Source organism: Haemaphysalis longicornis, unplaced genomic scaffold, assembly GCF_048455015.1.
Source record: "Haemaphysalis longicornis isolate Haplotype H1 unplaced genomic scaffold, Haemaphysalis longicornis Haplotype H1 scaffold_4, whole genome shotgun sequence".
Classification (NCBI taxonomy): domain Eukaryota; kingdom Metazoa; phylum Arthropoda; class Arachnida; order Ixodida; family Ixodidae; genus Haemaphysalis; species Haemaphysalis longicornis.
In genome coordinates, this window is record NW_027526361.1 from 155910384 (window position 1) to 155981135 (window position 70752).

The 70752-nt window shown below is 48.3% G+C and overlaps 1 protein-coding gene across 1 annotated transcript; it reads left to right on the forward strand.

Annotated features, from left to right (window-relative positions):
- The first annotated feature begins 28625 nt into the window (after positions 1 to 28625).
- LOC144179451 (calsequestrin-2-like) lies at positions 28626 to 56571 on the forward strand. The gene is made up of 12 exons (XM_077707811.1): positions 28626 to 29039; positions 35730 to 35817; positions 37907 to 37995; positions 40004 to 40109; positions 43598 to 43671; positions 46874 to 46960; positions 47886 to 47978; positions 49152 to 49337; positions 50890 to 50952; positions 52560 to 52689; positions 55100 to 55411; positions 56458 to 56571. The coding sequence occupies exons 1-12, from the start codon at positions 28770 to 28772 to the stop codon at positions 56484 to 56486; spliced, it is 1527 nt and encodes a 508-aa protein (XP_077563937.1). The 5' UTR covers positions 28626 to 28769; the 3' UTR covers positions 56487 to 56571.
- The last annotated feature ends 14181 nt before the right edge of the window (positions 56572 to 70752 follow it).

Genomic DNA, 70752 nt, shown 5'->3' on the forward strand with positions numbered 1-70752 from the left:
CCAACGAGAACTCGCTAGCGCGGCAGTACCAGCCTGCGCGAGTTCTGTGGACTAGTTCGTGGAGCAATGAACGTTGCGGCCCAAAAAAAGGTGAACTCAGTATAGACAACATCGGCGAAAAACAAAAAGTTAACTCATAAAAAAAAAGCATGTAACCGCTGCGATTCGAACTTGTGACTGGCAAAACACTTGCGGTGACATACCTAGCGCACCAGACGACTAGGCCACAGGGGGCCGCTGGCGGCAATGGAAAATATCAAGTATATAATGTATAACCAGTTTACACTTTTATTTAGTTTTAGTATTTCAAGCAGCTTAGGTGACTATTTGTTGTATTGCGCTCGTGCAGTAAGCGTCCCCCGAGTTTCCACAATAGCTCACGTCTAGCAATTGCATTTCGTAGACGGGAAAGCGTTCGCAGATGCGTAGTCGTGCTCCTGACCGCTCTGCTTGTTCGCCCAGCGCAAAAAAGTGCTTCCCGCACCCTAGTTTTACGCTGTACGGTAAAAATATCAGTTGATTTTATTTCCTTAGTACCTATATTGACTTCGCTCACTCTTCCCCCCTTCAAGAGGCCTTATATTTTCCTACTGGCGTGCCAGTCAGCGAAGCGTCGCATGTGCGCTTGTGCAGCGCTTGTGTGAAGCGACCTTGACTTGGAGCTAGATACAGTGTACAAACTAACGAAGTAAAGAAAGGCGCATTCTTCTTTTCCCAAACGTGTTGTGGCTTAGTTTCAACTGATCGAACGAATTGAAGACCCGTCGGCGGCCGGCGGACTAAACAGTGGGCCGACTGACTCGGTCGGGGAAGGTCGGCGAGCCGTGCAGTAGCGCAGCCAATTGTCAGCTCCTCTCCTGCTGACGTCACACGAAAACGCCACAGAAAATGGGCGAGCGTAAAGAGAGGAGGACAGCATTTTCGAATTGATTTTTCTACTAAATAAATTCGCGTAAACGCGCACAGAGTGGTCGAAACAGGGCCCAGAGACTCCGGACTACAGTTTGCGCTCGTTATCCCGCATTGTTTACAAATCACTTCAGTGTCCCTTTAATGCAGCGAACAGCCCCATCGAAGAATTTTTTATTCACACTGAGAATCTGTATCAGTAAGGGGAAATGAAGCTTAAACTTTTCGAACGAAACCACAAAGTTTGCAATTTTTTCCAGCCATCGGGGTGCCCCCCCTAAGCCCAGGGGGGGGGGGGGGCGGTTCATTTGAACCCTTTGAACCATGGATAATCCGCCCCTGCTCCCATGTCAGCATTGCAACCGATGTGTCCGCCCGGAATAAGAAGACATGCGTGTGCATTTTTCCTCCCGGTTTAGTAGGGCGGCTTTTTCTATCAGGTTGCCTATCTTTATTACTTCTTGTCATGCTGAATATTTAGCAGTTGTCCTAGCCCTTCGAAAGATCGATTCTGCCAAACCACACGCAATAGTGCCGACTGATTGTCTTTCTGTTTGCACGGCTCCTTCCTCCCCCAACACAGCTTTCCTACGTCGAGCTGTACGTTAATTGTTTGTTGCCTCCATTCTCACGAGAACTTTGTTTGGTCTGGGTACCTCCATGGACACGCAGGTATCCGGCTTAATGAATCTGCAGACACTGTGGCGGGAACTGCATTGGGTGGCCCGGTGGTGGAGGTTGTACAGCCGGTATATTTCCTGATTTCCTCGCGTTTTCGTAGATTAGGCATCGGTAGAGCGTGGCCTCCGCGATTTGCTGCCGGCGGCGCGCCGTTGCTCCGGCCGTCCCAATCGCCCGGAGAGAGCGTAATTCCGAAGAGGCCGTTTCGCCGTTTTCCGCCGCACTGCGGCGCGCGTAGCCTAAGGTCGTTTTCCCTGGCGCAGGCGGGTGCAGAGGACGAAAACTCGGCCTTCGCAGCCTGTGTGCGTCGTTTAATAAAAAAAGTTACCGCACACCAATACAGGTGAAAGGTAGAAGTAGTTACTGGTGTCATTAGGGTAGTTACTGGTGCCTTTGAATTTTCGACGTAGACTATGCCCGGGGTGATGCATAAGTGAATTCATTGCACAGCAGTATTCGTTTTTGCAGTCACGCATGGTTCCAAAACACAACACGTTTTCCGGTTTTATTTCCGGCGCCTGGTTTCGATCCCACGACCCTGCGGGCGGGACGCAAGGTACATGGTGCTCTACCCACTGCGCCACAAAGCCGACACAGAATGGAGGGCTACGAACGCGCCTTATATCCTTGACTCATTCAAACTACGTCAAGAAGCTGCTGATACAACGCATTCACTACCTGTGGGCAGAACGCGAGGTACATGGTGCTCTTCCCACTGCGCCACAAAACCAACACAGAATGAAAGGCTACGAACGCGCCTTATATGCTTGACTCATTCAAAATACGTCAAGAAGCTGCTGATACAACGCATTCACTACCACCAATTCCCCATACACTAAACGTTAACGCAATACACCCACCCCCTATGCGACGCATTTACTCGAGTCCCCCTCGCGGGGAGATGGGCCCTTTTTCGAAAAAATGCACATGTAGAGTCGATAGCGGTATGAAAGGCATCGCGGAATACCATTACTTTTTCACTCACGGCAAATAATTTGGTAGCGAGATTGCAGTAGGTACTTGAAACCCCTAAGCATATAAATAAAACGCAAAAAAATGATTGATTCGTACCCGTGGAATCCTAACAGATTACTTGACTATCGTAGTCACCTGCCTATAAACAATACACGAGAGCTTATCGGTATTACGCTGTTTTCGCGCACGTGCACTCGCACACACACACACACTCCCACATACACGCGGGCATACACGCGTACGCGCACGCACGCACACACACACACACACACACACACACACACACACACACACACGCACACACACACACACACACACACACACGCGCGCGCGCGCGCGCACACACACACACACACACAAACAAATACACACAACGGATACCCACAGCGTTCGAAACAACTTAAAAGGCAAAAAAAAGCATATTTTCGCGCAGCGATATCGCGAGAAAATGCAGTAACAGCGAAAAAAAGAATTCACCACGCTGGCATTCGCGCTGCCCGAGATGACAGAACCCTGGGCTATGGCATTCGCCTTTCAAGCAAACGACCATTAAGGCTGCGTGCAAAGGCAATCGTTGGTGTTAAACAACGTACGTTAAACAACTTTTTACTTGTAGGATCGAGTCAAAATACATAGACCACATATTGAGAGTTTTCTGTCCCGAAGACGCGACAACAAAGGCTGATTTCCAACTCAAAGCGCAGGCAGCGTCGGCCAGACGAGCCTCGCTTCAACCTTAGGCTAACGGCGCCGCCTCGCGGCGTGTGTCGGAGTTAGCAAAATTACACCGCTCCCCTTGTTTCCGCGCCGAATGGGACGGCCGGAGCAACGGCGCGCTGCCGGCAGCAAATCGCGGAGGCCACGGGTAGAGTTTATTTGTCCTCCCCCAAGGTTGAGCCTCTCAAATAGCTCGGTTGAAGGGTTCAGACCAGGGGTCTGCGAGTCGTCCGATGGTTTCTGGGATTCCTTTCTCTATTTGTCTCCGTATTTCCTGCCCTGAGTGGGAAGTAGCAGGCAAAAATCAGACTTTCAGGTGGAGCTCTGATCCTTTCAATAAACTTTTTTACTCTCTCTGCCGATCACGTCTGGCACACACGGAAGTGCCGGGTGAGTTAGCCGCGGGCTTGCGAAGTCACCCTACTAGAATACCAAATTTAAATAGTCATTTGCATCGCTGTTATCCGGTCCCTTCACCTCTCTGCATTTTGGAACGAATTGGAAACAGCAGAGCATTTTCTCCTCTTCTGCTTATGGTTCTCCTCTGCACGAAAAAGATCCCGTTCAATCAGTTGGCCCATACACCCAGTGTCTGTTCCTCTAAGGTTATCATTCGGGGCGAAGGCACTGGGTTTGTGCCACGGAGATCTTTGCTGAATTGTATATTTATTCATTTCAGAATCGCGTCCTCTCCAATGCTGTCTGTCAAGTAGCCATGCCTGGCTTTCCTCTCAACTGACTGGCTCACTGGCTCGCCGTCACCTCCTTCTCTTTGTTTCATTTTTTTTCATACTTTTAAGCACTCTCTTTCCATCTTTTTTTACCAGTTTCGATGTTATTGTTCTTTGTTAGTTTCTCACGCCATTTCTGATTTTGAGGCAGGATTTTCATTTTCTATTTATTTATGTTTATATTACCGCGAACCCTGCATTGGGTTTGTTAATTTATGTTTTGTTTTTGCCCACCGGCTGCGTCGGCCTCGTTATCTGTGTTATCCGTGGTCCAAGTGAAGCGTGTGTTCCATTCTTTATGCCGCACGTGTTATCTGCTTTGATAGGGAGCGTGTTACGAACTAATGGCACCTGCCTAGAATAATCTTCTTCGATCTGCAGTGTTCTGAATGTAATTCGACGGTTCGAGAAACACTCGCGCCGAAAGACAAATGCCAGCAGAGGAGACACCGTGGTATTCGATTCACCGACACTCGCCTGCGCACGTCACTTTGTTGACTGCCGCTTCCCGGGTTGTGCATTCTTTGAGTTGTTAGGGGAGCGGAAGTTCGCTCCAATAAACTTGGTTTTTCTTTCAAGACAACTGCGTCGGTTTTGGCTTCGTGACAATATTCTCACCTTTTTTCCTTACACGGCCACTTCATGCGCCTTCTTTATGCATCTTTTTTTCATTCTCTTGGTGAGCCCATCGTCCACATATAGCCAATCCCCGCAGTGTGCATGAGCCGTTCTTCTGGTAACACCACCGCCACTCCGGCTGTCGCATGTTCGGAGAAGAGTAAGAAACGCATCGAGAGACACTGCAAGCATGGCCCATACTCCTACCCAAGCCAGTCGTCTCTCAGTTCAGGAGCGTGAAGAAGTGCGGGCCCTCAATCTGACGCCAACCGACGTGTATACCCGCGCTACGAGCGGTACTTCTACGTCAGCCTCATCCAAACTTCAGGAGGCGTTTGAATGAGGCCAACATACAAACTAAAAAAGTTCAATCTTCAGAGGACAAAAAAAAAATATGCATGGCCATCTCCACTAACGTGAAACCTAGGGAGGTGCAAAACATGCAGTGTGTAAGTGTATTCAAAGATTGTAAGTCTCTCTCTAGCACACGGTGCGCGCTGATTTGCCGCCGGAGAAGCGCCAGTAGGAGGAGCAATCGCGCGCTTGCTGAGGCGATGGTGCCCTCTCTTCGTTGAACCGGATTTAAGCAATTTGCATGCCCCACCAGCCCCAGTTTGTGGTAGTGGCAGGGGTTAATATGAGTTCAGTGCAATGCCCGCGCCTCGCCCGGGGGGCTGATCCTGTGTGAAAAGAGAATTTATTATAACCCACATATCAGTGTGCAGCGACAAGTGGTAAAGCGCTGCGCTAAAAACAGAAATTATCCTGTCAGTTTTCTTGCAACAAGGTCATACTATACAATGCATAACAATTGTATGGGATGGGCAAGAAGCTACTAGAGAATCAGTTCACCGAGAGTTCACCAGCGTAGCAGAAAGAGAACGAGGCCCCGGCAACAGGTGAGTATGCCTTTTCTTGCTTCGACCGGCCACCCGACCCGATCAGGCCTAGCGTCGAGAGCCGATAGGTACCTGAGTGTCACATAAATTATAACACGTCTACAAACACCTCCTCCTTATGCTTGGTGATTGCTGAAGTGGACAGGGAGCGTTCCACAAATATCTTTATATATTTTTATATCTTCCTTTATCGTTTTTATATCATTCTTTATGTTATGTTAATTCATTTTGAACCGGTTTTATCCCTTATACACTTGTCTTTTAGTACGCGTTACGTTCTAGCGCGAGGAGTTGGAAAACGAGTGTCCCAGTGTTTTGGTATTGTGAATGCATAAGGCGGCGACGACCGGAGACGCCAACAGCCCGAGCCGCTAATGGAGCTGCGCCCCTAACAGAGCTGCTTGGAAGTGGAAGGTGCGCCAATCTTGTCCAAATGTATGTTTACTCACATTGTCTTGTACCGTTCTTGCTGATGTTGAAAGCTGCTAATCCTGCATATCCGCGGGATACCTTCTCGAGGTTGGTTATGGGTAATTACGCGGAAAACGTCGAAGGCGAGGAAACTGGGCGTATAAAAACCTGATTGCAGCCGAAGCACTGCACGACGCTTATTTACACAGGACCACACACAAACGCGCCGCACGATCACTCTTGAACGTTTTCTGCCGTACATGAATTTGGCAGGCTTTTTACCGCTTTCCCTAACCCCATTTGCGTGTGTGGATCTCGGACACTACAGCCGTTACACAGACGTTTCATCAAAACGGAAATGTATTATTCTTTGATGCGGATAACTGTTCATTTCATTGCATTCTTCAACACCTGATTTTACCGCTACTTTCAGGCCATATTTTACGAAGGGCAGGCTAGAAGCAGTGACATCGCGATCCCGTTCTTAATTTCACTGCGCAGGCCGTATCCTGGAGGCACAGATGCACAGACTAAGGGGGACCACGCTCTTGCTTGTGACTTTGATGAAGACGCCTGCATATCTGCACGCTGAAGACGCGGATTCATCGAACTCTATGGCAATACAGCTGTTACCCTTCAATGATCAGAATCTTCCACCCCCGTACATTGCTATTACCGGCAGTGAAACTAACGCTTTTAATGGGACCCTGAAGGCAACCAGCAAGTTGGTTTCAAACAAATGTCTAACCTTTCCATCGCCATTTTAGCGTTGATTCAGTGCCGAAAGGTGCCTTACTTGCCGTGAAATCGCTAATCAAATGCTGATCAAACGATGCAAGCAGCGGCGGCAGTCGCCGTTTGCGTCAGGATAAACCGGAAACAAGCGAGGCAGCGGTGATGTTCAACGGCGTAGAGGCAACCGATGACAGCGTTACCACGTACCGGGTGGTTTAGACAGTTTTGGTCAAATCAGTCATGCTTTCCCGCACCCCCACGTCCTTTGCAGCTCCGAACATCTAAGCAAAATGTTCCTTCATGAGACCTGTGATCACTGTTGACGCTTTGTTGAAGAAAAACATTGTCCTTTATAGGCCTCACGGATGTTGGCGTCAAACCAACCGCTCGGGCGTATAGCGGTAGTAGTATTCAGTACCCCCGACCCATGATGATGATGATGATTAGAGCCCTCCCTTTGTATCAAGACGTCAGTTGTCACCAATCGACTTGCCTGTATTATTCGACTTATTTGCCCTACCCTTAACTAACCTAATGGGTAAGCCAACTTCCACCCCCCCCCTCGTTTTAAACTCCCATCGCTTCCCCCCTTCCTGCCCTTGCATACCTGTTTACCCTTACCCTTCTATTCTAAATTCTCATTCGGTACATTGGGTTTGGTATATTAATTAGTAGGTAAGTATGGGCGAGTAGCGCCATCCAGCGGCAGCCAGGAAAGACGTTTTGCACGCCAGATGTTTTAACCACTTCCAGTGCTACTTACCCAGTATAGCCAGTGGCGGCGGGCCTGTATTCATGTTTTCACTATTTTCTACCTTATTAAGAGAAGAAAAGATTCGCGGAAAAGTGGTATACGCGAACAGTGGCATGCGCCGGGTCCTGCATTATATGTGCCTCGTTCTGTGTCCTCGTTTTACCGGGCAGTTATATAATTTATCCGTGAGCTAATATATCGATCTAGAGCAACTTGTATTTTGACTGGAGTGTCCCTTTAATTATTTGTCGCAGCCAGAGGTACGATAACTTCTTCCTACTTTAATCATAAAGATCTCTGTTCTCTTAAGTATTTTTCTGCATTTTAAGTTTTTTTACAGGGCTGATCGATATTGTGTCGACGTGTTCCGAGTGCCTCGGTGTTCTTTAGGCATCGGGTAAACGTTCAGATTGCTGAGGATTCATGTCAAGTTTTGGATTATGCCGGACACAAAAGGCGCATACATGCCAGCTACGCTGTGCATTGAAGCCCTGATATCGACCAACACGATAGCGCGAGCCCCATTGCGATTTTCATCGCAGCTAATGGCCTTTAAGTTAATGGCCATTAAGTGACGTACTTGCTCAACGTCCGTCGCCCACGAGCACCCTTTCGTGAATCTCTTTCAAGTGTTGCTTCGCATGTTTGTTCGAAGGTTCAAGGACGCGGTGATCACCCACTACGATTACAAAATTTCCGCTCTAAACTTCCTTCCCCCGCTAGCGGTTCCGCTGTATTTCGCTAGCAGCAGCACATCTGGGTGTCTGCCGGGAACCTCGCTCACGAAGAAAGCACGGTGCAGCTGTTGCGGCCGCTGCGCTAAATAGTCTTGGCGTCATCTTCCAAAGCAAGACATATGAATGTGCGGTAAAGTCAAGCTTCGCACCGAGTGCGTTTTGAAATCTGCTGTACTGCACAATGTCATATCGTCTTTAAGACAATCCCTTTAACAGCAAAAATACCGTAAAGCCTGCTGCATAATGATAAATTTGGCGGCGAATCGCGGGGCATACCTGTGACTTCGGACTGAGTGCTCTAGCCGACGTGAAGGAATAGAAACTGTCTCGCGCCGTGCTCGGTTGAAGCTACCCGTGTATACAGTCTCCTTCGCGATAGCAAACAGGTCGTAATGATTCTTCGGTTCTGTACTGGATAGCGTGACTGATACCGTCCGGCAGCGCACGCGCGGACAAAAATTAATCGTCCTTGGCGACTTCAATGCCCAACACACCGCGTGGGGATACCTAAAAGATACCAAGAAAGGCAAAACGCTATATGATGCAACACTTCAGAATCTTCTGCATTTGTGCAACATTCCATATCTCCCGACAAGAATTGGCAACAGCATCTCCCGAGACACCACCCCTGACCTCACCTTCACATATAATATCAAGAGCGCCACGTGGACGCGACTTGACGAAACACTCGGCAGCGATCACCATATTATAAAAAAGGAAATTGCGCACGCAAGACCCGCTAATCAATGCATCGGAACCGCCAGACTCACTAATTGGAAATACTTTCGAGACGACACCCCTGCGGACTCCATCACTAATCTAGATGACTGGGTCCAACGGTTACTTGCCACGGCAAGAAGCACACAAAAGAAATTGCCCTAACCCAAGAAACCACAGCCACTGACGCACACCTGCTCCATCTTTGGGATGCCCGACAAGGCCTGATTCGAAGGTGGAAAAGGAACAGAACAAATAAGAAACTTCGCATCCGCATCGCTCAAATCATAGCAGAGGCATATGCGTACGCTAAACAACTTAGCCAGAAAACTGGGCTGAGTTCTGCAACCAACTTCAAGGCACGCTCGGCACCTGCCGTACCTGGCACTTACTCCGATCTTTATTAGGCAGAAAGGAATCCAAATCCACAACCCAACACCATCTGAAGCGGCTGATACATAATTACCAGGGTACAGAATCCGATTGATTGCGAGAGCTTCAGCAACCGCTTCAAGCACCCACTTCCGCTACTACTCTGACACTTCCGTCATACACGGGAAAACCCAATCCAGATATGGACGCACCTTTTACTATGGCGGAAATCGAAGCAGCCGTTCACCATCTAACCCGCAACACAGCCCCAGGGAAAGACCGGATTTCTAACAAGCTCCTCCGCAACCTTGATTACGTTTCCATTGAAAAGCGTTTGGACTTTATCAACTCCCATTGGCAGGCTGGAACCCTCCCCCCACAGTGGAAGCACGCCGAAATCCCCCTCATACCCAAGCCCAACAAACCACTCATTACAAAGAACCTCCGCCCCATCTCTCTCACTTCATGTGTCGGAAAACTGCTTGAGCACATGGTGCACAATAGACTATCACCCCACATCGAAGAGAACGGGTACTTCCCACATACAATGTACGGCTTCGGCCCCAACTTATCGGCCCAGGACATCCTACTTCAAATTAAGACGACGTTCTAGACACCCTGAACAATCTGAGCAAAAAATCAATCCTAGCCCTAGATATCAAAGGGGCATTTGATAACGTAGCGCATCATGCTATCTTGCAAGGTCTTGCCTCTACTAACTGCGACGAACGTACATTTTCCTACATCGATTGCTTTCTGACCAACCGCACGGCAACAATAGGCATTGGGCATCTCCGTTCCGACCCATTTGCAATGGCGCCCAAGGGAAACAAGGATCCGTCGTTTCACCATTGCTATTCAACTTAGCTATGAAAGATTTGCCGCCGCTCCTCGCAGCAATCCCCAATTTACGCCATGCACTTTACGCTGACGACCTCACCTTGTGGGTCCCCACCGGCTGCACCGGCGCCCAACAAGACGCACTTCAGGAAGCAATACACGTCACTCAAACATACCTCCGAGCTCGTGGACTGGAATGCGCCCCAGAAAATTCCGCCCTCCTCACGCTCTGTGCCCGCACTTACAAAAAACGAACGGACCCAATCCCCGATCCGGAATTAACGATCAACAACCTCGCAGTACCCACAGTCCCCCACCTTCGCATACTCGGTCTCAACATACCTAAAAATGGAAGCGGCTCTCAAACCTTACCTGCATTTAAAAGCACCCTCACACAACTTACGCACCTCGTACGAAGCATCGCCCACCGCCGCTACGGCCTTCAGGAGAAGGACACTCTGAGAATAACTCAAGCAATACTGATCAGTCGTCTGAATTACGGCACACCATACCTGGCTCTCAAATCCGTTGATAAAGAAAAACTCAATACTTTTATCCGCCAAGCCTACAAACTCGCCCTTGGCCTACCCCCCTCAACATCCACGCGCAAGTTGCTCCAATTAGGGGTACACAACACTTTGGAAGAATTGCACGAGGCTCATCGCTGTTCCCAAATCACCCGTCTCAAGCTGACACCTACCGGAAGAGACACCCTTACACGCCTTGGATACCCGGTACCGCCCAAAGAAGACCAGCCCCAACGTGTCCCCCTCCACATCCGTCAACACATTCGTGTAGCTCCCGTGCCGCGGAATATGCACCCCCTTTACAACAAAGCACGCCGCAAAGCACGGGTCGATGCAGTTACGAAGAAGCACGCCGGGAACCCTACGACACGCTACACGGACGCTGCACGCTACACCCGCAAGCCCGCTTACACAGTCACGGTTATAGACCACCAGGGAACCGAGGTCACAGCCGCCACAATATCCACCACCTCTACAAACGCCGCTGAGGAAATCTCCATCGCCCTAGCAGCCACAACACATAGCGAATACGTTACAGTCATTACGGACTCGCAAGTAGCATGCCGCAACTACCAGCTCGGCCGCATATAACCCTTCGCCCTCAAGATCCTGAATGTCATCCCGCAGCTTCCCGACATTCATATCGTTTGGGCCCCTGGACACGAGTATCTCGACGGAAATGAGGCGGCACACGCCGCTGCCCGCGTACACACCCTCCGGGCCATTTCCGAAGAGAGCCAAGACACGGAGAAGGCCCCCCCACACACTGAATGGCTACGCGGACATTCTCGCTCACTTCAGACACGAGCGCCAGCAGTTCCCTCCACCCAACTCCCACCTTTCCAGAGCCGAAGCGACCACACTCCGCCGGCTACAGACCAACTCCTACCCGAACTGTAGCCTCCTCCACCATATCTACCCCACCCAGTATTATAGTACCTGCAACTTTTGCCCCCAACCAGGCACCCTGTACCATCTGGTCTGGGAGTGCCAACAATCCCCAGCCCTCACACCCAATCCCCGTCCCACGTACGAGCAGTGGGTGGACCGGCTGTCCAGCTCGGACCTCTCGACCCAGCGCATGCTGATAGAGAGGGCACGAGCAGCCAGCAAGGACCAGGGCATCCCGGACTAGCGGACGCCCCCCACCGGTGGTGCTCTCACCATCCTGCACCATTAAGGTCCAAATTAAAGATGTTTATCCTCTCTGTCGCTCCTTGCGGCGGGCAGTTATTCTTATTATTCTTTAAAAGCGAATTCGCCCTTCGGCAAATCATAATTTTTCGTGTCGGGAGTTAAAAATACCAAGAAATTGCCGAGCGCCCGCATGAAAGCGAGGGCTGTATTCGTAGAAACGCTTGCTCGGAACGAGAAAGACACGTCATAGCGTACGCCACTCCAAGATGATGTGATGTCCAATGATTGTCAGCCCCCCAAAATTACAGAAGCTCAGACGTATAGCCACAATGATGGACTAAAGGTCGTTCTGCAAAATCGGCTGCAATCGTGGACTTAGTGATGGTCGTGAAGGTTGCGTACAGCTTCACGTCAGTCTGAGCTTCCTACATTTTTTTGGTCAGGCGACCGCACTGAGATAGCAACATTGACAAAATTCAAATGAGACAAACAAATTGTTTTAATTGGGAACTCTGCAGAAGCTCAAAGTATGCGCTCTTGTTTCACCACCGTTGCTGATATTAAAGAGGTTAACCAAACTATTGAAATTGCTTCGCAATCTTCAGTTTCACGCTGACGGGGTCGGTCATGATGGAGTCATAATGATCCCTACTATTGACCTCTAATGGTCCTCAATCGAACCCGGTTTTTGCTGAAACCTTCTTGATTAATAAGCGCTGAATACCTTCTGAATGCAAGTGTGCGCACGTCCAACACCTGCTGGGCCTAAAGTTTTACAGCGCAATTGCCTGTGGCGAGCGAAAACTGTCCGTAACGAAAAGAACGCCCTCCAAAGCATAGAGTGGGCATGCACGAAAGAATCTGAGGGTGAGGCGCATCAAGCCACAAAGGAAAAAGGAACGTCGTGGTCTAATTCTAGCTCCTTTACTAACTCCTACTCCTAGGCCGAGTTGAGGATGACAAGTCGGAGTATAGGCCTTCGGTGCAGGTGCTGGCCTGGAGAGTCATGACTTGCTTATACACCTTCGTAATCAAATGCGCATTTAGTGTCCTCGAGAAGACCATCCCTTCCTGAAAAACGTTGCTCCGATTTAAAAAAAAAATGACAACGCTCTAAACATTTATTGCGTCCCCCTATAACCTGTTATCTCTGCGGCAACCTGACCAACCCACTGTTTTTCTCTTCTGGCTATTCACGTCTCAGTAAACCGCATTCGACAAAGGGTTGGCCGTTGGCCCACATGATATAAGAACTCAGAAATAGCAACGGGCCTGGATGTCGCCGCTAACACCTGTGAGCGGTCACACGTAGGCGCAAGCTAAGGAAAAAGGGAGATAGAACGAGCTTCTTTGCGAATCTGACCTTATTCGCTTCGTCGACTAAACGCCAAGAAATTTGACCTTCGGTTTGCACACGCCTTAGGGTTTTAACACTTTACCGGTTAATGCTAGCACCTGGGAAAATGATGTCAACAGCTTGAGTCGAGCAGGTCAGCAAGCATGACGAGTGTCTCTGATAAAAGTCGCCTATCTTCGCGCGACAAGTGCGTCAATGGACGTCTTCTATTGTTTCGCGCTAAAGTAGCGCACGAAGGCCTTATCAGCTGTTGTGGCACACGTCTGGCTCTGGTGCTTCCATTCGAGAAGAGCAGAGCGTGCGCGGAGCTAATGTAAGAAAAATGACTACAGTGAGGCCTTACAACCACTCGACTGTACGTGTCAACGCAGAAGCAAAACTACGCGTTCTAATCAAACTATTTCGCAAAACAGTGTGTAAGGGGACCTTCCTTACATTAAAGGTTCGTTCTAAGAAGTCGTCTCAAAATTATTTCACTAGCGTCAATAGGCATGTTGCAAACAATTCCCGCTAAAACTAGTTGTATTTGCATACATTTCGCTTCTACAGTGAGCATCTGACAGGCCTACCTTCTGTCTCCACGGTTCCACTACGCGACATCGATGACTTTGGTGGCTTGGGGTAGGGTTAATTTATGAGGTAGGTCTTTATAGGAAATAAATCGTCATATCACAAGTAGAGGCGGCGCTGGCTGGGCAACTGACACTTCAATCGACAGAGTGAACGAGACTGGAAGTTTTCGCCTCAACTCCAGCCAAACGTTCCGTAGACGAGTAAGGTTGAAGTTGTCCATTAAACTAGGATATGTCCTTGGCGAGGACACCCACAGTTCGGCGTCAACACTTTAGTGTCCTCTACCGACTAACATTTCTGCATAAAATAAAACATAACAAGCGCAATATCTAGGTATGAAATGACATGTGCAATATTGTTACGGAACAAGGGGACAATTCCCGATGTCCCACCATCGACGACGACGAAGGAGTGGCTGACGTGCAGCCTTGGCGAGCTCTGCGGTAGCCGACATGTAAATAGTGTAAAATACATCATGCGGATCTCATGGTTCATGTCCTGCGCCACGTAAAAATATTAACTCAGGCCATTATGGCTGCTAGTTTCGGACCCCGAAAATTACGCAGTTGTTTTTGAATGTTCGCACGCGCAACTGGTTGTTCTCTTTTTACCCTTCGCAAATAACTTTCCCTACTACAAAGACATTCTAACAGCTACGTTCGTAATGAAGGCGCCATGAAAAGAAGGGCCACGGACAGGCCGCCATACCCTGCTAAAGGCTCCGCTTAATCTAAATTATTTTAGTTTAGTTGAGCCCCATGTGGTCCACTTTCTACCGACTTCCGAGCACCCGAGATTCAAAATAACAGGGAATGCAGGAACAATCCCCTATAGCGCCCAAAGACTTCGCTCAATATCATCCCAGCGCCGTGAAATAATAAAAAAAAGCTCCTGGTATATACTTGGAGGCGAAAAGCGGAAACGCCCGTGTGTTCGAGATTTCGGCGCACGTTAAGGATCCACTGGTGGTCGAAATGAATCCGGAGCCCTCCACTATGGCGCGCCTCATCGCATGTGAAGCGTCGGCGCGTGAAACCTCGTAATCATTCAATCAATGAAATAAATTCATCTAGGTATATACAGTTGCCGACCAATTTTTCGGATCTGGAGGGAAGCGAAAAATATAGCGAATAAAGGAGCAGTCCGAAAAACCCGCGAGTCGCAAAAACAAACTCTATTTCATTTAAATTCGACTGTGGAACTTGCGAATGGTTCAAGACAAAACTTATGATGACGTTGCTTATAGGTAAGCGTCACCTGGTGCTTAAAAACAGTGGTGTGTAAACAACAACAAAAACAAAAAACTGACCCCGTATGACCCGTCTCCGGCTTTCAAAATTGCCTTCGGCGAAGATTACTTGCAAAATAAGAGCCTCCAAAATCAAATTTTGTTACTGCGGCAGGAGTCAAGCCAATCCCTATCCATCCGAAGCTAGCTAGGCATGGAGGAAAGAAAAGTTTTGTTCCTCCATGTAGTCAGGTTGCTTACACTTCAAAATGGCGTCGTCCTGTAGTCCTCTGTCGCAGAAAAGTTTGTTCGGATAATGAAACTTTTGGCTTTATATTGTCCGAAATATCTTTTGTTCATATACATTACTCATCGGGGAAGTCCGGAATATCCAGCAAGTCCGAATTTGTAGAATCTGAAAAAACGGTCGGCTGCTGTATTGTATGCAGGGCCACGGAGGAGCTGCCACAATTCACACCCGCCCTGTGTTTTCTCTTTTCTTTCTCTCGTTTTCTCTCTTCCTCTTACAAAACGGTCCTGTCGACTGAAGACACACATGCCACGGCACATGCGCACAATCACGCGCTTTAGTGCTTAGGGGCTCGTTTCGTATTGAACTACCGTCCGACCGCTCATCGTTGCCTGCGCGAAGTTTCCCTTACATTACAAAACTCCAATTACAAAACTCCAATTACGGTGCAGTCATATGTTTAGCATCGCTTTTTTTGTTGGCATTCCGATTAATGATTTTGGCAAGCTTTTCTGGTACGGGAACTTGGTGAAAGGTAAGATCTCTCCACAATGTATGACGACCATCGTCGCAACAGGGCCAAGCTGATCAAGCGGCCACCCGCCAGGAGAGTTTAAAAATGTATTTTGGGTTTATTACTCAACGGTGTCGCCGAGAAACGGGACCTCTCGAACGACAGTTGCGTCGACTTTATTGCACTTGCTTAGTTAGCGGCACGAAAAATTGAACGTATTAACTTCAGTAAAACACACCACGAAGCGTTTACTTTGTGCGTCCGCACGTGCGCCCGCGTGTGTAGGATAACTTCAAAATAATAGCGCGACTGTTAACATGTCGGCTTTGTTAAAGGCTTTGTGTACAGCCCCCGTCCCTTCTTACAAGTACTATATCCTCTACGGGATTAACAGTTGAGAAACATTTTATAAAATTCGTCTTATCCATGACGTTTCCCACGCCGTTAACACACCGAGCATGTGATGCCTTATATGAAACAAAAATATGCATAGCTTCCTATTAGCGTCGGCGAACGGATATGCGAAGCGTTGTTGGCTCGGTCACGCAAATGTTTGTCGCCTTGAGATGTCGTTAATCGGATTCGGTTCAGACAAAGCTGGTCCGTACGGTACGACTAGCAGTTGTGCCTCCCCGTGTGCCTGCCCATCCCAAGTGCTGTCTATGAGAGAGAGAGAGAGAGAGAGAGAGAGAGAGAGAGAGAGAGAGAGAGAGAATAAAATTTATTTTCAGGTCTGTCTGAGGCCTCATTGCAGTAGGCTGCTGGAATCCCTCACTGTGATATTCGAAATGTTTGTTTGGGATTGCGTGTTGTTGACAGTGGTCTTCTAGATATCGGATACTCATCTGGATAATGTCTTGTAGAGGCATAGCTCGATGTGAGGGCAGGGATAGTGAGCGCTCATTTACCCATGCTTTTATGGGCGAAGGCGCTTAGGGGCTGGGGCTGTTGGCGCCTCCTGTCTTCGTCATCGTAATTGTCGTCTCAGGAAGTCACGGGGCTGAAACGTCGGGGCACTCGTTTTCGCCTCGCGCTAGAATGCTTCGTAACAAGTACTAAAAACACCAGGGCACTCGTTTACATCCCGCACTAGAACGCTTCGTGCTTCAAAGACGCGAGACTTTTATAGCAAAGCTGTATACCTCCACTTTCCAACGGTTTCACCTCCGTTTGCAAAAACGTGAAGGTGCCAAGAATACACTTATACACTGCATGCATCGACCCTACCCAGGTTTTACGTTAGTGGGGATGACCTGGTGTGGTGTAGTGGCGCCCTCTAGTGGAGCGCCCACTCACTGTGTGCGCTTGGTTGCATGAATTGTAACTAGATGTCGTTGCTGTGGACGCACGTGACGGGTCACGTGCGTATGCGTCTCGGTGCCGTCTTGTTGAACAATAAACGTTCTCTTTGGGTTCTGGTGTTGGTACGAGCAGGCCGCACTCTTTCTTCTTGGGCTTGTGGGTGGGCCCGGCGGCCGGCCTTCGCTCCCGTCGCTGCCGAGGCCGCTCGCCGTCGCCCACGACACAACATCTTTTTGGCGACGAGGATGGGATCATTTTCTTCTGCTGCGACGACGTCGTCGATGGGTCCGGCAGAATGAAAACGTGAGTGCGTTTGACCTCGCTCGAGTGTGACTGTCCGGCGCGTCTGGCGTCGCGAGGCCTAGCGTTCTTCGTGCTGACGCTTGTCGAACCGTCGTTTAGGCCTCGCCCTACTTCGTTCTTCTGCTTCTGCTCCTGCATCTCTCTCCTTCCTGCTTGGCAGCATGGGCCTCTTCGATAACCTGCCCGTTTTCCTCGAATTGCCGGGGCCGCCTCCGATTCCGTGGCATAACGGGAAAAAATTGTTTCAGGCCCATCTCGAGGCAGCTGGCGGCAGCGACTGGAATGACGGACGACGCGCGTCGGCGCTCGTCAACGTTTTGGGTAGGGAGGGGCAACGAAGGTATTTTGCTGAGGCGGAGCAGGACGAAGCAAGGAGGGACGCCGCCAGTAACGTGACCGACGCTAATGTAACCAGCCCTATCGTGACCGACTCCGCGACCGACTGTAGTGTGACCGCATCCTCGGCTCCGGCCATTTCGAAATTCGACCAACTTTTGGAGCAGCTGGACCGGCTCTTCGCTGCGTCCACAAATACGCTTGTTGAACGACATGAGTTCACAAGCCGTCGTCAATTTCGGGGGGAAAGTTTTTTAGAATACGTGACCGCTCTAAAGGAGAAAGCCGTACGTTGCAAGTTCGGGCTGACGTACGCGGAGCGCGTCCGAGATCAAATCATACATGGAACGTCTAACCCCCAGGTTAGAGAAAAGCTGCTCGCACATGGCGAAAAGTTGTCTTTGGAGAAAGCTGAAGAGATTGGAAAAGCTGAAGGGATTGGTCGGAGTTTTGAATCGTTGTCGTTGGCGAACCAAACCTTCGGTTCGCATCATCAAGTACAAGCGGTAGGCCGACGAGGAGAAGGTGGCGTCGCGGAAGATGGCGGTCGGGGAAGCCGCCGCGATCAAGATGGCGGCGTGGAGGATCAAGATGGCGTGGGCGGCCGGGGAGGCCGGCGCGCTCAAGATGGCGGCACAGGAATTCAAGATGGCCTGGCCAGCCGGGGAGGCCGTGACGTCATTCCACCGGGTTCGGGAAGACAAGATGGTGGCCCCCAAGATGGACGTTTCCATTCGCAGTCAGCTGCAGAGTTTCGCGGTACAGTCCAGGCGAAGAAGTTTGCAGGCAAGCTTCAGTTATGCGAGCGATGCGGAAATAAATGGCATAATTCAGCATTTCAAAATTGTCCAGCCCGAAATCGGCGCTGCAACTCTTGTAACAAGTGGGGACATTTCGCGTCGATGTGTCGTACGCCGGCACCAGTGCATCGAGTTTCTTCGGAGGAAGCTACGGGCTTTGCTCCGGCACCGGAACCTGTACAGCATCCAACATCCACGGAGATCTACTCATCTTCGAGATCTTCCGTCTTAACAGTCAGCACTACTTCGAAAGAGGACTTAGTCGTCCAAGCGGAAGTCAGCGTCAACAATCCTCCAAGAAAGGACTTAGTCGTTCAAGCCGAAGTCAGCGGAGTGACCATGCAACTCTTGGTCGATACCGGAGCATCCGTGTCGTTGATGACTGCCGAAGATTTCAAGCGTCATTTCAGTAAACAGCATGCCTTGTCGAAGGCTTCCGTCAACTTGTGGAATTTTTCCAAACAACGTATCGGCATCCGCGGCTCATTCCAAGCTCCTGTTCAAGTCTTGCAACGGTCTTGCTCCGTTACATTCTACGTCACCGACAAAGGGACATCTCTTTTGGGGCTCGACGCCATCCAGCAACTGGGCATTCAGATCGACGGTGCGTCTCTTACGTGTCGACTAGCATCGGTGTGTGCAGTGCAGTGTCCCGTGAACGTGCCCTCGGGTTTCGAACATCTCTTCAACGGCGAGTTGGGTCTTGTGAAGGACGTCTCGCGTAAGATCCAACGGCGGCCAGGTGTGACTCCAGTTGCATCTAAGCTACGACGATTGCCTCTTGCTCTCCGTGATCCAGTGTCCAGCGAGCTGCGACGCCTGGAGGACAATGATGTCATTGAATGTGTCGATGCCTCGGAGTGGGTTTCGCCACTCGTCGTCGTCCGGAAAAAGAACGGTGACATTCGGCTGTGTGTGGACCTCCGGGAACCGAATAAGGCAATTATCATTGATGGGTATCCTTTACCGCATGTTGAAGAGCTGTTGCAGATGTTTCATGGTGCTGTTTGTTTTTCTAAGCTCGACTTAGCGTCGGCTTATCATCAGTTGTTGCTGGAAGAGGGAAGTAGGGACGTAACTACTTTCGTGACTCATGAAGGTTTATTCAGGTTTAAGCCGGTGTGTTTTGGTCTGGCGTCGGCGCCTGCGGTTTTTCAAAAAATGATGTCTCAGATCTTAAAAAAATTGCAAAAATGTTGTTTGCTATCTTGATGATATTCTTGTGTGGGGAAAGACTCAAGCTGAGCATGAAGCGAGCCTGGTTGAAGTCTTAACATGTATAGCAAACAGTGGCATGTTGTTGAACGACAAATGTCTTTTTTCGGTCAAGGAACTTGATTTTTTGGGTCACAAGATTTCGGCTGAGGGCATCTCACCTTTGGAGAGCAAAGTAAAAGCTATAGTTCATGTTCCCGCTCCTACGGACATAAAGTCACTGCAATCATTTTTAGGTCTTGCAGGATACTATGCCAAGTTCATAAAGAACTATGCAGAGATAGTTGAACCACTGCGCCTCATGCTCAGGAAGGGTCAGGCGTTTTGTTGGTCTGATGATGCTCAGCGCAGTTTCGATCAGTTGAAAGCGTGCCTCACATGTTCTCCGGTTGTGCAGGTCTTTAATCCTGACTTGCCTGTAGTAGTAACTACCGACGCATCTGATGTGGGAATTGGCGCGGTACTACAGCAGCGGTATGGTTCTCGGCTTGAAACCATAGCCTTTGCATCTAGAACTTTGTCGGAGACTGAGAGAAAATACTCTGTGGGAGAGCGCGAAGCGCTGGCTTGTTTGTTCGCGTGCGAAAAGTGGCACATTTTTTTTTGGGGCAGACGGTTCACACTTAGAACTGACCATCAGGCTATAGTGGCTTTGTTAGCCGCAGGAGACTCAGGTCGGAGACCTTTGAGGATTTCACGGTGGTCAGCTCGTTTGCTGTATTACAATTTTGACATCGAGTACTGCAAAGGGTCAGAAAATCTGGTGGCTGACGCTCTGTCGAGATTACCCATTAAGACCGGTCAAGAACTTGTTAAGGAGGAAGAGATAGTGTCACTAGTAACATCAGTAGTCGATAAAAAAACCGTGCAGCTGGCAACGAAGGCAGATGTGACGTTGCAGAAGGTAGCAGAGTATGTGTCCAAGGGTTGGCCTGATAAGAAAAAGGTACACAGTGATTTAACTGCTTACTTTCATGTAAGGGATGAACTTTCTGTTGTGGACGGATTACTCATGCGTGATGACCGTGTAGTCATTCCTTGTGTACTGGTACCTACGTTTCTCGAGTTAGCACATGAAAATCATCAAGGAATAGTACGAACGAAGCAACTTCTCCGGGAACGTTACTGGTGGCCTCAAATGGATCGCAATGTTGAAGAACATGTAAAGCATTGTCATGTTTGTCAGCTGGCAGACAAGTCTGCTAAGCCTCATGTAGCTCCGTTGCAGCCAGTGGAATGGCCTGAAGGGCCTTGGCAAAAGTTGGGAATGGACATCGTCGGTCCGTTAGATGTGTCGTACCCCCGATTCCTTGTTACACTAGTCGATTACTACTCTAAGTGGCCTGAGGTTCTGGGCACAAATTCCATTTCAACTGAGGATGTCATTAAGTTGTTGGACTGGTCTTTCAGTCGGGAAGGGCTCCCTGAGGTTTTAGTGACGGATAATGGACCCCAGTTTGTCTCCAAACAAATGCAAGAGTATCTAAAGGAGAAAGGTATCCGCCACGTGTTCTCGTCGAATTATTACCCTCAGGCTAACGGCCAGATTGAACGGTTTAACAGAGTTCTCAAAGAACATTTACAGGTAGCCAGACTTGAAGGCAAGGATGCTCCGAAAAGCATTACACAATTTCTTGGGTCGTATAGGGTCACACCACATTCAGTGACAGGTCTTTCTCCAGCTTTTTTGCTGCATGGACGTCAGCCTCGTTCCAAAGTGGATATTAGCAACTTCAGGATACGTAAAAAGGCAACAGAATCGGACAATTTCCTGCCTCATGTTCGGAATCAGGTCTTCACGAAGCAGCATAAAGCTAAACAGTACTTTTACAGAAGGAAAGGTGCGCAGCAGACCCGCATAAAGGTGGGAGATGTCGTGAAAGTAAAATTCCGTAAGCAAGGATTTCTGAAGTATAGTAAGCCGTTGACAGTGCAAGCTCAGGTTGCACCTTTCACCTTTAAGCTCAGTGATGGAAAGATCTGGAACGCTTCAAAACTCACAGTCGTTCCGCAAGGAATTGAGATTGGCTCGGCACCGTATTCCTTTGACAATGTTGAACTCTCGTCGAGGCATAAAGAGTTTTTGTTCTCTTTGTCTAACTTGGACATTTGTGACAGTCAGTCCCCTAGTCTACAGTTGTCAGAAGGGACAAGCCCCAGGGTTCAGACAGACCCTGATCTGTCGGAGGTTTCTACCAGTGCAAGGTCTGAATCCGTTGTCCCTCGGAAACCATTAGAATGTCAGGAAGAAAATAGTGAACAAACAGATCCAAATAGCCATGTAGACAACACAAGGGAAAATGAGGGGGCGTCTGGGTCGTCAGATAATTCAAGTTCATCGTCTACGCGTCCACGCCGTAAGACTAAGCAGCCTCAGTGGCTTCGCGACTATGTGCGGTAGGGGGTATACGTACGGTTCATGCTTTGTGTCATGTTGGACGTGTCATGTCTGTGTTGAATCGTATATCATCATTGAAAGTGTTTTGGACGGTTTTTTTGGGGGGACTTACAGAACTGTCGTGAGCGACTGATAGCCTGTGGTGTGAGTCAAGTGAAAGGAAGATGCAGACATTCTTCAAAGCACGGGAGAATGATGTGGAGTGTGCATTTAAGATACTGTATGTATTTCGCAGAGTGTGCGAACTTCTTTTTGCACGGGGAGATGACGTGGTGTAGTGCATTTAAGATGCTGTATGTATTTCGCAGAGTGTGCGAACTTCTTTTTGCACGGGGAGATGATGTGGTGTAGTGGCGCCCTCTAGTGGAGCGCCCGCTCACTGTGTGCGCTTGGTTGTATGAATTGTAACTAGATGTCGTTGCTGTGGACGCACGTGACGCGTCACGTGCGTATGCGTCTCGGTATGTCTCGGTGCCGTCTTGTTGAACAATAAACGTTCTCTTTGGGCTCTGGTCTTGGTACGAGCAGGCCGCACTCTTTCTTCTTGGGCTTGTGGGTGGGCCCGGCAGCCGGCCTTCGCTCCCGTCGCTGCCGAGGCCGCTCGCCGTCACCCACGACACAACACCTGGGATTTTTTAACGCGAGAAAGACGAGGACACAGAACATCGCGGACAAAACCGGCGCTAGGCATCAACTGGACTGTGCACCCTGCAGTATTCTCCTGTACTGGCGTCCTCTAGGGGCGAAGCCCTTAAAGAAACCCTGCAACACTCTTCGTGCAGTGCAAGTAAACCTGCGCGACGTTTAGATTACTCTGCCAGGAACACCAGAGCCAAATATTGCACGTGCACGTGAAGCGGTAAGCGCGCAAATCGCCGTGAAGGACGCGGAAAAACCAACCGCGCTCTCTTTCTCTTCCATTCTCCTCATTATGCGCCCCTGGCATGGCTTTTGCGGCGTCAATCGGGCCATGGCTGTCCTGGCTGTGCTATTGGCTGTCGCTGGTCAACTTCGCGGCTAAATTCTGACATTTCCTGTGACGATCCGCCATCGTCGGCGCTGTGTATCAACCTCTTCTATGTTGAACCTGTCCGCATGCTTTTGGTGTTTCTTTTGTTTTGAGTGCGCGCGTACTTTGAGTGACGAACTAAATATTTTACTTTCAATGAGCCCACTCGACAACAAACGTTTATTGCTTCAAAAACGCCGTACCAGCCTGAGCGCTTTCTTGCGAGCAGGCCGCCATGCCTGCTTTTTTCTGGCACCAGACCGGAAATAGATCCGTCCACGTTGCGTGAAAAAGGACAAAACTCCCCGGCCTGTGACATATCGAAGGCCGCCAAACAGAACGCCGCGCGCCGCCCCCCTCTCCGGGAGAGAGCGCGCAGCTTTAGTCGCAGCCTTGAGTTGAGAGGGAACATTTATGCGCGATTTTTCATCGCGCGTAGTTTCGGTGAAAGTGAACGGATTTTAATAATTCTTGCGGGAGGAGATTGCTGGGACAATAGACTTTACCTCAAAATACATTCTGAGTAGTTGTACGTAAGTGTTGCAGGGTCCTTTTAAGGGGCTGGGGCTGTTGGTGTCTCCTGTCGACGTCATCGTAGTCGTCGTCTCATGTAGTAACGGCGCTAAAACACCGGGGCACTCGTTTACACATCGCGCTAGAACGCTTCGTGCTTCAAAGACACAAGACTATTGCAGCAAAACTTTATACCTCCACCTCCAAACGGTTTCATCTTCATTGGCAAGAACGCCTAGGCGCCAAGAATACTTATACACTGCATGCTTCGACCCTCCCCAGGTTTCACGTTAGTGGAGATGGCCCGGGATTTTTTTCAGATATCACTCTAGCGCAGCCTCATGCTCTTTTCTCAAGAAAACGCAAAGGAATGACTATGATAGAAAACCTTCATTACCAGGTTTTCGTCCTCGTACAGGTAATTGAGTCAATAGAAAGCATTACAAAAAAATTAGGCACACACTAAACCGGCTGCAGGTTGTCTGTGGTTGTAATCAGTACCTTGTACACCGGGAATTGATTGTAAAGTAGCACTCAGCGACAAAAACACGAATATTAAATTCAAATAACTTCGAATGTACAAGACACAATTGTTCGGGAGAAAAAAAAGTTGCAGCGCACCCTCCAAAACAGGTGAAAATTGCCGCACGTTTCTGCAAATCATTGACGCTATAGTGTAGCCACACACAAAAAGAGCTGTCAAAGCCGATTACACGACAAAAAAGTCACTGTACGCGTGTTTGGGTTCCACGATACCAAAACATGACGACCGTGTCAGATTTCTCAGGTCCGCGAGAAATCTCGTTGCTTGTGCGGCGCTCTGAATAAGGAGTCCTCGGAAATCTTTGCAAGTGTAAGAGTAATAGCGGTGTTTCGTCGTCTTCCACGAGCTGTCCGGCTCACGCCCTTTGTCGTGATGGAACATGACAGTGGCGTTCAAAATGAATTGTCGTCTATGTCGTTTATGGGGGTTGCAGGTTTTATTAAGAGTCACGGCCACGACCTGTGGAACGGCGATGTAACATACGGCGCTGCGAACATCTCGTTCGTGGGTCACCATTCCCGAAAAGCTATATCGGCTGGTTGAGGCCAGCCTGCTGTTCCGTTGAACATGCTCATGGTCGGGTAAAATAAAATAGAGCGAGAAGTTCCGAGGACTGTGATGAGACTTGTAAGCATACTCGTGTAATCGTTATCTTGGGAACGTGAATAAGGCAGAAATAACCCAAGACTGAGATTACTTTGCTCACGAAGCTCTGCAACAATTGCTTCGAGTAGGCTGACTAATTGAGTAGAGTTAAACGATGTCGCGGCTGGCCACCACAGCCGGATTCCGCTACAGGTAGTATTCCTCATGAAACGGGAAACGTGCGCAGCGAACCTCGATGTCTCGTTGCCGTCGTTGATAAGGCGTTCAAAAATGTCGTCATCGCCACGTAAACCTAGCAGTCTTTCGACAACGGTAGGATGCGCCAGCGAGCTTCCACTTGCCGCACAGGCAATGGGAGCACTGCGAGGCCTGGTGACTTCCATGTCGCGGTTCACTGTGTAACAGCAGTAAAGCGCGATTCCACATGAGCGTCCGCCTCGGGAAACGATGTTGACAGGACGTTCGGGGTATGCGTCGGGCCACCACGTCGAACCGTTCGCGAGGCACACCTCCGCGCGGTTTACCGAACGGAGGGCAGCTGGACGCTTTGTTGCTGCGCTTCGGTGGCCTCTTGATGCTGGGCTCGTAGAACTCTCGCCCGTGAAGGCGTTCATGTCCGCGTGAGTAGAGAACTCGGCGGAGTCATTTGTCTCATAGGTGGAGATGAGCGGTTTCTTGGTGTTCGCTGGAATGTGTTTGCCTGGCGCATCTTCGGGAGCCATAAATGGCTGGAAGAAGTACAGTAGTACGCCCACAGAAAACGCAAGTACGATTATGACAAGGAACGGGAGCAAAGAAGGACGAGGAAAAGGGAGGCCGGGTTGCCCGTTGTCGGGAAGGTCCAGGTTGGCGAGAGTGTTGCGTTCCTCAAAGGAGACCCGTCTTCGTGGACGCGGACGGATCTTGTGGCTGAATTTGTCGCGGGACACCAGTATGGGAGGAGCTCTCTGGTCAGTGGCTGCGCTTACCGGGGCAGCATAAGAAGCCACGGCGAGGGCTGCAGGCTCGTCCACTGGAGCTTCCTGTGGCTGGGTTGGATTCTTAGGAAGGTCGTGACGCCATACGCCTTGCTCCATGGTTCACTGGACGGCTGGTTGGCAGATTGCGTGCCCTTCGTTTTCTTCTCTGATCTCCGGGGTTCAGCACGTACCCACGAAAATATACCGGCCAAAATATTTAAATTGGACAACGATCAGAGTTAATAGTTTAAAAACTAAAAGAGGAAAACCCACCTCGTTCCCCAAACAGTGGTATATCGCGAGACTGACGCGGTGCCTATAAAACGCGCCATCTTTACGTCTAAGTCAAGGCTTGATTGATTGATTGATTGTAAGGTTTAACGCTCCGAAGCAACGCAGGCGATGAGGCGCGCCGTAGTGGAGGGCTCCGGATTAATTTTGACCACCTGGGGATCTTTAATGTGCGCCGAAATCTTGCTGCCTGAAGCAGATGTGAAACCACCAGTTCATGAACTGATGTTTCTTCCCCCGCTAGGAATCTTGCATTAGTTATCTCAGTTCGAACTTACGCAACTTTTTGGTCTAATTTATCTCTCTCTGACCTGCTTGATCTGCATGTTGACCTCAGACACACCCTCACTGAGTGATCCGCACTGACCTTTCTTTCTTCTTTATCGGAACTGATTGACGCTGACCTAGAAAGAGAAGCGTGTGAACTGCTCTCTAATGCGCAGATTCCGAATACGCAAAAGCCGACACTTATCGAAGAATTGAAAAGCTCTCCTCACGCCACTCCTTCCCTTACAGATGATTTCTTTTTGTCGTGATGCTTGCTGGCATATATAATGGCCCCTTAACGTTAATATTAAAACCTGTTTGGCCGGCCCAGGCAATAGAGTGTTTCCAGGTGAGGGCAGCGAGCGCAAGGGGTCATTTCACACCCACACAAAAAGAAGGATGGCCGCGAAGCGTTTATCTCCTAACCCTACTTTGATAACCACTGCAGCCAGACGGGACGCAATGTTTCGCGTGATGTAACAACGTGAAATCAAGCGTCTGTAAATGTGGTGATTTTCATTATTAGTCCAAGCCCAGACTTCTGTACCGAGGCAGTGTTTAAAAAGCTACGGTTCTCAATGCTGCGCCCGTAAAACTACGCGGTGATTAAGAGCAATCCTGTATCGTTAGTGGCCAAGCTTGTGTCAATTTAATTGCTGAAAAATCATTTGAACAAACATTGCAAGCACTACATTTTATATGCACACAAAAATTTTATTTTATTCAAGGTGGCAAACAATAGTAGTAGAGCAATTTAAATAAACGCAATACAGCTCGTTGTTTTCAACAGACGTCATGAATTCTGCTCTGGTTCGCAGTTTTAAGCAGCTTAATTAAAGAGGTGAAGTCTTCCGAAATCTGAAACAACGCCCCCCCCCCCCCCCCCCCCCGCACATGTCTTTGTGGCGATCTAATTTATGCATAGATGTATTCGTAAAGATTATACAACACCATTCTTCGATCGCAGTTTGATAAAATCTAGATGAGGTGGTGGCCTATTTTGTAAGTGTACCAAGAATCTTTGCAACCGCAGTTGAGAAATGCAGCGCATGGTACCTGAACCGCTTTCGAAAGAACCATAAGGGTGGGTCCGTCCCGCCTAATCATTGGGTGCTTTCTTGTCACGGGATCTTGTAAACGCGTCTTTAGCTGCGGCTTCAGGACAGCGCGCTTTCGGTGAGAATCGAGAACGACTCTATGGTCATCATTACGTTAAGGCAGTGCTGTCAGTTGAAAATACCGCGCTGGGATGGCGTAGCTTCACCAAACCTGGTTACCGCGAAATTATCGGTGCCGACACGACTGCGCGCCCTCAGCATCGAACCAGGAGCTACTGCGCATGCGTAGTTATGTGTCGTTGTGGCTATGGTTACAATGATGAATGCGGGGTCTCAAAACAAAAACACATTTTCTCTGTTCATAGATTTTGTACATCTTCCCAGTAAAACAGCGACAGCCTGTATGAGAATTCATTGCCAATTTTGATTGATTGTAGGGTTTAACGCGCGGACGCAACGCAGGCGATGAGGCGCGCCTTATAGTGGAGGGCTCCGGATTAATTTTGACCACCTGGGGATCTTTAACGTGCGCCGAAATCTCGTACACACGGGCGTTTTTGCTTTTCGCCTCCATCAGAAAAGCGGCCAGAGCGGCCGGGTATCTAACTCGCGACCTCGTGCTCAGCAGCGCAACGCCTTAGCCGCTGAGCCACCGCAGCGGGTTTATTCCCAATTTTCCCGACTTACGTGCACGACTGAACTTGGAAAATTCTGCGTGAGTCTAAAAACACAATTACGAGCCACGTTGGCAACAGGAAATGGTAGAAAAGCGAGGTCAAATTCATTGTACGGAGCACGAAATAAAATTACCTCATTGGCTACCGAAACTTGGGATTTCTGCCTGCGTGGACACGCGGTCTTTGTGCCGTGCAGACGCGGTGGAAACGTGTTGCGGCAAGTATCGCTTAAAACATGCTGTGTCAAGACACATCAAACGGGGATACTCTAACAACGAGCCGACTCTTCCGTTTCTGTCACAATTGAGAACACCGTACACGCTGAGCTTTCACTGCCGAAAAGCAAAAACAACTACACACGCCAACTAGTGTGTTTTTCAACCAGCATGTGCGCTCCTCACATAAGCCACACGCACGCACACGCGTGCACGCACGAAAGCCTACACTTGGAGTGACAGACAATGCGTATAGGCACGCACCGCGTGACTTAGTGGGACCTGCCGCGGCCGGCCACTCGTCTCTTCGTGCAACGGCCGGAGTTGCGGAATTTCCAGCCCCATGTGCGCGGTTCCACTCCCACCGGTGTCGTCTCCGGCGCACGCATTGTTGTCAATCGCCGCGCGGCCGTTATCTTTACCGGAGCAGAAACCCCGGTGAGTGCGTCATCAACCGCCGAGACAAGAGCTGTGCCGACGACTGGGAGGCGTTGCTTCCCGTTCCACTCCACCGGCGGCGTCGCTCAGAGCGGCACAGCGTCGCGACGCGAGATACCAGCCGCAGCTCCGTGCCCCAGACGACAACTTCTAGCGATGCACAACAGCGCGATGCGCCCGATTCTGGCGACGGCAGCCGTGTTTCTCCTCCTCTGCGCGCCTGGCCTTGTCAGCGGTGCAGGCGGCCTGTTGAGCCTGCTGGACCTGCCGGCTCACGACGGCGTGATCCGCGTTTGCCGTCTGGAGAACGTCGATGCCCTGGTGCAAGCTGCAGCCGAGACGAGCGGCTCGACAACGCTGGTGCTTCGCGTGGCCAGCGACGCCGGGGTTCGCAAGCAGCCGTGCGGCGCCGAAGACTCCTTTGAGGTAAGTCCCTTCAGCTGCTGCAAATGCTTTCACTTCTTCTAGTCGTTTCAGTCTTGTTGTTTAGCCAGCTTCCACCTGCATGAGCGTATGCGTAGGAAGGCTGACGAAACAGCCAGGTGTGGGCGTGAAGAACGCGGATAGTTTGGGAATTGTTTTGGTGGTTTTACCAGCGGTTTCGAAATTTCGTTGCGCTTTGTTTTGACGCTCTAATTGCTGTACACGCCGAGGGATACACCGTAGCTACGCGGCTGGCTGTAAAGGATGGTTACGGGTCATCTAAGACTACCTTGCGGGGAATTTAACATGGGGAGAAAAAAATGCGCCACATTTTTATGTACTTCAGGAAAAAAAAAAAAAAAAAACCACGTAACTCAGTTTGCACTCCACTTACAGAAATTTCGTTCAAAAGGAAAATGTATATTGGACAGCAACTGTTGGCCGAGGCATACACGCAATGCAACCGTCTCTTCTGGATCAATTATAGCATTAGAATGCAAATTCGGCCAAGCGTGATCAGGTTCTTTCCCGTACTCCCATGCGCTCGAGACGGAAATAAGTCGCGGTAGTCTATTTACATTGGTGGGTCTTGCTTGTGCTGCGATATGCATGTCACTAGCCTTTCAATAAATGATGCAAGAAACCGCATTTGTTGTAGCACATCTGCCCCTCGTGGTAACGCGAGTTCAGACCGAGCCGTTTTGGTCCGCTGCGGAGAATGTGTACGCGGTCTTTTATCAAGGTGGCGATATGAGTCGCTAGTGGAGGCCCGAGCAAAGCACATTGTGAGCATTCTTAGTGGAGCACAATTTTTATAAGGTCGATTGAATAAAATCATGAGGAATGAGCACGAAATCCGCGCCGTTATTTGCTCCGCCAATATGTCACGGCCATGACTTGCGCCTCTTGTTAATAAATCTGCATTAAAGAGGCCACGAAGATAGTGAAAGCTCGGGCAGTTTGCAAGGGCTAGCCTTTGATAACTCCCTCAGCTCTATTGCAGCCGCGCAAGCCGCTTTTGTCAAACCACAAAAACCTTTCGAATATCACGCTGCAGGGTGACAAGTGGCGCAATTGATGGAAAAATTGAAACACAATTGTCAGTGTGTTCGTCGCACGTTATCAACAAGTGACGCGATCAAATGGAACCAGAGGCCCCGCTGAAAACGCGCATTCGTGTTCCTTGGCGTTGGATTTGGTTGGCGAACGCCAATCACACAAACAAGGTTCGGTGATGTTATAAATAAATCAACGGAAAATGGCTGGGAAGTCGTCATTGCTTTATCTGGTTTCACTAATATTTCTTTTCAATATAATTTGTTCTAGGCCTATTTTTATCAGGACAAAGCATTATTTTTAGGAAGTGGATATGTTGCCGGGAGCCGGCACTCTAAGTGGCTGGGATATTTTGCCGGCACTATCTTCCGATTGGCTGTCCAGGCTTATCTCATTGTGACTGGTATGTCTGCCTTTGCCAGGCGTAGAATCAGCCGTGGTGGAACTGACGCACTGGTTGCTCCTCCGGTTTCTGATCCCGAAGTCGCACATTAGAACCCGCCTCCTTCCATATTTTGTTTTCATTTTTGTTAGCTTTGTTCCTTCTGATTGCCTTTTTCTTATTCGCTGTGTTTATTTATTCAGAAATTCCGTTATTTTGCTGTATTCCGTCTTTTTTGTTTATGAGAGACCTGTTTTTGTGTGTTGTGGTGTGTTAGGTTAAGTTGGATAGGATACAAATACCAGGTTTGTTAAGTTAGGTAGGAATGGTTAGGTTAGATATTTCTTAAAATACATATGCGAATAAAGCATGGCCGAGAAAAAATTTATTAGGGCGCAGGATAGTAGAATACCGACTACCGGAAAAAAATGCCGGCGTATTGTTCACATGGTGGCGACCAACAAAATATCGTTTTTTTTTGGAACGCATTAATCACTCAATGCAATACAGCCGGCACGATATCTAGGACAGATAAATTACCCCGCTGTCGGTACAATATCCGGGAAAGGTAAAATTCCGGCAGCCGGAACAATATCAGCGACCGATGAAATGACGGCTGCCGGCACAATGTCCACACCCTTATTTTTAATAAACCAAAGTTTTTATTTCGTCTTCCTGGTGCCTTTGAGAACTACGGTCTTGCGCTGAGCCTTGCTAGAGGCAGGCTTCTGTGAATTTCTCGTAGTCCACTTATGGTAGCGCTGTGCCCGAGTTTCTCCTTCAGTAGTTTTTCTATAAACTAACAATCTTTACTTCCTCAAGGCAGTGGCTACATGTAAGGGCCAGCCAAAGCCCCTCCTCCAGCCCCCCCCTCCCCCCCCCCCTTATAAAAAAAGGCTTAATTGGCCGTTCCCGGCAGTTTCTGCACATACTTTGCTGCACATGCTTTGCTGTATACTAGTTGGGCTAGTAGACGTACGCACCTAGGAGCCAGAAGGGCTCTCGCCTTTCTCGTCAGCCCACACGAAGCTCGTCAAGCGAGGCATCGTGCTAGCGGCCCTGAAGAATTCGGTGCTTCGCTCGTGTCACCACACAATGTTCAAGAGCCTGGAGGCACAAGCTGGTAGGCTTCTTGGCGCGGGGTATCCGCGCACGTTACTTTTGACTGTCGCGGAAAGTGTGATGAACTCGACGACATATAAGGCTACGCCGCAGATCCAGGAGACGAGGCGTGGCCGTATAAACGTCATTCCCTACGTGCACAAAGTGTCACATGGACTCAAGAAGATTGGCCAGAAGGCGGGAATTAGGACAGGGTTTTCCGCACCTAACAATATTGGGAGTGTGTGCAAAGTCGTCAACAACGGGACATCTCCAAAGGCGCCTTGGGGGATCAAGCATGCCACTCGCTTCGTTCTCTGTCGCGACAACGTAGTGCACGAGATCCCCCTCAGGTGCGGTGCAGTGTACGTTGGACAAACGGGGAGATGTCTCAACGAGCGCCTGAGGCAGCACGCGTATGCCTTACGCGTCGGCACCGGGAGCCACCTGGTTTCCCACTGCAAGAAGTGTGGGTGAAAACCACCTCTTTTTGAGAACACCAAGGTTGTTAAGCAGTACTTGGGAGCGCGCACGCGCGAAATTTTTGAAGATTACATGATAGCTAAAAGAGGCGACAAGTGCGTGAGTCGGCCATCAGTTACTTTGCTACAGAAAGAGCGTGACTTCTTATACGGGGCAAGTCAGAGATAACAGCATCAAAATATTCCCCTCAGTGCTGTGTGCATTTATTTCTTACTGGTTTTGTGTACTGTCCTTTCCCTTCTTTTTTTTTTTTTGATTGATTGCAAAGGTGTGACGTCGTCTGTGTTTTCGTATATATTGCAGAACGCAATAAAATACTCGCAGTTGCTAGTCAGCGCTTGTACTGTCTTTTTTTCGTTCTGTCGTCCGCGTCCTTGCGCTATTTTTTCTAACGATACCAAAAAGAACCAATATGCCTGTGTTTTATACTCCTGGTTTATTGCTAGCGCTGCTTAGGGCAGGTACAAAAAGCTCATTAGGCACAAAATACTTTTGTTTTCTATTACAGGTGGTAACTGCCCTAGGCAATATTCTCCTCTCTGCCTATCGTTCACCAGCATTCTAATCTTCTTTTCGTCGCCTCGACAGCCTTGAAGTTAACTTCCTCGGTGCTACCCTTAAATCCTAGGGCTTCTGGAAGCCGAATATTTCCCTCATGTAGGTTTGGATGGATACCCTCGCATACTAACACTGTGCCGCATAGTTTCGGCTTTTCCGCAGACCACGCATACCCCATCATATTATGAATACTTCCCCACAAAGCTCACGCCTCAAAAAGCAAAGCACTACCCTGGGAATTATCGTAGAAATTTTCCTTGTGGATGTTCAATTTCTCAGCCCTGTACATTTCTAACGACGTTTGTTTTTCATTTTTTCTCTCCATTTATTCGTTCCTATCTGCCTTGCCTCTTTCTTGGTTACTTTGGCTGTCTTAGATTCTCCCGTGTTCTTTCCGTGTTTCATCGTTAGCCTTCTAGTCTTTCTTAAAACCACTGCGTGTCCACGCTTTTAAAGTATAGGTACCTAAAAACCTTAGCTGCCCACCTTCGTTAATCCATTGTTCTCAACCTCATCTCAAAAACTATTTTGCTCTGCTCTTCTCGAACTTCAAACGATGCCCAGCCCATATCTCCCTATTCGCCGCGAGCTCGACATGTAGGTGGTGACAGCGTCGCGCTGCTAGTGTGGATGCTCCGCTGAGCGGCCCGTAAGAATGCACACTGTGGGCGCGCTTCGTGCCTTTTTCTCGCCGTATGTGCGCACGAAAGGTGCAAACAAGAGTGGTATGCTGTAGTTCGGTTCCTCAACGTTCAATGTATAGCATGGAAGCGGCAGTCAGTTTTCATTACTACGCCAAAAAAAGCGACGACTCATCGGGAATCTCAGAATGACCGTAATTGCGACAATGAACTTGTACGCTGTGGCTTGTAGCAAGCGCGATCTTTCCAGACTATGGCTTTGAGCCTTCAATAAAAGCATAAATAGAAACAAATCAGGAAGCCTCGATCTCTGAAATTCAGTTTACAACGGCAATCTCAACCGCTTTCACTGGTAGCATGACGCATTCTTGCATTTGTGGGAGGCTCTGAAATGGTAACACTACTTAACTGCCCCGAAATTCCGCCCAAGAGCTTAAGATATTTTTTTTTGTGTTGAAAAGGCAACATAAAATTACTAAATTTTGATCAGCGCAGAGATATAAATGTAACCGCTCTAACGGGTCTTTTAAATGAGATTTTAGCGACTCTGCAGGAAGGTTTGATGAATAACGGTTTCGGATCACTTATGTACGGCTTTTGTCGCAAGTGAACTTGCGAATTGAATTGCCAACGCACGCAGTACAATCAACACCTTATGTTTAGCTATATTTTCGCAAAATGACAAGCAGGTTTACAGCGTGCAAACCAAGCTTCTGGGACCTCACAGTGAGCACAAATTTTATGTTACGGCTCCTCTGTTGACCATTTGCGTTCCTTTTAAAATCTAACAGGTGCCTGCAACAGCGAGATGTGTTTGCATTCTTGCTTATAAGGTCGCTTACCAACCCTTATGATGGCAATAAATGAAGTTGCGGTGTTGCATATGTGGTAAAACATTTCCTTTTTATTTCTCGTTGCAAATCAGCGCAACGGCTTCCCGGTAACTTTGTTTTGTAAACTGAATATCGCCTTTGTCTTGGCATTTAATTCTTGAGGATTGGTTAAAAAATGAAATTCTGTGCGCTTCGTTTTTTTTTTTTTCGGGAAGGGGGAGGGGGTGGGGTCCTGCCAACGTTGCAAGAGCAGCGAGAAGAGAACGCATGTAACGCGTGCGAAAAGCCAAACTATGGTTATCAGTATTACCAGAGTCCTTGGTATTACTTACTATCGCAACTACACTAGGTGTCGTGTTCTGTAGCGGTGAAAAAGCAGTACACGTATTTTCAAAACGGATTAACCCCTTCTTTGGTCCGAGATTGTCCAGGAACTGTGGGACGCATTTTTCGAAATTGTATTGAAAGCAAGCATTGTGGGAAAAAAAAAACCAGCGAGTCATGGCACACACCCCTCACACATGTGGGCAACAACGTGCATTATATATTACGCGTTTTCTCCTCTTATTTTAAACTTAAGTCCACCTTAAGAGGTTAAGACGTGACCAATTTAGGCATTTGGTTATGCTGAGTGAGACACGTTTCCGGACAAGGTGATTCATGTCGTATTTGAAAATGATATATATGAAAATGACACACGAAATGCCACATTACTGACGCAAACTCACAACTGCTTAATTTTACCGAAACCCCCCTCCCCCCCCCCCCCTAAATACTTTGCGCATCCATAGAAACGTATTTTAAATAATGCGTAAAATTAGCAACTCGATACAGTTGAATAAATGTTTATTCCTCCTCCTGAGTATAACCAACGACTGTCCAAAAATGGTATTTATTTTAGAAAAGGTACGGGAAGGACACGATCACACAGGCGCTGGCGGGTGTAAAATACGTGTCCGGTAATGTATGGGCGATAGCACACGGGTCGTGTGCAGTGTAAATGTTTTTGTTTGTTTCTTCTTTCTATAAGGACACAGCGCAATTTTAGAAGGGTGTGGAATTTGCACGCGTATATGCACAGGTCTTGTCGCTTCTTACCCGTTTCGCGTACTAAACATTTATCCTTTAAATAATCAACACGCCACCTTCAAAAAGCACCCTTCGACGTTCACGAAACGGCAGACGACTGCACACAACAATAAGAAAAGTGCAATGTGTGGAAGCAATGTTGATAACACGTTTCACACTCAAGCGGTGACCACAGCGAAGATGTTTCGTGGAATTAAACCAGCGGATTAACCCGCAACGGCCGCTGATTATTGCGTTTCTAGAGGAAATGCGCACGCAGAGGTAACTACGTCATTGCTTACTGCCAAACGAGCACACATATTGGTTGTTTTGTCGTGTGCAGCTTGCACCGCACGCAACGTGAAAAAGCAGACGATGCGAGAGCGCCATCCACACTAGGAGCGGTTCGTCCCGCCGCCGCCAGGGGCCGACTGTGTTCGCGCTCGGGGCGAATAGTGCTCCGTTAGTTGTTTTTCCTTGCACGCCTAAGGCCAAACGGCCTACCGTTCTCTGGTTCACTTCAAGGCCTGGTGTTGTCTATTTTCTCTCCCCCCTCCCCTTCCCCATCCAGACCGCAGCGCAGCTGTTGGAGGGAGAAGGCGTGAAGTTCTGCGACGTCCCAGAGTCCGTTGTCAAAGAAAGCGTTCCCACGGCTATCGGTACGTAGGGGTCGTTGGAACATTCTAATCGGCTCTCACGTCACACGTGGCCGATGAATTTCGAGTAATCGTGCACCCGAAAAAGCTGTGGAGTACCTTGCACAACATTGGTAGCCCGTGTGCCTTGATGTCTAAGGAGAAATAACGATGCTCTGACAATGTAGTTATGATCACACAGGTTGAGCACTCCACTGGAGTGTGAATTAGCCCAGTTTGGTCCGACGTAGTCGGCTGCGCCGTAAGTTAGGTGGTTCGGTTACGCTGCATCCTACTGTCTATTCTCTCAATGCATTAATGTTTTACAGAACATGTGTTTAGTTGCCGAAAAACGCACACAAAAAACTGCGTGGTTTTTTTATCCCCTCATTAAGGCGAAATGCATTTTTCAGAACGTTGCGCGTATTCACTTGTTACCAGAATTTCCCTCGTTAAGCTGTCGTCATGTAATCACGATAAAGCCACAATGGCGTAACTTCATTCCATCGTTTAGCTACGCACGTTCAAACTGTGCATAACGGAGAGTTTTAGCAGTTCGTCAGTTCCGTCGTGCACGTTGTTACCGGGTTGACCAGGACGCGTCTGGGTACTTGGGCATTCGTCGCGGCAGGGAGATTAGTTCCGCGGGCCTGCCTTCGCCATGTCCACGCCTCCTCGCCCTTACGCGCGCGCAGGCGCAGACGGGTCCCGGTAAACCCGGTAACAACGTACACGATGGAACGGACGAACTGCTAAAACTCTAATATTTCAGGCTGCAGTTGCCGTTCGCGTAGTTAACTCGCATGCAGCATTTATCCTACTCGTTATCGCGTAAAGGTACGCGTCCCGGTCGAATTAAACGGTTACTGAAACTCGAGCTTGCTGCTAGTTTCGACTTAGGTTAAAAATAGTAACAAATATTTATTGACACAAGGTTGAAAGTATGGGTGTGTGGTCATCCTGCCTGGACCTGGAGCTCACGAGCCCGCGCTGCTCCTAAGCCTGTTCCTCCAGTGGTGACTCGGTCACTGCGGTCTCCTATTGCTTAAGGGTGGGGTTTGGTGGAGGATGCGGGTTGTGTGCACAAGAGAAGACGAAGTGGTCAGTGGGAGGCCGCCGTGCTGGCATAAGGTTGGTACAGGGAGGGCGAAATGGGGGTGAGGAGGGTGGTGCAGTAATAAGTGCCGGCTTGAGTCTGCGTCAGATGCATGCCTCGTAGGTGGATAGAGAAGGGTGAGAGGGTGGTATTAACTCCTGGAATGCAAATAGTGGGCGAGGACGGCGCTGTGTAAGGGTTCAGCCGGGCTGAGGGCATGAGGGTAGGAATCCGGCTTCAGCCGCGCTGTGGGGGCGCCTGGAAACAAACATCGTGGGCTGCGTCGTGGGCTGGCCATTGTTACATTTTGTCCTTCAACAATGGCTGCTTTCTAAGCTGCTGCTTTCTAAGCCTGAATTGAGGGTGTTCTGATGCAAAATTATAGTTCCCGTTGGGTGCAGGGAGTTATTTCAGTATCTCACTTCGGCCACACTTTAATCAACCTCCAATATTGACGTATACGAGAATCTTTCAAGCAAATATCAAACGAATTTATTTGAACAAAAAAAAAAAAAACCCGCCAAAATCGAAAAAAATGCTGCATTCCTTGTCGAGTACACAAAACAATCTATATGCATTTATCGCATCATTTGTGTTAATGTATTACCGACCGACCGACATGAATAAAGCTACACAATGGCCGAACCTAATGCACGATGGGAAACCCCGTTACCTACGAACTTCCAGCTGGTGTAAAATAGCTACCCGGGTGGTTAGTGGCGATACTGTGGGCACTAGGCATAATTTCCTCGGACTCTCTTGTAGGCAAATGTCTTACGTCAGGGTCTCAATTGTCTAGCGAGTCGCGAACTGCGTCAGAAGCAGCCGAATGAGACGGTTCACTTTGACTGAGTGAGACGCTTCTTTAGCAAAGTTTGCCGTATAGAGAACACTATTTTCACCAGCCTTGTATCTGAAGTCGTAGAAGCCTGTGTTCCAAAGTTGATTCAATAATAATCGGGGCACATTTTTCTTGCGAAAAGCTAACGTTTACCGCGGAAACACGCTCTGTTCCAGCGGGCAACTGGTTCCTCTTTCGCCACGGCAAAGCCGTTCCTTTCTACGGCAGAAGGACCGCTTCAGCTCTCCTCTCCTGGATACAAAAGGTAGGTTTCTTTTCTTTTTGACGCTTAAGGCATCAAAAGGCTTGTGGATGTATTTACGAAGCTTGAAGATTCACGTTTGTTTTCCTGGGTGACGGAGCTGGGGATACGGCAACGGAGCGTCCGGGCGTGTCTTAAGCTTTTTCAGAGGGCAACTTTTAAACACCCGTTCCTGTGGTTTCGCGTCGTCCGTCGCTGTCGGCCTCGTTGTAACCGACAGAATGAAGAGGACACCGAAGATAAAGTGAGCAGAAAAGCAGAGGAGGAGAGAATTGCGAAATTGTGAAATACGGTGGCATGCCGAGGCTGCCGTGCGAGACACTCTTAGCGGCGGTGACGCGCTACGAGAGATGCGCCGTCGTGCGTTCGCCGACTACGCCATCTCTTCGTGAGACGAAGGAAGCGCTACCTTAGCAGAGGTCAGGGCCAGCGACACCTGAAACAAAGGTGGGCGCCGCCGAGAAGACTCTGCAGTTCGCGTTGCTCTCACATTTTCGCCTTAGGGAGTATCGTAATTGTCGACTATTTTTTTATTGTCAAGGCGAATGCCTTAGGGCACTATCTCGAAACGCGTGAAGTGCATGCAATAGTTGTCAGGTACGCAGGATCGCCCGGGAAATCGGAGCGCGCGTCGGTATAAACAGTGCCGGAGAAGGGTAGGTTTCTGCCGCAAGTACGATTCGCGCCGCCTTGAGGGGTGAAGGCACCGCCGGGGTGAACAGAATGCTCCTTACGATGTCGAGCGAGCGAAGCGAGCTTCGGAGGGTTGCTGGCTGGACAGGGGGTGACGGACGCGGCCGCGAAGTTCAACAAAGTTCAACGGGATATCAACAGAAGGCCTAACTAGGCCTTTACCTTCACATTCTTGGAAAGATTCTTTGCATTCCATGTCATTTTCGGTGCCAGTGTACAGAAGCCGAACATCAGCTTTTTGTGAAAAAGCTATGAGATTTAGTTGCTTTCATTCCGGAATTTATGTAATGCATATGCGTTTAAAGCGCCTTTTTCTTTAGTCATTTAACGCCGCATATTTACAACTACGTACGTTGTTGTAAGTATGCGGCGTTGAATAACTGAGGTCCGAATTATGTTGACTACGTACGTAGATAACATAATTACACCCTCTGCTTTAACGGCGAAACTCTGAATTGTATGCTACTTCCTGCCATTACCACCGCGGATTAATTGCCGAGACCACCGTGTGGCCAGAGAGCTTATAACTCCGAAGTGTTGGGTCAGGGAACAAGTGTTCAATGCTGACGTGTAAGCGCTAACCGGTTGCAGAAATTGCATGGCGCAAGCAGGGCGTTTCAAGAGCGGTTGTTCGATAACTGTTTGAGCTCGCGCAAAATGCTTTCCGCAGGTGTCGCTGGGGGTTCCTGCGATGCTGTACTGCGTTATAGCCGTACGCGATGCGTATAGGCGTTTCCTAATCAGCACAGCCAAGCGACGCATGGCGCCATCTAGGGGCATGTTTGAATCTATTTCCACGTGGTTGTGGTCCTCAGTTTCGCCGCATACGGCTGGCTGTACTGACTAGGAACGCATATACGCTACCGGCGATACGTGTTCTGCAACGTTACGTTAGCGTCAAAGTAGTCAAAATTAGGTAATGTCATCTTAATGTCGTCGCAGTGAGGACGCACTGCCGTTGCATCGGTAACGTAATTTCATAGCTACTATTGTTGTGGTTTGAGTGAAATAAAAACAAGGAAGTGTACTAAGGTGTTATTGAGCTCGGCAGCAAGCTCACTTGCATACAAAGGGAAAGCAAAGGGCAGAATGCTATAGAAACAAAGAGGGAAGAGTAAAAGATAGGGCTAAATCAGTCTGGAAAACTATTACATCGTTGGCAATAGCATGATATCCCGAAAATATTTTCGTGATATCTTCGGATCGTGTAGCTGCCCTCAATTTTTATATTACCATATTGAACAATGGTCCGTCAATGTATTCAAATTTCTAGCGCTTTCAGTTTTTCCCGTGTGTAATGTTTCTTTTGAAACCGCAGGCATCCGAACCTAGCGTTTCAGTAATCACGGGCAAGGTTGACAAGATCGCATTCGACCAAGTGGACCAGGTCAAGGTGGTCGGCTTCTTCGTAGAAGGCGCTGCGGGTGAGTTTTTCCCAACGCTTTCTGGCGGTGTTCAAAAGCGAGGATAATAGTTCAAGAGGGTGAATTGCTGGGCTAGTTGGTTCATATTGTTCAAAAAAGGGAAAACCAGTGAGCAGAACGCGGGACAAGAGGAGGCACACAAACAACACCGCTGGACTAACAACTGGTTTATTCGGCAGGAACACATCATATTTATACGCCAAACCTGTGTGCGTGCGCGCAGGTTTGGAGTATATATGTGATGTGTTCCTGCCGAATAAACCAGTTGTTAGTCCAGTGGTGTTGTGTGTGTGTGCCTCCTCTTCTTGTCCTGCGTTATGCTCGCTGGTTTCCCCTTTTCTGATCAAAAGCGAGGATTTGATTTTATGAAGATTCGTGTGTACTACTCTTTTCGTCCGTGACTTTTTTCAATTGAACTGTAAGGTATCCTTTCTAAAAACGATAAGACGTCTTGGCGCGCATCAGAATAGACCTTGCAGCCTCTCCGCTAAACAAGAGGTCGAAAATTGCAGGATTTCCTTTTGTAATGTCGGTCGGTAACATTCGACTTCAGCAAACCTCGTAGTTCAGTGGTAATATCGGCGTGTAAAACATTTAGTATAACACATTACGATAAATGCGCGGGCTTTTTGTGGTGTGAGAAAAGGCACGGCGACCAGAATAAAAAAATGCGCAGCCTTCATTGCGCGAGGTGTGTCAGCTCGGTTTTTATAGCGGTGATTAAAAGGCTGCTTTGCATGTGATATACGACAATATCAGGACATGCCTAACCGCGGTACAGAAGTGTGGCTTTGTCACAACGCAAACTGCCAAAGAGACTTCCAAGTAAGGAATCAATTGAAATTATATTTAACTAATTTGTCCCCATGCCGTGAAAATAGCTTTCAAACTTAAGAACACGTACGAGTTGGAGTGCTCCTTTATCTGTTGTGGAGGCTGTTGTTGCAGTAAAGGTGAAATACGGAACACCTATGCACGCCTACCGCATTTCACCTATTGCACCTACGGCATTTTTCCGTACGTACCGCATCTACAGCACATACAGCCGTTTGGAACCTACGGCATCTACGAAATGTGATGAGACATTTAGCATGCGGTGTAGACACCCCATTATGACCTGAACTAACCTTATGGAGCCTACTGCACTGCGGACCATGAACTAAGTTTCTCGGGGGTGCTAGTCCCCCTCACAGTTTAAGGCCGATCCACACGACGGACTGAGTCCGCGGTCCAATCGGTCACGTGATGCGACGTCACGGTCCGCCGCGTTCCGATCCAGAGCAGAGCGCATCCACACGGCGGGCCGGCTGAGCGGACCGGGAATGGCCGACCGTCTGAACTCGCAAGCTGGAAGGTTGAACACAGGCGCCGTTTGGTCGCGACAACATGTTGTAACGCACAAGTCTCCGCATGCCAGCCGGGCGGGCGCGCTCACGCAGCCGCCGGCGTCGTTCGCACGAAGGTGACACTACGAGCGGCGATGGCGGGGAGAACAGGGCTGCATACTGCCATAGGTCGGCGTACTCACTCGTGAGTACACTCATTTGTACTCATTTGTACTCAAACTCACTAGTGAGTACGATGATGAGTGATCACACACCCAGAAAAAAACAGTGAGTCCGATGACGAGTGAGTACAGGGGTAAGTCCACTACTCGTGAGTACAGTACTCATGAGTACACTACTCATGAGTATGAGTAGTCATGAGTACAGTACTCATGAGTATGAGTACTCATGAGTATGAGTACTCATGAGTACACAGTACTCATGAGTACACCGCACTCATAAGTACAATACTCATGAATACTGTTTTTGCGAGTGCTTGCACTCTTGAGTATATGCACTCCTGAGTACAGTAGTGCAAACAAGAAAACGGACGACAAAAGCTGCCACCCGAAGACACGCAGAAAAACGCAGTTTACGGCCACGGCTGCACCGTTAAGCCCCGAGCTCCCCAGAGCCCGACCCGGCTGGAGAACAAGAGGAGACGCCACACGCAACGCGAGTGCTTACGTTCCGTTTCGCTTTCTCGCCTTCGCGCAGTAAGTCGCCCAACGACAGTGCACCGCGTCAGACGTTTTCTTCCTCTGTCCTGATTTATATGTAACCTGTGGTTTTCTAATCAATAAAAAATTTATTTTTCTACTTAGTTTTTCATTCGAGGTACGACCTAGCTAACAGTGCAGATAAGTTGATTATTCGTGAGTAATACAAATTGAGTACTCATGAGTACAGATTGAGTACTCATGAGTGCAGAATGAGTAGTACTCATGAGTGCGGAATGAGTAGTACTCATGAGTGCACAATGAGTAGTACTCATGAGTAGTGCTCATGAGTACAGATTGAGTACTCATGAGTACAGAGTGAGTACTCATGAGTACAGATTCAGTACTCATGAGTACAGAATGAATACGAGTACTCGTGAGGACAAATGAGTTTGAGTACAAGTGAGTACGATTACAAATGAGTATTTGATGAGTGAGTACAAGTGATTTTGTGAACAGACGAACTTTCTGAGTGAGTTTGATTGAGTACAGCGTGAATTAAAAAAATTTGATTGAGTTTGAGTGAGTTCTTTCTGTTTTGCCGACCTATGCATACTGCTCGTCACCGCTCGCTGGAACCGAACGCTTCCAGTAAATTAGGTCCACATTGCGTGAAACAAAGTGATAATGATGGCTAGCATCGCACTAGTAAGAGTCGTAGGACTCGCTAGTAAAAGCGCGGAAGAAGTATGCGTCGCTATTGTAAGCCTAGCCCGCCGCCTATCCCAGCGGGGGTGACTGACAGGCTCCTTCGAGCGCTTCGAAACAGCCGCGCTGCCTGCGCCATTCTCTATTGGTGCAACTGGACCCGGCTCCGCCCACGCGGCGCGGGAGCTGTCAGACCACGCTGATTGATGTCGCGGCCCGCCGTCGAGACCGCGGACCGAAAAGCCTCGGCGAATATTTGGACCGCGAGGGCCGCGGTCCTGCGCGTTCCACTGGCGCTTCGCGCGAACTGGTGAGGTCTACTATCACGTGATGCGCGGACCGCGGTCCAAATATACGTTTTGGTCCACCGTGTGGATCGGCCTTTATAGGGCAGAGACACATTACACACTCCAAACCGCACAAGGCAGGAAAAATATTCTTTGACCATTGACCATGTTGGCAGCACTGCCTGGAGAAGGGCTATCGAGTGCTAGCTGTAGCCTAGCGAAACCAACTTGCTGTTGTATGTACCGTGTGTAGTCGGAATGACGTATGTGCTGTCACCCTCATGCTCTTGCTGAAACTGTGGTTGTGTCGCTGCAGTAATATTTCTATCGTGAAAGCAAAATACCCTGTTCTTTAGCATCTGTCAGAATAGTTCATGGGAGTTGGGCACTGTATTCACAGTTGAATGGTTTGAGTCAGGAACCTCAAGCCTGGGTCTATTTGTAAGGCCAAATACTGGAGTTCACGAATTAGTTTCTGAGACCGATGGCTTCGCTGTGTTGTTCTTCAGATTACAAGTTGTTCGAAGAAGCCTCCATCGCAGAGGGCCACCACGCTCGCTTCTATGCGGTCTTCGACAGGACTGTAAGTGCTGCCGGTATTGCAGATTGTCATCAGGGTCAACGTAAAAGTCCACACTCCTAGCAGATGCTCACCATCAAGCTTAGTGCTCAACATCACATAAAGACAGAATTTTACTGCAATAGATTTACAAAATCTCAACACACGGCAGTAAGGAAGAGTCATCACTTCTCTTATATGATGATTTACGTTTTACGGTGCTAGGCAGCTCTCTACCGAAAATTTTTTGCTTCGTCCATGCGAGACTTGAATTATCAGATGCCGCCGAGATGTATCGGCCAGCGCTGGCCCACGAGATATTTTGTTTTGTTGGAGTCCCAATCCTCACGTGCTGTTGCAAAGACAGCATTTTAAGTAGTTTGATTGTTCAAGCGTTAATCCTAACAACGGTAATAGCCCATACCAGAAGAGGTCTTGACCACCGCATTACGCGTAATTTTCTGTTTCTTGCGAGTCCTAAAGTTTATACAATGTTGCCAGTAAAGCATTAGTGTTTCTAAGTGCTATGCCGACAACGTTTTGCGATCTTCAGAATTTTGTAACACAAAATCATTTCAACAAAGCACACGACAGGCAAATTCTTCACAAATTCTCCACGATACGACAAATTCTCCAAAAATTGGCCCACCGTATCTTATTTTTTACAGGAGCAAGATCTCGATCTATAAGCATTCGATGAGTTACCAAGACACGAAAGCGTAGTTACGAAGCTTTTTTGAAATGCTTAAGGAGTAATTTCAACCCGAAGAAGTCGAAATGTTTCATTTCATGATTGATTAAAAATGTGTAGAATAAGAGTTCACATAGCAAAGTGAACTGCAGTGAACTTGCATGTAATACGCAGTTGCTGCAGATAGCCCAAATAATGTAAGTCTGGATTTGCATAAACATCTTCATTTTGTGTAAAAGGTTGTAGTAATAAATAACATTAAATAATAAATAACAACGATAAGCTACAACAAATAAATTTGTGCAATGAGCACAAAGCCAATTGTTTGACTTGCCTTGTGTATACGTGTTCGACTGTGTAGGCAACTTAGCTGTCAATTTACCGCGTGTTTGTATGCTTGCATCACCTGTATTAATGCACATAGCGATTTAAGTACTATTGCTTCTCGGTACAGCATTGTCTTTAACCTTTGATGTTACTTTAATGCTCTTGCAAATAGTTTTGTATTTACCCCCCCCCCCCCCCTTACTCAATGCTCCTAGGAGCCTGTAAGGAATTGTGAATAATAATTACGATGGTATCGTGGTTATTCTTTTGGGTTCTTTGTGTGGTGGCACGCCTTGCTTGTCAGCCATACAAGCTGTACATTCACTGTGAGGGAAGCTCAAAATGTACTTTGTGGAGCTGCCAAGAGTCAGTGCCTTATCAGGTACCTGAAGCCGGTTGAGGTAAGGTAGAACAGTCTCTTTCACTAGCAAATATTACCTGTTGATGGAATAATTCAGGTAATCTGGGATCGAGAAATCACGTTTCAACGTTGCGATCAGGACGTTGCCGTCTACATCATTTAGGACATTCGGGCTAACACTGTTGATTCACTTGATGTAGTAACCATTCGGACATTCTCATTTGCAGTGTTCAGCCTACTCACAATTTTAGGAACGAGTTACAGAAAATATTTTAATATAAAGAGCAAACAGCCTTAAAAGCTTTAAAAATCGCGTTTCAAGAAGAATTGTCAAGGAAACCCCAACGCATAAATAAGCCAAAAATAGAGAAAAAAACGCAGAATCCGCAATATAGGAGTGCTGGTTTGTCGTTTGCCAGTTGAATGAGACGGTACAATTGAGTTAAACACAACAGTGCTCTCATGAAGGACGCAGATATTGCAGTACATGTAAAATCAACAAATAATGTCTGGGAGAAGTTGCCTACGAGGAAAAATTTACAGAAGTTCAACTTGCAATGGAGCTTTGCCATTATGGCGTCATCCTAAACAAATACCTTTTAGTGTATCGATTCTCGTTAAATTTGTCGCTTTCATGCTACACTTTCAGCTCACAGAACATTTTGCAGGTCGTGCACGCAAATTTCAGTATAATGTTCAACTGCGGATATTTGTCCTGGTTGCGAAAATGATTTGAAGCTCTGAAATATTTCATAGAACACCAGTTCTTAGGCGGGTTTTTATAGTTCATGTAGTTTTAGAAAAATCGAAAGCTTTAAATATGCTGAGCATTTCGCCTCGGTGTATTTTTCACCCAATGAACTACTGGGGTAGTTTTAAGTGCATTTCCTTGGTAATGTAGTTTAACGGTCTTTCCAGACGAACACCCCACGTTATCGTCCCAACATTTATTTCACAGCAACCTGATTACTGGGAAAAAATTGAGCTGTGCTTGATAGGAAAAAATGGAAAATTAAAGGGAATGCGTGCATTATTAGGAAACAATTGTCTGGGTTGCGGTTTTTGCAGAGTAGCTGTTAGGGCTACCTCGGAGGGAATCTTTAGTGTCCGTCGTCGTCGTGGACAAAGCTCGAACATCAGAAAGGTGGTAGCGCTGTTGACTAGTATATTTTGTGACATTTTTTTTCACTTTAAGCTATGTTACGTTATGAGGTTATGCTAAAGTTATATTCGTTACATGTGTATATCTCTAAATAGACAATAACAGCTATTGAAAAGGTTTTCACCAGCTGACATCACTTAAAGGGACAGACAAGAGATTTTTGTTTCATTACCTGAAATGAAGGGGAATCCTTTAAAACACCCTAACCCGATACGGTTTTGCTGTTACTACCCTAGAACTTTTGACATCGGAATTTTTACACCTACCAGCCCTATGTGTCCCGCCAAACCGAATGCTGGCAACGTTGCGAGTGAGCCGTGCTACAACATACTTTCAACTGCTTGGGAGATCAAAAAGGTATTTGAAAACTTGCTCCCCGCTAAAACAACAATGTTCCACCTTTAGTATTCCTTTATGCAGTTTTGGAATCACGCGTTGAAACCGACGGAGTTATTTGGACACATGAGGTAGTGCCACATTTAAACACTACATGGCGTCACCTTTCAGACCTCAGAAATTTTAGTGCACAATAAAAATTATTTCCGCCGGTTCATTTAAAAATTTCTTGAGGTTACTCCAGCATATAAAACGCTGGCTTTCATACAAGATAAAGCCAAGCACTCCACAAAGATCGGTTGTCTGTGTCGTTGACTTAATGGGGATTGGCGGGTCTCTTCTATTCCAGGTCGCCAGGCACTTGAAGCTTGACACTGTCGGTCAGATCGCGTTGTACAGTCCGTTTGTGAAGCAGCCGGTCACGTGCCCACAGAACGTGAGTCCCCACCTTTTTGCACTGCTCCCAATACAAGTCCTGTTAACAGCTCGTCAAGAACGATAGTTTAGAGTTTTACTTCAAAGAACCTGTGATTTTTCAGCCTAGAATCTTTTTAAACTTATGTGTTGCAATAGAATCCCTTCCTGGAAGCACGATTCTAACAGCAGCGAGATATATTGGGTCGAAGAAATTAACGGCAAGTACACAAAGGCAACACTAGTGTCAGGGTGGATGGCGTATGTAGCATATACAATGATGCGGAGCATTGCACCCCATTGTGGTATTATGGAACCATTACTAGGGCCACCAGGCATGCGCTATGGTCCCGCATCTGCGTCCTTGCCGTGCGTTTTTACGTAGCGGTACGCTTGCCGGAATACGAAGTAGGAATCCGCATAATCTGAATTGGGTTGTCACGGGCAGAGAGGAATGTGTATTGCTTGTGCAAATGGGGATCATGTAGGGATACTCAATGTATTCAGGAATGCGTCTTGCACGCATACGTGGACGAGGGTAAAATTTCACAGGCTCCTTACAAAACAATGCTTACCAACGTGTGGTCTCCACTTTCTCAGTAACCAATTATGCGTACATGCATACTGCTTACTCTTCTTGATAAATAGTTGCAACTAAATGCTTTTTTTAGGTGTCACTCTTTCTTATAAATTGTACAACTATGTTCAGTACCTAGTTAAACAAGTACAATCGCTCTGTTGTGATTCACTTGAACTTGTCGCTTGCTGTCGCATGCATGCCTCGCCCTTCTCGCGCTGTTCGTCTGTGTAACCTGGTATTTCAGAACTGCGCAAGCTATTGCAACGCGGTCTGCTTTATAACTGCCGTTTGCAGTCCGGTTTTCTCCTAACATGGTAACAGATGTCGCGGAGCAAACAAGTGCAAATTTGACTGTGCTTCTTTGCAGCCTGCCAGTCTACAAGACATTCGTGCCTTCGTTGGCCAGCATCGACATGCAGCTCTCACGAAGGTTGATGAACACAACGTTCATAATCCCGAGGTTAGTTTTGGAGCATACAATTAGGTTTTGTCTAGAACCTGAATAGTTCTGTTTACAAAGAATGTTTGGCGAGAATATCATTTTTCAGTAAACATGGATACAAAACCGGGCGGCTCTCGTCTCTTCACTTAAGAGGCAACACCTTTAAACAGATTTTTGTTTACGGATGAGTAATGTACATATATTGCATGTAGTGCTGATCAAAATTACGCAGCGTGCCGAACATACCAACAGCCATGGTGATAACCTAACAATTTGTTGAGCTATTGGTTCATGTCTGTGTAAAAAGTATACCAAGCAGCAAAAAAAAAAAAGCATAAAGATACTTTAAAAAGTCCCCATAGGGTGTATTCACCGCAATGTTGACCAACAGACATAGCCTGGTGTAATAGTGTGGCAAATAAGGCAGCCCAACATTTGATTTAAGCAAAAAATGCACGTGCGTTGCGACAACACGCAATGCATTCAAGACGTTTTGCATTGCAGAATGCACCAGCTCAGATACCCTTTTTCATGAAAATTGAATGCGCGGCCACGTCGTACGCCGAATTTGAACACTAGAACACTTTGAATAGCCATTATTGGGCAGTGTGGTGAAGGCGCCCTACTGGAATTTCTTAGCGTGTAGCATGTATATGTTGTTTGCGTCTTTTCGCCCTCGTTTTTTAGCGCCCTATTCAGTTTGCTGCACACACGGCGATTGGTGCGTCGTAACATAAAATGACAAAGACAACAAAAATCCTGCGCACTGATTGGTTCATATATAAGGAGCTTTATGGCCACAATCAAGTATTTTGAATGTGCGAGTTTTATTTAGATCATGGTTTTATATTGAGCATTTGAACTCCTTTAGCCGTCTTCAAAAATGCGTGGTTCCGGAAACGTTGACTTAAGGGGACGTTGGACGTTCCTTTGATGGATCGATATTTACAATTCAGGGACAATTAAACCGCTTGGAAATTCCTGTATGATTCCCGTAAGGTTGGCTACTCAGTGCACGCCAGTAAGCTTTGGCCGTCAACACTCCTTGTACTTACGGCAGGGTCAGTCCGTGCACCGTTACAGCTTCATCGCTCCTTCGGCTTGGAAATAGTTTAAGGGCGCTGTTGCTGCGTACTCGTAACTCAGCATGCGTCGGTGCCTTTGTGACTCGTGTTTCTGTCGTGTGTACAGCTGGAGGACCCAAGCCGCATCACCGTCCTTGCTGTCGCTGACGAAGCGTCACCTCTGGGCGGCTACTTCCACCGCCTCCTACAGCGCACCATAAGGAACATCACGAACGCTACCGCTTCGGCAGGAGTCCCTCTGCACTTCAACCTCTTGTGGGTCGACACCGCTGTCCTGCCCACGGCGCAAGCTGTGCGTACGCCTTCGATTACTCGTTTTTACTCTGTACACGAAGCATGAATATGAAGATACGCATGGTGTTTTGCGATGTGTTCTTTTTTTACATGCGAAGTATCTCAGGCTCGGGGCTGTGTCCCTCCCTCCCTCGTTGTCGTTGCCCGCAGTCCGCACTTTACTGCGCATGCGCGTCTCTTCAGCCCCGTCGGCGTTTGGGCTGACGTGAGCGCAGACCACTATATAAAGAAACAGTTAGGCGGCGCCCGGTTTCGATCCCACGACCCTCTGGCCGCAACGGGAGGTACGTGGCGCTCTTCCCACTGCGCTACAAACCGAGACGGGTGCATGTGCTACGAACGCGCCTTTTGTCCATCACTCATTCAAACTACGTCAACAAGGTCCTGATACAACGAAGGCACGCGAAGCTGAACGTCAACGGAAACGACGAACTGAGAACTAACGGGAACTTCAGTCGACCCCATGGCTGGTTCGCATGCTACTCAGGATTCCCCTAAGAAATATTGCGTAATTTTTTAGGGGCGAAGCTCCTAAAGCCATGGGTCTGTCCATCCCTTCTGTCTCGTGGTACGTGACCGCCGCATGCTTTCGGAGATGTCGCAAAGTGGGCCGCGTTGCACGCGCAAGAACCGGCTGCAAACGGCAGCGCAAACTCGGCACCGGGAGTGCGAGCTTGTCTGTGTTCGCCAACGGAGGCGCGAGCGCACGTGCACTGCGAGGGGGAGATCACGCAAGAGATCACGCCAGGAACGCAGGCAGTCGTTCTCGGAGATCGAACAAGACGCAAGGGCCTTTGCTCGTTTCCTCTCGTCTTGTTCGGGCACAAGTTCGCCCTAAATAAAAGTTCTTTCTTTACCGTTGTGTCCCATCCTACGTGACAAATTGTGGTGGAGGTGCGGAGTAGTCCTCGATGGCGCGGGGTCTTTCACCAGGGCTGGGCCTGGGAGCATTGACTCCGAAAATAAAAGTTGATTTGTACAATGTAGGCACACAGTCTTACGTCTTTCTTAATGATGTAATGGGCGAACTTTCACGGGAGAGTTACGGTTACCGATGATCTCCCCCTCTGAGCTTCGCCCCACTTATTATCATTCATTCCGTGGATATGGCGTGATTTTTTTTCACAATATACTTCGTGGACTGTCAACTGTCTTGCTTAGGCATGCAGCATTTGAATTCTCTTATCAGAAAATTTTGCAGTGTTGTCAGGCAATATTTTTTCTTATTCTTATTTCAGTTCATTTCAATTGATTTTGATTAGCAGTTACCGAGAGCATGTACATGTCCTTCAGCATGTTTTCAACCTAGTGAGGAGTTCTGAATCTGTACAAACCTTCACCGTAAAGAAGAATGTGCATGGACGACACTCTCTCATTGTAATTGGTTTCGTTTTTGCAAGATCAGCGCACCAATTTTTATTCAGATTATGCAACGACAATCGAGATTTCGCAATCAGGCTTGTTTGTCGAGCGTGATTATGCAGGCTGCCGTATACTTGAGTTTGTATTCTGCCGTATTCTTTAGCTGCCTTTTTCAAATCTTCATGCAGATGCTGAAGCGCCTTGGACAAGTTGGTACTGGCCCACATCTAGGAACACACGACCTGCTCACGGTAACAATATCTTCTAGTCACGACGCAACAGTGCACCTATAGTCTCAGGATGAAAATGAGTGAAGTTACTGGCGCGTCAAGAGTACGCTATTTTGAGAGCTATTTAGTCGTACAAACAGATTTTGGGCTTTCTTGCTGTTTTCAATCACGCAGGTGCTAACCACGCACCCGTACTAATGCGGAAACCGCTTCGTCACAAAACTTGTATGTTGGTTGAACTTTTTCGACGCATTCTTTTGACCAGTAGTATCTCTGATCGCTCTTGAGATTGGCGAAATTTTGCCTATTAGTCGCGTAAAAGAAAGCTTCCATACACCCAAGTAACGTTTTCTGTCTGGTTTTGATAGCAATGTCGTGCTCATAAAAAGCCTTGTCCTGGCTGGCACTGATAAATAACTCGTCGTTACTGTGGCTTTGAAGGAATGGCGAGGTCGAAAAGGCTATTCCGCACAGCAGAAAATCTTAATTCTTCCGATTATTCGTATGAAATAAACTCCTGAGATGGTGTTATGATTATTCCAAGTACGGAGGTGTGTTGCTACCAGGACACATTACTACAGAAGGGATAATTTTTTATATCACAGGAAAGACGGCAGGGCTTTTTATTCCTTTTTATTATTTTATTCCTTTGCGCCATATTACTACTTCCCCAATTCCCATTGTTATATCAGCTGATGCCCTTCGCCTCCAGTAGGTAAAAATTTGTGTTGAAACGCTCGCGAACCCGCCGCAGTGGCTCAGTGGCTAAGGCTTTGTGCTGCCGAGCACAAGGACGCTTGTTCGATTCCCGGCCGCGGCGGCCTCTTTTGTGATGGATGCGAAAAGCAATAACGCCCGTGTGTACGAGATTTCTGCGCACGTTAAAGATCCCCAGGTGGTAAAAATTAATCCGGAATCCTCCGCTACGGCGCGCCTCATTGCCTGCGTTGCGTCGGCGTGTTAAACCCTACAATCAATCACTGAAACGTTCGCGAAGCTATTTTATTATGCTTATTTTCAGGTCACCTACAGAAGCTGCATTTATCACAAGATAAATGAAAAATGATCTTTACCATACTGCCCCTCGAGATGCAGAGCTCCAAGTAGCCCAGAAAAATCGTTGTCCTTAACTGCGTATTGCCGTTTTGTGTTTCTTCAGGCAGTAAAAACCACAAATTCATATTTTCAACCTTATACCGTACCTTATTTCATGACAGCTATTTACCGGCCGCGGCGGCCGCTTTTCTGATGGAGGCGAAAAGCAAAAACGCCCGTGTGTGTCCGAGATTACGGCGCACGTTAATGATCTTCAGTTGGTAAAAATTAATCCGGAGCCCTCCACTACGGCGCGCCTCATCACCTGCGTTGCGTCGGCGCGTTAAACCCCACAATCAATCAATGACAGCTATTTAGTTTTCCCCCTCTGTATTCCATTTAAATCATCACGGTGTTCTAGCAGTAAAATAAATTTGTTCAAGCGACCAGTGTGCGCAAAACTAAAAGCTCAGTTTTTTTTTGTTTGGACTGTGTCAGTATTCGACTACATGTCGCAACGTAAAAAAAAACTGCGTATGAATTCGGCTTGCTTTCGTTAACCCCTTCCAACTGACTCCTCTGTTTTCACTCAGGGGCAAGGCCTGTGGTTCGACGTGTCGACGCTCAACGCGACTGGAGGCAAGGGCGCAGACGAGGAAAACGTACAGAAGCTTCTAACTTGGTTCGCCGCCTTAAGTGCACCCAGCGCTGCAGCCGAGTCTGGTAAGTGCTGTGTCTTCCAATGTCATCCTGCGGCAGAATATCAATGGTCCGCAATAATAAATACGGCCGAAAGGGAACGGCACTGTTGTCAAACTGTAAATTTCTGTGAATTAACTATCTGCACCAGTTTGGCTGACACTTCAAGGCTTGGTACTCTTGCTTAAAAACTTTACCAATGCTTTCTAAAGGATGTCGAGGGGAGTTCGAACGCTTTCTGACTACAAAACTGCGCCAAAGCGAGTCGAAACCTTCGCAAAAAGTGCGTCCAACCTCCGCTGGATGTGCGTCGAATCAATCGTCAAACATTCAAACACCGAAATCGCAAAAAAAAAAAAAAAACGAACCCATGCGACGATTTTTTGCGCACTAAGTAAACGAATCTACGAACGATCTAAATATATACCAATAGGGGGTTTATGAGATAAAGGTTGTACAGTTCATGGTCGACGGGTGTATTGCCTTATCCAGAGCTGCTCCTTTTTCACTATTTTCAAATCAGCGTTTTGATACAATTTAAGCCTGGTTTCACGCACGCGCCGTGTGTCCTGATATCTTATCAAAGTTTTTCAGTCGACCAACCGGTGTGTGGAGAAATGCACAATTTTTTTGAGGACGCCGTCGGTCCCACTACGGAAGCGCTCGCTTAAAAAACTGAGTTGATGCAACGCTGCTTGTAATTATGTAATTACGAGAATGAAGAAAGGACGCGCGGCTTGCTGCGCATAACGTGAAACTGGGAAGTGAAATAAGTATTGGCGCCACCTTTCGACAAAGAATCGCTGCTTTGGGGCATTGTCGATTTATCAGCCTGTTCTATGCATCCAAACAACGCTTGCTAAACTTTATTTTCTACAGCAACAAACGAAAAAGGCGCTACGCTATACAGAAAAACGTGTGGCACCTCTAAGCACATGACAAACCTAAGTTGGTTCCGTTGTGTGATGCGCTGGAGCAGACATCGTGTCGGGGGTGGGTTAAAGTATTTCCGGTGGAAGGATTTTGCTCTGTGACCTGCCGCAGTGGTTCAGTGGCCAAGGCGTTCGATTCCCGGCCGGCGGCCGGTTTTTTGTTGGACGCGAATAGCAAAAACGCCCGTGTGTACGAGATTTCGGCGCACGTAAAAGATCCCCAGGTGATCAAAATTATTCCGGAGCCCTCCACTGAGGCGTGCCTCATCGCCTGCGTTGCATCGGCGCGTTAAACCATGCAATCAATCAATCAATCAATCAATCAATCAATCAATCAATCAATCAATCAATCAATCAATCAATCAATCAATCAATCAATCAATCAATCAATCAATCAATCAATCAATCAATCAATCAATCAATCAATCAATCAATCAATCAATCAATCAATCAATCAATCAATCAATCAATCAATCAATCAATCAATCAATCAATCAATCAATCAATCAATCAATCAATCAATCAATCAATCAATCAATCAATCAATCAATCAATCAATCAATCAATCAATCAATCAATCAATCAATCAATCAATCAATCAATCAATCAATCAATCAATCAATCAATCAATCAATCAATCAATCAATCAATCAATCAATCAATCAATCAATCAATCAATCAATCAATCAATCAATCAATCAATCAATCAATCAATCAATCAATCAATCAATCAATCAATCAATCAATCAATCAATCAATCAATCAATCAATCAATCAATCAATCAATCAATCAATCAATCAATCAATCAATCAATCAATCAATCAATCAATCAATCAATCAATCAATCAATCAATCAATCAATCAATCAATCAATCAATCAATCAATCAATCAATCAATCAATCAATCAATCAATCAATCAATCAATCAATCAATCAATCAATCAATCAATCAATCAATCAATCAATCAATCAATCAATCAATTTTTCTTTGTGGCAAAATATATCGGCATAGCAAGACCATTGGACCACATTAATTTTGCAGTAGGCAAGGCTGCAAGAAGTGGTACACTAAACAAATCCTCAGTGTGATCAGGAGAGCGAATTGCGTTTCCTTTTGAATGTACCACTTCAGATAGCGCCACAGAGACGTGGGTGATGTCTTTGACCAATGGCTCCAGACCCATTCCTTCGGTCTAGAGCTCTTACCTCGTTTAGGAAAGCGGATTCAATGTATAAAATTTTTGACATGCCTACTTTTTTCTCAGTTTGACAATGCGTTGAGCAGCCTGGTATTGTTTAAGAATCACGCACTCACTGATTAATGACTTGTTTCTTATTCAAGCTGCTGAACTCCTCTTAAGCGCTTATTTTAAACATGCGGCTGAAATCGTTGAATTTTTTTTTGTTTGCAGGCGTACAATGCACAATCCCTGCTACTTATTTTAGTAGCCGAAATTCTGACGTATTCTCACGTCTATCCCCTGCGCATCTTGATGTGCAGGTACGTGGAAGTTTAGTGAAGTGCCGGCCTCCAAGATTGTCGCCGAGGGCGGCGACGTGGAGCTCCGTTGTACCGTGCTCGATGCCGCCGCCGGGGACTGCCTCTGGCTTCGCGATGGTCGGAACGTGGGCGCCAGTTTGTCGCGGCTGCCCCACCTCGCCTGGGCAGGAGTGGGCCACACCGGCGACTGCAGTCTGGTCATCCGGGGCGTCACTCGTGGTCGGGACGATGGCTCGTGGGTGTGCGAGGTGACGGGCGATGCTCTGCACCCGACCCTCACCTCGCCGCCGGCCGTGCTTGTCATCTCGTCGGGTGAGCGGCATACTTGGTCGTCTTCCTTCTCCGGCTTAGCGCTCCGGGTAATAAAGGGAGTCTACAACACTTCCGATAAACGCTTTTCACTCTTTCATTGATGTCCGGAAGCATTGTGGAAGCTATAGTTATCGCCAAAACAGGGTGGCACTGCATGATCTGCTCGGCGCAGCAGATCCGGCTTTGTGACTTTTGTGACTTTTGTGCGTTTGGGACGTTTTTAGGTGGCTACCGAGTGCGTTTGTTGCTGCAATGGAAAGAAAGCCGGGCAATAGCCGCTACAACGCTGTAAGGACTTTATTCGCGAGCTCGAAGAAGACCTGAACAAAGTTTATTGAGCAAGTTTGTAACTTCCATCATGGGCATAAAGCCGTAATTTCTGGCCGAGATACTGTGCCCTCTTATTTATAAGTACTGGATGTGTTTGTTGACTATGTTCTGAAGGCAGTTTGTATTTAGAAAGAAGTTAGTGTTGCAAGGTCCCTTTAACACAGAACAGCGGAAAAGGCTTCATTAGGTGTTTGTATTAGGGGAAATTGGTGCGCTAAAACAGATCCTCAAATAACCAACATCAAGAACTCTCCTGATGAGAGTTCAATGACATTAATATGGATGATGCCATTTTAGTGATAAAACTGCGAAGTAACGTGCAATGAGTGGACTACGTGGCACTGTTGAGGTACAACACTTCTACATTGTTTGTAGCTTTCACTGCGGTGCAACCAGCTGGTGATGCAGTGTTGAAATACTCATTAAACACAAAAACATGCTACAAACTTCACTCGCGGGATGGAAACACGTTATCCCTCTTTGGGAGATTTGCCCACGGTGAACCTTGACGTTTTCTTTTTTACATGCTTGTACAAACCACGGAGGCGCTATGTAAGATGTTGAACATTAGGAAATCAAATTAACTGGACTGAACTCCTATGTACGCTTACATGGTTGACATAAGCCTTCTGGTTCATTGCAATTGCTTTTTACAAAACCCTGCTTGCGGAGGTTTTGAACGAGGCTTACTTGATTTCTTGCATATTTCTGTGCAGGATCCACCACATCAAAGACGGAACTGTGAGACCTACTCCTCCGATACCAAGCGGCTGAGGGGCCAATTATAAATGCGCGAAAATAAACAAAAACGGTATGTTTATTTAACAAAACCATGTGTATCTCCTCTTGGGGTAAATGCAGACATATTTTGCTAAGTCTGAAAATTCGTCATGGCTTGTTATTTTGTGCTTTTTTGATTCCGGACCACAGGGGATGTTTTGCAACATAAAATGACGTGATGAAAGGTAAAGTGGTGGAATGAATACATGAAAGGCTTTATTGAGGAAGCCCTAGGCCCTGGTTGAAGATTGGGGGAAGGAAAAAAACAAAGTAAAGTTTATTCACCTTATACCTTAAATAACTGTCCGACTTTCAAGTCAGTTTCAGCTACCCTCTGAAGCCTGTGTCCGGGAACACGGAGTCGGAGCACACATCACACTGCCTTAAACAGGCCACTTAACGTAAAAACCCGCGTATAATACGGACCCGTGTATAATACGAGGTGTAATTCGGGGACAGAAAAATCAGAAAAAAAGTTTTCATCCGCGTATAATACGAGGTAAAGAGCACAGAAAACATTTATTTGCACTGCAGTTACCATTCAGTCATTGTCAGTTTTCTGGCACTGTCTCCCGACGTCCGTTCAGTCATCGTCAGGTTCGCTGCCGCTGTCTCCTGAAGTCGCCTTGTTGGAAATGTCTTCCCACAGAAAGTGGTCCTCAGTGCCATCAAGGGCGTTCGAGATGCCGCATTTCTTAAAACAGCGACTGACGAGCTCCTCTGGGATGCTGGCCCACGCATCCGCGATTCAGCCACAAAGAACCGCTGGAGAAGCCCGCGTCAGCCATTCGGTAGCTGTCACTTACGGGTCTCCTGACCTTATCCCCTCTTGGTAGCAGGACCTGATGCAGTCTTTGAAAGGCTTGTTGATGCAAACGTCTAGCGGTTGCAGCTGGGATGTCATTCCTCCTGGAATGACAATGAGTTCAATGCGGGGTTCGCGCAACAACTTCTTCACGGAATCGGCCAAATGGCAGCGAAAGGCGTCTAACACGAGCATTGACGGGAACCCCCAACAGTTCTCCAGGCCGCCGACACCACACAGACTTTATCCAGACAAGCACCAGTTGCTTTCTCCACCAGCGAATGCTGCCTTCGGTGACGCCGAACTGCCGTCCTGCGGCGCAATTCCTGATGGTCTCGGCACAGAAAATAACTTTTCTTTTAATTGCCGCTGAATACTGCCTTCGTGCACCCGACATCGTGATAGACTTGCGGTGAACGTGCAGATCCTTCGCGTGGTCAAAACAATCAAAATGGCGCCGGCTGTGAGAAGCAGCAGCCAGCTAACGCCACCGCAAGATGGCCAGCACTCCGCTGAAACCGAAACCGAAAGTGCAAATTTTCGGATGAAAACTTTGGGATCCACATATAATACGTGGCACAAATTTTATGTAGTAAAATTAGGAAAAAAACCTCGTATTATACGCGGGTTTTTCCGGTACAATCTCCTAATTCGCCATTCACTAAAAGAACGGAAGGTTCCGATTTCGGTAGGTCGATGTGGTCTTTCTATGAACATGGCGGTGCAAATTTCTTTATTAGCACATGTCCTTTTGAAAAGGCCGGGGATGTCGATAAGAAAAAATTGCGATGGTGTCCGCGTCACAAAACGGGAAGAAGGCCGGCCAGGTGACGTTAGGAAAGTTCCATTTTCTAAGGACTTCTGGGGTGTAAGCTGCGTTCGGGTAGGCTTTATTTGCGGAAATCTCAGCTGATTTTGACAGTCTGCTTATGGGGGATAAAAACTTAAGCGGAGGCGCGTCGTAGTCGTTTACGACTCTGGTAATAGGGTTGGCGACATAGAGTTTCTTATAGTATACACTAGAGAGGCATCTGGCGTTAGCGTCTATGCGGCTCACACCAAGGTCGTCTGTGTCGTCATGGACCGCCATTATACATCTCGCTCGCCTTAGTTTCATCATTGGCTAGGATTGAAACGTTTTAGTGACCGCAAATTGAAACAAAGTGCCACAAAAACGCGGAGAATAGTGTGCAATTATGTAAGTGGAAAATAAAAACAGGCTGTTTTAAAACTAAGGAAAAGAAGTAAAGCGTTTTTTCGCCGGAACGGTTGTGCCTGCTATTTCGCCGGCCAAGCTTGTAGTTACAATGTTAATATTTGGGGGGTAACTCATTACAGACTTTGATTTTATTAATTTTACCATTATTTCAAATCAGTTGTTTGAAGAGTTTCGAAAGTTTATCGAGCGGGCCTATGAAAACGTTGCCATCGTGCACCGACCGCCAGCTAGTTTAACAAGAAAGAAAAAACGTGGCGTTAAACAGTCGTGGACGATGACAAGATAGGACGCATACAAGCGCCCGTATCTGTCGTATCTTGTCTTCGTCGCAGTACGTTTTGTTTCTTCTTTTTGTCGGCTACAAATTCCGCGGCGGCGTTCTACCCACTCAGTCATACGTCCTCCGACTGCGGCATGAGCAAAGTCAGGTGCGATCACGCATTGCCTGCTGTTTCACCGAACACGGCTACCACAGAAACGGGAGGATTTCGGCTTCCTTGTAGCTCGTAAATGTGTTAATGCGTAGTGAAGAAAGCAAATCCTCAAAACCGCTTAAGAATCCAATTGGCATGCCAAGTCCAAGCCAAAGAAGGGGTCTTCCTATGAACCCCAACGACGACATGGCTTACGAGGTGCAGTTTCCTCTCTAGTATACTTACTAAGAAACTCTATGGTTGGCGACACTTTGGGTGCCAGGTATTGGATTCGTGCGTTTCGGGCGAGGGTGGGTCACTTGGTAGTGAAGAAGTCTAAATGCTCTCCCGGGCAGCGTCATGTACCTCCCGATTCCCAACAGTACTGGTGGAATGGCCAGGTGTCCAATCCAATCAAATGCATAAATTTTTCTCGTAGTGTTTGAATTAGGAAAAGATTAATTATATTAGAAAAACCATTATGAGTGTAGGACTTGTTCACTTTTTGAAGTGCCACGTGGGAGTCGGTGATGGTCCGAAAGCGTGTGGCACCATCAGCACTAAATTGGGGTTCCTGCTCCTGCAGTCTCTGCAGAAAACCGAGAATAATAAACAATTGCACTTTTTACACTAAACCGAAATGATTTAGCATGCGATTTGATCAATTAAAATTTGGAAGGTAGGGGCAGAGCCACGCTACGCCGGCCTCACTACCCATTATGGCGGTGTCTGTGAAAATGTCGAATTGATCTTGCAAGCTTTCTGGGCTAAGTTTGCTGATACGCCGCTCACGGGTCTAGAGTCGAGTACGGAGAATCGGCCGCTTGCGCATAATTCTAACCGCTGGCCTTTCGAAAGGGAGAAGCGGAGAGGAAAGAGTGTCTAAACCTGACTTGCTATCGAGGTTGTTCAAATTTTGTAGCTTATAGCCGTGCTTGTGTTTCTTCCATCAACGTACTGAGCGGAGGTAGAGGCATGGCTTGTTCTAGAGCAGTTATCGTTGTTAGACTGAACGGTGGTGTCACCTATCAGCAATATTATTTGTAAAGCCGGATTAGCTCACGTGCGTCCATCCACACTGAGAAACTCAGTTTTTGTGTGGAGATTTGAAGACTGAAGTCGTCAAGTGATTTTTCTAGGCTGAGGACAGCTTCTTGAAGCATCGCTTTCATGATCATGTGGTCAACATAATCGGCAGCTTCCGGCGAGACCGCTATGTCGTCGGCGTAGATCGCGAAACGAGCGGATGTGTCTTGTTCAAGAGTTCGGGTGACTCGAATATTAGCGAGATTAAACAGGATAGGTACGAGAAGAGATCCTTGGGGGGACACCTCAATCCAAATAGAATGTTGAGGGATGCCACGTGTCAGAGCCTTTGTGTTTAAGGCGTATCGGCGCATGTTCGAGGAAATTCGTAATAGAGTTTTGTGCTTACAGGCTGGGGAAGGCAAGCGCTGGTTTATGTAGAATTACTTCTTGGCTTACAATATCAAAGGCCGTGTGCATGTCCAGGGCTAAGAAGTAGTCACGACGACGCTTTCGAGATCTGCGATTTCGCACATGTCAGAGAAGCCAAAGGTGGTCTTGAGAGCCGAGGTTGAGTCGAAATCTTGTTTGGGCAGGGTGAAATCAAGATGTCTCTTCGAGGTGGTATGGCAGCCGGTTGTTAATTGTTAATTATACGTTAATTATACAGGAAAACATTTGCTTTCAATCAGCTTATTTGGGGCGCTGCGTTACAATTCGCGCCGAAGCGCCGTCACGTGGTATTTTTCATATTTCGCGGGTTTTTTTGTCGGTCAGAATTAGTTCGTCGTGAAATGAGTAGGCAATTAGTTCGTGGGGGAAAATACCGCAGTTAGATGCCCCTCGTGGGTGTCTACAAGTTCCTCATTGACCTTTCAGTGATAAGGACAGTAATTCTCGAGTTAGGTAACTAATTGCAGTTAAGTAGTTAGATCTCATTACAACAAAATTACTGTCCGCTTCACGGTACTGCAAACATTGTGCACTAGGTGTTCTTCGAGTAACACCATTGCTCTTTTTAAAGCTAGGTGCATGATAGCTGGGACACCCTAAATAACGAAGAACCTAGCGCCATTATGGATGTACACCCGCCCAATTTTTTACCGATATCATGGGAGCGTCGACCGTTCCGTCGATCAGCGCCGTATGATGGAGCGATGCGACAAACTCGGCGAGATTAACCGCATACGCATTAGGCAAAGGCCGCTGCTGTTGTCTTCTGCTAGGGTATTTTAAGAACAGACAGCCACCCCCGTTTTTAGATGCGACGCTCAGAGCATCTCTTGTCGGCGGCCCCGTCTTTCTGCGTGCGTCCGTTGTTGTCCGCGTGCGTCCGTTGTGGTCCGCGTGCGTCCGTTGTTGTCCGCAGCCACTCTCCACCTCTCCTCTCCGATAGCGAACACTCTCTCGCGAGGGGCATTGGATTGGATTCGATTGGATTGGTGTCACCCGTTTCCTTAAATTAGGGTGCACTGTCAGAAGATATGGGGAGTCGACTCAAGAGAGCCAACAAACCCCACCGAATCCACAAGGCACAGGTGACAAAGGGGGTGGCCGTCTGATGTGCGGCTTTCGCCGACCAGAGCGGCAAGAATGAGCAAGAGCCTTGAACGAAAAACAGCACAAAGACTTATATTTAGACAGGCAAGTCACAAACACAAGCACGAGGTAACGGAGCGATGACAGACAACTTAGATGGAATTCAAATACAAGAAACAGTCCAATTAGACAAAAATGATACAAACAGGAGCTTTAACAAATGAAGATTACGAATCGGTGCAGTTAACTAAAAGAAAACGAACATTTCGATGCTTATGAGAGACAGAGTCCCAGCATATTCACCCACCGGGCCGGACGATGCACCGCTGTCGGAGGCGATTCGGCTACCTGGGAAGCGTGGCTTCGCTGTAGGCCAGGCCGTCCGAGACGATCACGGTGATTCGAGGCCCGGGCGTACGTTGGAGTCCTCCAGGGCGCAGGTCGCCGATGGTGTGATGTACAAACTGGCAGGTGCCGTTGTCAATCACGACGTCCAAACGTAGCTGGTTTGCTTAGGCGCGGCTTGTCTTTTTATAACCGTGCCGGCGCGGAGAGAGAGAGCACAACACACAACGCGCCCGCCGCCGTCAGCGAATAACTTCCCTCTTCTCCCTTCTAGAATCATCGACGCTCTTTAGCACTGGCAAGGCCACGGGCACCTCCTCGAAAGTACTGGAAGCTTCGACGAAACCGGAGCGGCGGAGGTTTTATTTTGGTATTTTCTTGCTGGCGAGCCGGCTACTGGTCGTGTTACCGCCTCTTCGTTCGCGAAAGTTCCAGCCTTGTCTCGGGGCGAATAGAACCGAACTGAATGAATCGGACGACTGAAGAAGAGTTAGGTGCTGTACAATAAAATGAAAAATTTATACGATACTTTTAGACGTCGTACGCTCGAGTTTGTGACAATTGGATTGGCTTAACTTGGCTTGGCTTGGCTTGGCTTGGATTGGATTGGATTTGGATTGGATTAAAGTGGATTGTGTTGGATTGTGTTGCGTCATAGCCGCGGCACTCTCTCCGCGGTCTCCTCTACTTCGGGCGCGCTGTGCATATGACCGGTGTGCCGCTCTCCGGTGGCCTTTCGGTCGACGGTTGCTCTCCGCTTGCGCTTGAACCCCCCCTCAGCGTCGCATCACACCAGGGATCCCGCGACGGGAGGTGGGCGTAATTTTTTGATGCGACATTCAGAGCATCTCTTGTCGGCGGCCCTTTCCTTCCTGCGTGCGTCCGTTGTTGTCCGCGTGCGTCCGTTGTTGTCCGCAGCCACTCTCCCCCTCTCCTCTCCGATAGCGACCACTCTCTCGCGAGGGGCATTGGATTGGCTTCGATTGGATTAGCTTGGCTTGGCTTGGCTTGACTTGGCTTGGATTGGATTGGATCAAAGTGGATTGTGTTGCGTCATAGCCGCGGCACTCTCTCTCTCTCCGCGGTCTCCTCTCCTTTGGGCGCGCTGCGCATATAACCGGTGTGCCGCTCTCCGGCGGCCTTTCCGTCGACGGTTGCTCTCCGCTTGCGCTTGAGCCCCCCTCAGCGTCGCATCACACCAGGGTTCCCGCGAGGGGAGGTGGGCGTAATTTTTTTTATTCGCTTATCACACTGCCCTCAAACCCGCCGTTGACGGGGCGAAGAGGGCAAGTGAAAGCGAGTGGTAACAGCAGTACGGAGTGACTGCCTGCTATTGGAACACCCCAGCAGACGACGGCCGCAGCGGCCTTCGCTTAGTGCGCATGCGGTTACCCTCGCCGAGCTTGTCGTATCACCCCATCATACGGCGCTGGTCGACGGAACGGTCGATGCTCCGGTGATATTGGTAAAAAATTGGGCGGGTGTACAAGGCGCCATATATGGGTTGGCCGGGCCATATACGGCTGTACTTGGCGCCATATATGGCTGTAATTGGAGCGAACTGCAATAATTCCGCATAAAAAACCATTGCCCTTCCACTATGCGAAGAAGGATGACAAACAAATCTTGCCGCAGTGCAAGGCGTGAATGAAGCAAAATTTTTGTTCAAACTTTGCGATTGAGTATCATCATCATCATCATCATCACCACCATCACCACCCCCACCCTCCCTTTGTCTACTCCCACTGGAGGGCAAAGGCCTCTCCCATAGATCTCCAATTATCCCGGTCCTTTGCTAACTGCGACCAATTTATCCCCACAAACTTCTTGATCTCATCTGCCCACCTAACGTCCTGCCGCCCCCTGCCATGCTTGACTTCTCTTGGGATCCACTCTGTTACCCTTAATGACCAATGGTTATCTTGCCTTGGCATCCCAGGCCCTGCCCACGTGCATTTCTTCTTCTTAATTTCTACTAATGTGTCCTTAACACATCTTCGTTCCCTGACCCACTCCACTTTCTTCTTGTCCCTTAATGCTACGTACACCTACATCTTCCGTTCAATTGCTCGCTGCGCCATCCTCAATTTAAGTTGAACCCTCTTAGTGAGCCTCTAAGGTTCTGCCCCGTATGAGAGTACCGGTAAGATGCAGCTGTCGTGCACTTTCTTCAGGTACAATGGTAGGCTGCCATTCATTATCTGTGAATGTCTGCCGTATGCACTCCACCCCATTCTTATCCTTCTGATTATCCCTGCCTCATGATTGGGATCAAAGTGTGAACCATCGGTCGCGGTTGTCACAAAATGAGTGTAATCTTCGTAGTACTCTTCACCACTTGCCGTCGCAATAGTAGCGGGTAGTAAATCTCTACTGGCGCTGCATGTTCCCCTGCGCGTGGTAAGTCCTGTATTCCCACCTTCCCTATCCAGAGTGGTGGATATTCTACATGATGGTGTATTCGATTGTGTTCGTTCATTAGAAAGGCTTGTGATTAGATTGTGAGGACTTTTTGAGGAGCGCGGGGATTGACTGACACCAGTATCGTTTATTTTGCCACGTGAGACCGCAGTCGTTCTTTAGGAAGGTAAAGTAAACGAATGCTTATGAAACATAGAATTCACTCCAATTTCAGGAGGCTTATTGCCATACATTCTTCAGAAGAGACAGTTGCCGTTATATTGCAACTATTTCTTGCTATCCTCGTTATTGGTTCGGTAGTCGTGTTTGGAGACTGGCCAGCATGCGGCTATTTTGTGTACGGGTGCTGAAAAGGTAGGCTTATGCCGGAATTTGGAGTTGAAGCGAAGCCCGAGGGGTCGGTCTACTTCCTTTACTCGTCCGTAACAATTGCTGATGGGGCAGCTTTGCGCGAGTGGTACACAGCCTCCTCGGGCGCAGTGCTAGCATACACGGTGATCCTGAAAGAAAAGTTTGGGACTTCGATTCGGGGGGGGGGGGGGGTGTAGTGAGTATGTTGAGGCTAGAAATGTCTTTATTTTGTGTTTCCGTATCGACACAGGACCCAGGAGATGTTTCCTCTATGCCTGGGTTCAACGTTTCTTGATTCATTCGTGTTGCAGGCGTCGTGATAGTGGGCACCATCTCACCATTAGCTACTTCAGTCTACAATTCGTATTTCTTGGCAACGAATGGCTAGGTGGTGCTGAGTCACCAGCAGCTGTGGAGACCTAGGCTGGGCTGATGTACAATTTTGGCGCAGGCGAAACTGCATTCGCGTAGTTTAAATGCGAGGTGGCCGCGATCATGCCGACCGAGACGGAAGGTGTGATGTGATGAAGGTTCTTGCGTTTCTGCGTGATAGCCCTTTGGGAGACCTCATGTTAGTTCTCGACAGGAATATGGTTTTGATTGCAATGGTTCGGCATTACGAAAGGCGACATGCACTAAGACCAACGCCGCTCATTCGTGCGTTCCATTGTGATGACGATGAGTATGGCCTACCCGTCACCGCGTACCCACTCAGGGAAGGTAGCCCGTGGTCACTGGTAATAACGAAAAAAACTGTAGTGAACAGAAAAGAAACGAAGCACAGTATTTGTAATGAATCTGTGGACCTGCTCTTCATTGGAAGCGACCAGAGCACGACACCTTCGAGGCACAGGCCTCCAGTCTGGCCGACCACCTGACCTTCATTGGTCGATATGGGGACCCCACCACCACTCCCTCCTTGCGTTTCTTCGCGAAACGGGAGTAAACAACAGTATTTATGCCGATGGGCATACTATCACAACAAAAAAGTAGTCAAGATACGATAACTCGGACAGGCGAGAACCTCTGCTGTGTAAGCTCTTCAGCAAAATCGCCAACGCCGTGGAATCGAGGAAAAGGTGGAAGTCACTGTATTGTGGCCACAGGAAATGCATAGTTTCTGATTACGGCAAGGTTGTTTTGACTCTTAACGCCTCTTTGACCATGTGGATGGCCCGCTGCTGGATACCAGTGTTCTTGGTATGCAGCATAATCTCCCAGTGCCCTTTGTTAGGTGTAATAGCTGCGCCTTTTGGACTACCAAAGCCTCTCCTTCGTATAGTAGGGCATTTCCAGAGCATGTGTGTCAAAATCTCAAGCTGGGGCAGTCTTTCCACGTCACAAATATCTGGCTGAATTTCCTGTAAAGGCTGAGGTTTCAATCTGTATTAGTCTGGATGTGTCTTCATGGTACTCGTGCTTTAGTCAGCGAAGGTCAGCTGCAGGGCATTTCCGTCTTTCGCGGAATGCGGTGCTCCTGATAAGCTCTTCGAGGGGGTTTTGTACAACCAGTGCCTCAAATTTCTTATTAGAGGCACATATCAGGGTTCCCAGAGCCTGTGTCTGCGGCCTCTTGAAGAGAGAGCTGATTTGGGCCACCCTATCTGCTTTAGGAGTAAGATTGTAGCTACGTACATAAACCTGCGATATCCGAATGTGCAGATTGGCTATAGAAGTGTCTTCTGCTTACGGCCCTGTGTTTGTGACTGTCCGCCCGATCAGTATTGCAATCTGGTGGGTGGCCTGCATTAGTACTTCTACGGTCATGCCGTTGTGTTCGCTGACCTGGAGGTGGAGGCCGAGGTGACTTATCTTAGCGATTTCAGGAATTGGAGCCATCTGTGCCCGCTGCGTTGTACGGTGAGGTATTGGGGTGTTTGGGGGCTTTCGGCCTCTTTTGGTGGCCATGTAAGGCGATACACGCTTTCCAGAGAGCACGAAAGGCCGATGGTCTTGGCGTATTTTTCGTCAGCCTCCACCGCCACTTGAAGGCGATCTTGTACGTCTCCATCTCTGCCACCCGACGTCAACAAAACGACGTCGTCAACGGAAATGCTGCGCTCTACATCATCTATGCTTCGGAATTCGTTGGCGATTTTGATCATGGTGGCGTTAAAAAAGAATTGAAAAATGACAGATTCTTCGAGGCTTCCGATGCTTGAAGATTTCGGGGGATCCGTGTGGTCCCCCCTTTAACAGTGCAGCCCTGGCTTTGAGGAGTCCCCTGACGCAGTTGCAAGTTTTCAACCCTGCCTGAAATTTCCGGAGGTTACAGAAACTTTCCTGCTGTTTGAGTAGGTCGACGGCTTTGGCTACATCGAAAGTGACTATCACGTGGGCGTCAGTGGCCGCCTTGTCTTTGTTGTTGATGATCTGCTGCTGTGTAGCGGCATCATGACGTCTTGGCTTGACAAAGCGGGCCTGTCTCTGTTGATCGTATTCAGAACCTAGTGTTCAAGAAAAATTCCGAATCAGAATGTCAGGTTGATTGGTCTGCAGTTTTCCACACTAAGTTCTTTTCCTTATTCAGGTCACAGCCACACTAGCGCTGTCTTCAAATGTTTGAGATAGCGTCAACTTTTGCCACCACTTGATAATTGAGCAGAAACTAAGAGAATCAAAGGATAAAAATTCCGTTTTATTGCAACTCAGGTAATTAAACTTACGCCTGTGTCCAGGAACAAAAATGTGCGTTTGAAAGAGGAAAACTCGCAATAATTCGTATGCATCCGTATTACGTATACAGTCAATTCCAATGAGCCCCCCTGACTTGCACGGCTTGTTGGAGATAGAAGTCGGCCTATAGTGAGTAAAATGAACAAAACCAAACATTTACCATCGGCACAAAACAACGAGAGAAAAGCACACGCATTGGTCCGACCGCCAGTTCTAGCACTAACAAGGGCCACGGCGGTGCTGAGGTGGGGTGCAGGAACGCGGCGTGCGACGTTACACGATCCATCACGATGACTACAGCAGCTACCTGATAAAAAATAGTTTTCGCGGGGTAGGCACAGCAGGGAGTGATGCGAGTGACGACAATAGCTCCCAAAGTGGCTTGTCAATGCCTGTGTTTCATGTCTGGGAGGCCATAGGAGCCTTATCGTGAGGTAAGGAAATGGCAAATGGGAGTCTTTTTATTTAGTGTTTTTGGTACGCGGCATATGATAGGAGGTTTAAAGATGGGAAGAAAGAAGAATGTAGGAAGGCAATGAACGAGAGCAAAGTAGAGAGTGAGGGTCGGCAAAAAGCACAGCTGGTCACGAAACCAATAGATTTTTGAGTGTACAGTTATGCAGGCATTCCAATTGCGTGCAGAACGTCCAGCAGCAACCTGCAGAATTTATCTTCCTGCACCCAGCGGATATAGTCATCCGGTTTATCCCACCGGAGACCAACCTTTATGACCGCGTCGCCTCGAGCTGTACTTGTTCCCGCGCACTTCCACAAAAGATGCTTGGCATCAGCTTGAGCCGTCGGGGACGGTCATTTGGGACAAGTTCCCGGGTCGTCTTGCAGGTGCCTCCAAGTCCAGTTGACTGATGGTAAGGGGGACACCCCCGCCCGAAGCTTCCTGAAAAAAAACTTCCTCCTCCCGGGAAAAATTAGGGAGCAGGGAGCAGACATACGGGGAAATTAAGTTACGTGTGTCCTTTCTCAGAAGAGATTTCCTGGGTAAAGGACCTGAGCGCACACCATAAGGGAAGCCCGCAAGGGGGCCACGCGAAGAAGGTAAGCTCCACGTGGGCTCCGTTGTTTAATGCTTAATTTGTGGGCCATCAGTACCCTGGCGTTTCTGAGTGGTACCCTGTGAATCGGCAAGGTGTAAGGACCCACGGGACACCACCGTCCGACCATTTGGACCACTGGATGCGAATTTATCGCCTTGAAAAACCACGCCAAGGCGGCGGCAGCGCTAGCCCTGGTTCTAGGGTTATCGTGGCGGACCCTCGACTCGCCTTGACAGCTCGACGGAGGATCTTCCTTTCATCTCTCCTGCCGTGGCTATGCAGCAACTCGTAGCTCTCCGCCACTCCGACCAATAACCGATGGAAACAATAGTAGAAGGTGAGGACATTGATCCATCTAAAATGTCCGAACTGACTTTGGCCACTATCCGCCACAAGCAGTTCGCTCTCAAGGAGACCGAGCAAATGTCCGCTTCGCAGGCACGTGCCCATGTTGCTAGCTCCCCACCCGCGCGCGGTCGGGGCGCGCCCAAGCGCCACCCACCCGCATCACCCCTGCCCGAAAAAGACGTCAAAATAATTCTCAGGCCTACAGGGGGTCTCGCTCTGTCGTCGGTGTCGGTAGCCGCTCTAGCCGATGCCATCCAGAGACAGGCCGGAGTCTCTCATAACGACGGAGACCAAGTGCGCATTCCGTCGACTTCAACTTCATCATCGTAACCACGTCGTCTGAAGATCGCGCACGCAACTACGAATATATCATCACGCTTGCCGTGCAGGGAAAGCAATACGCTACGTCTAGGCACGTCGCCGCCCCGGCTAACACCACAACTGGCGTCATCTTCAATGTCCCCGAGATCCGATACGGCCGAGCAGGTCCTCGATAGCGTATGCCACTACAATCCTGACTTACAAATTTTGGATGCCCACCGACTCAACTCTTCCAATATCGTCAAGATTCCCTGTAATGACACCCGAGTGCCCTTTTGGTTCCGATATCGTGCTGCAACTTACCGTTGCAAGCCCTTCCGACGAAAAAAAATTCTCTCCATCTTCCCGCGACGGGACCCCTGGGGTGATGCAAGGCATCTCACGGGGTTCAATTCGCGTTTCCGTTATGTCGGTTACACAAATGTGGTTGAAGTGTAGCGAACCTTAAATGATGCTCAATCACACGTAGATTTCCAATTACGTAAAGAACGTCATGTTAGTGTCCATTTCAACTCATCGGAGCAGCAGGTGGAGCAGCAGTCGGAGCAGTAGCAGCGAGAGCGACTGACAAAGCGACTGAGGAGCGCGCCGCAGATACCGCGGTTATATAGCCCCTCTCCGAGAGAGAGTGATGAGAGAGAGATGCGCATGCGCGCTAACGCACATCTGGCATGGCGAGGAGAATGAGAGAGAGTGTAGCATACGCGCGCTAACGGGGCGCTGACGCACAGCTGGCATGCCGAGGAGAACGCCCTAACGCAGCTGGCAGGCGAGGGGAAAGGAGGAGGGTTGCGGATGCATGCACGCCGGATGGAAGGACACGCTGAGTGTAACAGATGCCTTGCATCTAAAACGGAGGCTTGCATGGCGTGTTGGCAGCCCGAACACCGACAGGACGTTTGCTCGAGTAAGCAAATTTCCCCGCGCTACCCCAAATGTGGACTCTCCAGTGCACCGGACGACCACCAGTGCACTCCTAAGTGTATTGTGTGCGACGGTACCCACCCGACGGATTCCGCTGAGCGCCCACGCCGCTACCAACCTCGCCGGCAGCCGCTTACGTACGCACAGGCGGACAACTCCAAGGCAGCATCCGCCACCATGGAGGATGACTTTCCGCCTGTCCTGAACAAGTTCCCCTCCAAGACTGCTGGCATGCACAACGCCACGAAGCAAGACGCTGCCAAGAAACATCACCAGGCGAGCTCCACACGCTCGTTGCCCAGTAGCGCTCCATCTAAACCTCCATTTCTCCCCAACAACGGCGACCCTTACTTAGAACTTATTAAGGAGCTGCGTGCCATTCGTGCCGAGATAGCTACCCTCAGGCAGGGGAACGCGGCTCTCGAACGCGAACTTTAACTCACGAAAAAACAGCCCTCTTCGACGTCTCCTCCACAGAATGAGCTCATACAAATGGATATACAGTCGTTTTCCACCTCGCGATCTTCTGAAACCACCGATCACACCGCATCTTCCCGCCCAAACGCAAGGCTGTCTCGACCGGCGACTCGCCCTGCGCTTCCACGTGGGATGAAAAGCTAGGAGTTCTGGAACTAACAATCGCCAGCCACAGAGAGTAATACCTACAACTCCACAATGTCCTCCTACAAAATCAGATGGCCCTTTAGTCTACCATTGAGATGATGCGCCTCGAATTCCGGAACTTCATTGGGCCTCAGGCCGTAGCTCACAATAACCCCCCCCCCCCC

What these genes read in the sequence shown, in the direction of transcription:
- LOC144179451 (XM_077707811.1), top strand. Translation starts at nt 28,770, where the DNA reads ATGCACAACAGCGCGATGCGCCCGATTCTGGCGACGGCAGCCGTGTTT. An exon ending in CTTCGTAGAAGGCGCTGCGG is followed by an intron (nt 40,110 to 43,597) that starts GTGAGTTTTTCC and finishes GTTGTTCTTCAG; the next exon opens with ATTACAAGTTGTTCGAAGAA. An exon ending in GAACACACGACCTGCTCACG is followed by an intron (nt 50,953 to 52,559) that starts GTAACAATATCT and finishes GTTTTCACTCAG; the next exon opens with GGGCAAGGCCTGTGGTTCGA.